The sequence below is a fragment of the Chenopodium album genome, chromosome 7 (assembly GCF_948465745.1).
Source record: "Chenopodium album chromosome 7, dcCheAlbu1.1, whole genome shotgun sequence".
Lineage (NCBI taxonomy): Eukaryota > Viridiplantae > Streptophyta > Magnoliopsida > Caryophyllales > Amaranthaceae > Chenopodium > Chenopodium album.
In genome coordinates this window covers 66,039,352-66,110,685 of record NC_137840.1, presented here as the reverse complement: position 1 = coordinate 66,110,685, position 71,334 = coordinate 66,039,352, and the positions used below count along the sequence as shown (strand labels likewise).

At 34.0% G+C, this 71,334-nt stretch overlaps 6 protein-coding genes across 11 annotated transcripts in view; 4 read left to right on the top strand and 2 right to left on the bottom strand.

Moving 5' to 3' along the window:
• The first annotated feature begins 20,520 nt into the window (after nt 1–20,520).
• Nucleotides 20,521–23,520, top strand: LOC145638119 (heat shock 70 kDa protein 18-like). 2 transcript variants are annotated; one of them, XM_081689079.1, is made up of 3 exons: nt 20,521–20,816; nt 21,556–22,701; nt 22,840–23,520. In XM_081689079.1, the coding sequence occupies exons 1-3, from the start codon at nt 20,591–20,593 to the stop codon at nt 23,316–23,318; spliced, it is 1,851 nt and encodes a 616-aa protein (XP_081545205.1). In that variant the 5' UTR covers nt 20,521–20,590; the 3' UTR covers nt 23,319–23,520. The 2 variants fall into 2 exon arrangements, with proteins under 2 accessions (XP_081545205.1, XP_081545203.1); XM_081689077.1 differs by having other exon boundaries at nt 21,556–23,520.
• Nucleotides 23,521–26,686: 3,166 nt separating this feature from the next.
• LOC145638117 (uncharacterized) lies at nt 26,687–28,635 on the bottom strand. Of its 4 annotated transcripts, none has more exons than XM_081689074.1 (4): nt 28,433–28,635; nt 28,273–28,332; nt 27,204–27,501; nt 26,687–27,104 (listed from the first exon to the last, which is right to left on the bottom strand). In XM_081689074.1, exons 2-4 carry the CDS (start codon nt 28,316–28,318, stop codon nt 26,747–26,749), a joined length of 702 nt encoding a protein of 233 aa, XP_081545200.1. In that variant the 5' UTR covers nt 28,319–28,332; nt 28,433–28,635; the 3' UTR covers nt 26,687–26,746. The 4 variants fall into 4 exon arrangements, with proteins under 4 accessions (XP_081545200.1, XP_081545202.1, XP_081545199.1 ...); XM_081689076.1 differs by having other exon boundaries at nt 27,204–27,483; XM_081689073.1 differs by having other exon boundaries at nt 28,273–28,635.
• A 251-nt stretch (nt 28,636–28,886) lies between these two features.
• On the bottom strand, nt 28,887–35,525 carry LOC145639220 (uncharacterized). The gene is made up of 8 exons (XM_081690396.1): nt 34,573–35,525; nt 33,649–34,183; nt 33,391–33,499; nt 33,207–33,304; nt 31,102–31,167; nt 30,789–30,878; nt 30,089–30,265; nt 28,887–29,036 (listed from the first exon to the last, which is right to left on the bottom strand). The coding sequence occupies exons 1-8, from the start codon at nt 35,187–35,189 to the stop codon at nt 28,998–29,000; spliced, it is 1,731 nt and encodes a 576-aa protein (XP_081546522.1). The 5' UTR covers nt 35,190–35,525; the 3' UTR covers nt 28,887–28,997.
• Nucleotides 35,526–37,158: 1,633 nt separating this feature from the next.
• Nucleotides 37,159–55,061, top strand: LOC145639219 (protein translocase subunit SECA2, chloroplastic-like). The gene is made up of 32 exons (XM_081690395.1): nt 37,159–37,527; nt 37,640–37,774; nt 37,866–37,935; nt 38,023–38,087; nt 38,200–38,320; nt 39,879–39,970; nt 40,150–40,215; nt 40,456–40,520; nt 40,603–40,690; nt 40,806–40,871; nt 40,975–41,090; nt 41,875–41,965; nt 43,187–43,270; nt 43,371–43,463; nt 43,580–43,675; nt 43,787–43,872; nt 46,081–46,159; nt 46,258–46,371; nt 46,950–47,018; nt 47,096–47,159; nt 47,269–47,558; nt 48,961–49,016; nt 50,183–50,300; nt 50,387–50,467; nt 51,095–51,174; nt 52,033–52,087; nt 52,314–52,383; nt 52,489–52,678; nt 52,789–52,912; nt 54,126–54,200; nt 54,279–54,464; nt 54,572–55,061. Exons 1-31 carry the CDS (start codon nt 37,333–37,335, stop codon nt 54,441–54,443), a joined length of 3,159 nt encoding a protein of 1,052 aa, XP_081546521.1. The 5' UTR covers nt 37,159–37,332; the 3' UTR covers nt 54,444–54,464; nt 54,572–55,061.
• Nucleotides 55,062–56,742: 1,681 nt separating this feature from the next.
• LOC145639218 (putative inactive cadmium/zinc-transporting ATPase HMA3) lies at nt 56,743–64,671 on the top strand. 2 transcript variants are annotated; one of them, XM_081690394.1, is made up of 11 exons: nt 56,743–57,102; nt 57,413–57,508; nt 60,120–60,318; nt 61,632–61,889; nt 62,028–62,125; nt 62,224–62,479; nt 62,627–62,764; nt 62,869–63,196; nt 63,278–63,480; nt 63,587–63,789; nt 63,883–64,671. In XM_081690394.1, exons 3-11 carry the CDS (start codon nt 60,174–60,176, stop codon nt 64,627–64,629), a joined length of 2,376 nt encoding a protein of 791 aa, XP_081546520.1. In that variant the 5' UTR covers nt 56,743–57,102; nt 57,413–57,508; nt 60,120–60,173; the 3' UTR covers nt 64,630–64,671. The 2 variants fall into 2 exon arrangements, with proteins under 2 accessions (XP_081546520.1, XP_081546519.1); XM_081690393.1 differs by lacking the exons at nt 56,743–57,102; nt 57,413–57,508 and adding an exon at nt 59,041–59,866.
• Nucleotides 64,672–70,322: 5,651 nt separating this feature from the next.
• Nucleotides 70,323–71,334, top strand: part of LOC145640502 (uncharacterized) — a 1,566-nt gene continuing 554 nt past the window's right edge. The window contains exon 1 of the mRNA XM_081691773.1: nt 70,323–71,334. This exon is cut by the window's right edge and continues 554 nt beyond it. Coding sequence (XP_081547899.1) covers nt 70,323–71,334 — 1,012 coding nt within the window.

Sequence of the window (71,334 nt, the reverse complement as noted above, 5' to 3'; positions counted from 1 at the left end):
AGAAAGACACTGTCTTGGGTTGCCTTTACTCATAATGAGCATGTTTAATAGCACGAACATGAACTTTTAACAAAGTGTACACATCAGCATGAACTTTGACTAGTAGCTATAACAACACAAACTTCTACATTGGGTGCACAAAATAACATACTACGTAAATGAAACTCAGTACTAGAGATTTTGTCGAAAACAAGGTATCTTTAATTTTTTTATTATAAAAATCATCTTGGATTACGTGTCTCAATTTTCATGTGTGAAAATTGATCAAACAAGATTTCAGGGGTTATTTTAGTCTATAGGGGTTAATTTAGATATTAAATTTTGTAAATTTTTTTACCAAAAACGTATCCATGGTGTTATAAAATGCCTCGGTTAAGGTCTTGGATCAATTGGGACCTTAAAGAGTAAATACGATGTCAAATTTGCAAAAAAGTTGATAACATTTCAAGATTCTACGTCTTCAACAAAATCTCCGGTGTCGGATTCATTTATGATAATTTGTGCACCAAAGAAGAAGTTGGTGTTGTTATGGCTACTAGTCAAAGTTCATGCTGCTAGACGCACCTTGTTAAAAGTTCATGTTGTTAAGGCCAATTTTACCTTTAAAAAAAATGTTGAAATATAAATTAAACTATATTCTAAAGCAAAACAATCTCTAATATGACATGAGAAAACAACTGAAATGGACGTAACACGAACATGAAATTAACACAACACTAAACTAACCTTAGTACGATTTGTTTTGATAAATTAGTCAAAATTTGTAACTATCTTACATTTTACAAATCTATACTATATATTAAAAGGCATTCCTAAAAACGTCGAGGTGCCACGTAGGCTCCTTTTAGTTGCGCCACGTCAGCTTCCCAACATCTCATGACGCCACATCACCTTTAACAATATAAAAAGATAAGGTTAAGGAGATTTGAACACCCAACCTCTAAGGATGACTATTTTACCGTCTAAGCTAATTGCCAACGACGTTATCAATATGGAGTTAGCGATCTCCGTGATCGTGAATGGGGTGTAACCTTCACACCTGTGAACGGTTTACAAGCACCTAAAACTTGTTGACGACTCTTTTATCTCTAGCTTCCTTCTCTTTAGGCACCACCATGCTTAAATGCATGATCATAGTGAGGCTCAAAGTTGAGTGTTTGAAAATTCCCTACAATTACACAAAGACTATTTTGTTTATTGGAACCTATCTAATTTTTTTTATTATTATTTTAAAACCTATCAAATTCTTAAAGTATAGTTTTTGGTACACTTAACGGATTCCAAATTTGCATGTTGTTAATTATTTAAGCCGTGAAAATTGTTCGGGAAAGATTTGGAGGATTAGTTTAGTTCTTTCGAGTCCAAATTAAGCTAAGAGATTGCAAAATAATATAATTGTCTCGTCTTGCGTGTCCAAATTTACATTATTGGACACACAAAACGAGGCTCGCATGGACAAAATAAATTGACAAGACTCAACTCTAAAATTTGACCCGACGTCCGATACGAATACCAAAAACGATACCTCGTAGAATATTGCTGAGTACATTTTTTCCTAACATGTACATGTATTGATACAAATGACTATTAAATAAAGTCGGCTGATAATAGGATTTAATAATAATACTGTAATATATAAAGTCAGTTGTTATAAATAGTACTTTGTAATAAATAGTACTTTGTATAAATAATTCCCAAATCGATAACAAATTACATTTTCATTTAACCAAATTACATTCCAATATTTCCAACGGTAATTAATTGAAGTTTGCAAAAGTTAGTTCGATCGAATTGAATTTCAAAAAGATAGCATAGATTTGCATCAATATGTTTTATGAAGGAATAGAATCTCTAATTAATTCAGCAAAGATGGAACATTACTTCATTTGTTTCACATTCTTTTTGCATTTTATGAATAAAATAACGAATATTAATTGAACTCTTAATAATTTGGTTTAGGTTTTGATACTGCAAGAATGGGTTGACAAACAATGATCAAATAGTTTTCAATGCACAGTTTTTCCAACCCTTTATAACACAAAAGTCGATTTGGTCATATGTGCGTTTAAAGGTACTAGGAAAACCACTAGTTGTGAATATGTCATCTATCGTAATTTCATGCATGATTAATAAATGCATGTGTTATATCTGACGTCAAAATCTGAGATAGCTCAAGAAGTATTCATTTACCGGCAAAAAAGAGTTCAGTTTAATTGGACTCAATGTTCAAAAATGTGTGAGAATATTGATTTGGGGTTTGCAACATCGGATCAAAACATGATAAGTACTACTCCGAAATTTCAATATTTAAAGAAACTATTAAAAACAGTTATTATGATGATTATTGATGATCTGCATCGTGTAGAGGATGAATGCGGATTACTTTTTAATTTTGCAACACAAATCATATTAAATTTGGATTTAAATGGTTAAACGTAAATATATACACATTCCACTGTGTAAGTATTAAACCCCATTTCAAATTATAAAGAAGCTATATAGAGAATCATTAATAGTCTACGATCTCCTAATCTCTTGGAATTGTGTTCGTTTGATAGAATTTGGGCGTACGTGAAAGTTTAAATGCATTCGAATTTGTTGTAAAACTATTTTATGATTTCATAAATTTGTCTCTCACTTTCTTAGATTAATAAAACCCTTTGTTTTATCAACCATTAGTGGAGCTCTATTAATTATCACACCTGATCACTCATGAACCTACAACCTATTTATAGTTGTTGTTTTCTATTCTCTAGATTTTTCTACACTTATGTAATATTATATACTAAGATATTTCAAGAAACAAACTTGTCTTGATTTTTCTACTTTATTCTAGATTAGTGTAGAGTGTGTATATATACTGGAGTACGATGGAGAAGAAAAAGAATTCAATGATTTTAGAGAAAATTGTCAAAAAAGATCTTTTAAGTTTTCGAATTTTTAAAAAAGGACCTTTTAAGTGAAAACTTGTGAAAAATGACCTTTTAAGTTGTATTTTGTTTGTATGGGGTACTTAGGTGAGCTTGCATGGTGGTAAACGCCGGAGCTTCGGCGCAATGGTCAACGTTGTTAGTCATGTGATTAATTTTTTTTTTTTATATACTAATATATATGACTCAGGCTTCACATCTTATATTCATACTAATTTGGTTTTTTATATACTTAGTCATGTAAATTATAATATGTAGTCATGCCATGGGTTGGTTCTTTTGTTAACCCCTCACTTATATTGTAATTTAGCCGAATTGAATTACTAAATTAGGTTCTGGTACTATACCTATCTCTGTCTACGTCATAATTTGGTTATTAAGTCTTGTTTCTAGATTGAATGAATCTAATTGAAGATATATTCATCCTTTCTCTCTCCAAAATTAAACCCTACCCTTCATTGTTGAATTTTGAAGGGGCTTCCATCGATTTTAATCGGTGGAAAGCCCCAATCCTTGGTTCTTTATTGTTTTTTTAGGTTTATAATAATACTTCCTCCTTTTGGGAGGAACTTTTCTCCCTCGAAAGAAAGGGTTTCCGATCTCCTTCGAAAGACAAGGGTTTTTCAACCTCCTTCAAAAGACAAGGTTTATCTCCTCTTTTTGAGGGAGAAAATTTCTTAGTTTTGAATCCATGGTAGCAGATCTAATGGATTGTCGTGAAATTATTTCGTTGGTGAAAAAGTTATCAAGTTTTCGAATACGAACAGATGAATCAGAAGGAAATCATCCTCACGGCTACAAAGGATCGTTAGATTGTCTCTCCAACAAGGCTGTAATTTCAGCGATATAAGCGGGAGATGCTCCGCAGTGCAAGATCTACTCGACGATCGTAGTTTTTATGAAGGAAAATTCTATTTGATTCAATATCTTATGTATTTGTTAACGTCGAATCTCTATTGTAGATGTCGTATGACTTTTAATTAATGAAATATTTTTGCTATTCAAAAAAAAAAAAGATTGAATGAATCTTTTTTATGTAATATTTTCCTCTCCAACATACATCGTATGTAGTTCTTTGTCTAGATTTTGATTATGACCAAGTTTAGTTTAGATTAATTGATCAAATAATTTAATGAGTGTAGTTACTGATATTGTTGCTATGGTTACTCATTGCTCTTCATTTCATTATAATGCAATAAGTGATTTTATGTTTGTTCCTTGCTCACTATATTATGAAGTTCTGTAAAGGGGTTTTGTATGAATTAGCTAGCATAACTTATCGATGATAATTGTGATTAATAATAGTCTTGATTGTTCTGAAGAGGTTATGATTTTTTTTTCTAGTGCGGGTGCACGGTGCACCTAAGGCTATTTGTTTGCTCATTTAATGATAAAATAAGCAATCCATAATCATCAGAATGAGCAAACAAAACCCTTGGTGCACCGTGTACTCTGGTGTATATAACAATTTTTACTAATGTTGGGATGATTTCCGAGGTGGTGGGGTTGAAGGAGTTATGTCTTTGTCAGGTGCAATTACTAGATATATAATTGGATCAAATTATGGAAATAATTAAGTTCGTACTTTTGGGTCGTCGTTTTGCCATAGCTAGAGGTACTAACGATCTTTGGACTAGTAAAATAGCCCAAAGCCCAATTGGACGGATCCTATAAGGTCACACAAAGGGGCTAGATCGAGCATTAGAGGACGAGGCCCATCACGGGCCTCATCACTCTAGGTGGCCGGCCATATGGAGTGGACAAGGAAGTTTTGGGCTTCGTGCCCTAGTCTAATTATAATTAGATTATAAATAGACTAGGTGCCTAGGTTTGCAGTAAGAAAGCAATTAACTGATCAGTGTGATCAAACCCTAATTAGCAAACACGAAACCCAACCCCTCTCATAGTCCTCTCTCTCACGGCTCTCTCCTCCTCCTAGGCGCCGGCAGTGTGTCGCGGTGGTGGTGGTTCGTGCGGTGGTCGGTTGTCCGTAAAGGTGGTGATCGCGGTTTTCCTCAATCACTCGACCAATCTAGTATTGGTGGACGGCTCGTTCGAATCTCGTGGACTAAGTAGAGGAGCAACGCTTGGGGCTCTATTCTCTCCCTGATTTTCCTGTCGAATAGCTTCGTGGAATTCACGCGTCAAAGGTATGATTATGTGTCTTGTGTGTTATGCATGTGATTTTGGGATTGGTACTTGATTGAATATGATTCATATTTTTCCGCTGCGTAGTACCTATAAACTCCTACAGTGGTATCAGTTAGCCTCTTGCATGAACGCGCTAGATCATAATAATACGATTATTTGATGTCCACGTTAATTTTATAATCAATTAAGAGGGAGAAATTAATTTAATTATGGTTCAATTATTATATTTAATGTGATTAAACTTTTGGAATCGATTAAATGTGATTTAATTATGCTCAAAATAGCCATGAAGAGACCGAATTTTAGCCCTAATATGTTCGAATTTTTCGAACCCCCTCACCCAAAATTTCGAATTTTTCGAAAATCCTAGCCCTAAAATATGATTTTTGTGCTTGATTTTGATTTAATTCGATTTATTTTATGATTCATAATTTTAATCGAATTGATTTATGCATAAAAGTGTTTTATGTATGATGATCAATTTAATTTTAAAAGTTAAAATTAAATTGGGATTAATTTTATGAAGAACCCTAATTTTAAAGTTAAATAATGTGATTTAATTTTAATCTTATGGACTGATTTAATTTAATTATGATAAATGTTATTTTAATTAAATTAAAACACAAAAAAAAAAAAAAAAAAAAAAAAAAAAAAAAAAAAAAAAACTGTTTTAGGTGGTCGGCAACCGCGGCTGGGTGGCGCAGCCACGGCGGCTGCCGACCAGGTGGCGGTCCAAGAGGGAGGGGAAGGGGAGGGCGGTGGTCTTGGTGGCTGAGGCAGCAGTTGTGCAAGCGTTGCACGCTGCTGCCGTGGCTGCCACTGTTGTTGGTTGCTGCTGCCTTGCGGCAGTGGCTGCTGCAAAGCGGCCAGCCACCGTGGCTAGCCCCGACTAGCCAACCACGGTGGCCAGCAACCGTGCAGTCACGGTTCTTTCAAAAAAAAAAATTGTTTTAATCTTATTTTAAAAATTATTTCAAGATAATTATGAATTATTTTGGGATAAAATCAGTTTTATTTTGGATAAGATAAAATATTTTGAAAATATGATATTTTATTTTAAAAGATAAATTTTGTTTTATTTGGATAAAATCTTTTATTATAGGATAAAATCAAATATTTAAAAGTTGTTATATTATTATCCATATTTAAAGTTGTTAAATTGGTAATTATCCTAATTAAAGTGGTTAATTTTGGATAAGATTGACTAGGATATTCTGAGCATATTCCAAAAGGATAATAATTGATTTAAATAATGTGATTATCCCATAATTAGATTAGGATATAATTGATTTTAAAATTATTTGATTGGCTAGTAATTAGGATAGAATCTCCTAAATTTGTTAGGATAATCATGGAAGATTAAATATGATTTATCTTTCTAGATTAAAATATGATTTGATTCTATCTCATGACTAAATTAAATATATGATATTTAATAAACGGTCATGAATAATATATGATATTATCTAATTATGATTAAAATATAAGATATTTTAGGAAATGCGTTGACTTTATTATGAACATTCGATGTTGTAGTTTAGACAAGCATGTTGAGTGATTTATTATATGACACTTTTATAATATATGATATTATGTTGCTATATATAGACTAGTATGGCCCATAGATTCTTAAATACGATCTGCGCATCGTGATGTATTTTTGTAATCTAAAATACGGTCTGCGTACCGTTAAGTATTTTTGTAACTTTTATTTAAAGTAAATAGAATAGTTATTTAAATAGTGTTAGTCCAAAGAAGCCCATGAAGTGAAGGCCCAAAGGAGCAAGGTGGATAGAGATCCATGATGATTCAAGTGGGAGTTTTTTCATTTCTAGTTTTCTTAGGACTAAGGGGCCATACTATGTCATGATTTATTGCATTAGTAGATTATGCATGTTAGATTTTATTTATGTTGATTGATGATGCGCTAGAGTTCACTAAATAATCACAACATAATAAATCTAGGTCCCAGTAATATTGAGATAGCTTTTCCAATTAAAAACCCGATGAAACCTTTGATATTTTATGATGGGTCATGCCTCAGCTGGGTGTCATATTATATTTTAGGGGAGTGGGGGTAAATCACGTTTTACACTTTTAATTGGTTATACTCAACAAGGTTACCTAAAGAGTTTAGAACCTTGAAGCTAAGGGTAATAATTAAACATGTGATGATTAATTATTCAACTAAGAGTTACAAGAGTTGTAATCAGTAAAGAGTTTACTCACCTTGAAAATGTAATGGTTTATGGTAGGGCCTCAGTCCGGTCAATTATTACACAAATAAAGGATTTTGGAATCACTTAAATTCAATTGGGATCAATTAATTATTGAATAAAGTGTTTTAAAGTTACCAAATGAATGCGTTTATGGTACTTTAATTTTAAATTAAACATAATTATTAAACTTTGCCTTATTTTGACATAGATGGGTAGCCGTAACCACAATGACAACAATGTTAACAACCTTCGACCATTCCTTGAGAAGGATAGGTTGACAGGGGAGAACTTTTTCACTTGGGAAAGAATGCTAAGAATTGTTCTGAAATATGAGGGTAAGGAGGATATCATTGATACCCCATTACCAGGACCTCTGCCAGAAAATCCAACTGCGGCAGAGATCAAGAAGCACAAGGAAGCTTATGACAGAGCTATACCTATCACTTGCTTAATGATTGCTACCATGGAACCTAGTCTTCAAAAGCGTTTTGAGGACCAGGATGCCTACTCAATCATGCAAGAACTCAAAGCTTTGTTTAAGAAACAAGCTAGAGTTGAAAGGTATGAGCTCCATTGTGAGATTCTGGATTGTAGGATGGAGAAGGGAGCCACAGTTCATGATCATGTTTTCAAAATGATCGGCCTAATTCAAAGTATGGAAAAACTGGGGCACCCATACAGTGATGATTTGGCAACAGACATCATTCTCCATTCACTATCAGAAAGTTTCAACCAGTTTGTCATGAACTTTAACATGACTGCCACTGCAAAGACTATGAATCAATTGCATGCAATGCTGGTTAGTGCTGAGAAACAAATCCCTAAGGAACCTAAGAAGGAAGTTCTTATGATTCAAAAGGGAAAGGGGTTCAAGAAGAAGGGGAAAAAGGCTAATGCCAAGAGCAAGGGCAAGCAAGTTGCCAAGGCTCCTGAAAAGCCTAAGACGACTCCAAAGCCCAAGGCTGCAAGTGAAAGTGAATGCTTTTACTGCAAGAAGAAGGGGCATTGGAAGCGAAATTGCCAGAAATACCATGACTTCCTCAAGAAGAATGGAGCATCAACCTCAGGTATAATGTTATAAACATTTTAACTTTCACTTAGATATATGATACCAAGTTGCAGTGCTTAACATAGTGATGTTGCGCAGGAACTGCAAATAAGTGAAGCTAGCATGGAAATGGAGCTTGAAGGTTCACTAGAAGTTTTTAGTGACCAGAGATAGGTTCATAGTTTTAAATTTGATTAGTTTATCATGATTTTAGAACAATTTCCAGTTTTGATGAGACAATATTTCGGTTTTCTTGTTTTGAATACTGAATTTTGGTTTACTCGGCTTGGACAAGTGTTGATCCATGACCAAGGTAATAAATTGTTTTCATTTTGCTAGATATGAGTTAATTTTGTTTTATGACATTGATATAAGTAGATCACAAAATAATTTAGATGATTTAAAGTACACTTACTTATAACAAAGTAAAGTTAGGTCACATAAACCATTTGCACATCCAAAGTTTTGGATGGACTCTCATTCTTATATGATTATGAATCACTTGAGAATTAGAAGTCATGCTTGATAAAAGTTAAAATGACCAAGTTTCCTTTTAGTAGAAAGGGTAAAAGAAGCTAAAATGACCTTTTGGTACTCATACATATGATGTATGTGAATCAATAAGATCAAAGCTAGCAAAGGGATTTAACTATTTCATTGCTTTTACTAACGATTTAAGTAAATATATCGATAATTACTTAATGAAGTAAAGCTTGGAACAATTGAAAAGTTAAAAATTCCAAAAATGAAATGTAAAATCAGTTTGAGATAAACAATTTAACACCACAATATGATTGTTGTGATAAATATTTTACTCAAAAGGAATGATCATCTAAAGGGAATTGTTGAATTAATTCACAATCCAGAAACATTACAATTAAATTGTATGTTTATGAAGAAGGAATCAAACTTTGCTTGCCATTGTTCGATCCAAGATTTAATGATTTACAAATCTCGTTTTGAGGATATGCATTAGAACAACAACAATTGCGATAAACTAAACGAGAAACTTAACCAAAGCAGTAGAAAAGATGTCATAAGAGTTATGATTTGGAAATGTTCCAAAAGTTACTTTTCTAAACATGATTAAGGGTTATGAAATCAATGTAAAATGTTTACAAAGATGACATAATGCACCCTAAATCAGAAAAGTAGTTCTTCATGGGTTTTTTCTCATGGAAACTAAGAGGTATTATTCCTACAATCGCATAGAAACAAAATGTTTGTTGCTCGCGATAGTGTCTTTATAGAAAGAATGTCTTCCTACAAAGCCAAGTTGGAGTAAAGTTAGATCTCGATGAGATTCGAGACGAGCAACAAATGGATGTGGATAACACTACATCAGAGACGAAGGCATATGAAATCAGCTAATTTGATAAACCATGTGTCGAAGCAAGCTAATTCCACTAGCGAGGCTTCTATCGTCCCACTAGAATGAAAGACTTCAAAGAGTTGAAGAGAATAATTCTATTGTCGCTCATACCTATCGTAGGTGACTTGGGATCAAAACAAACAGTTTGTTGAAATTCTGAGAAAAGGTGGATTCTAAAATTTTCTTATTAGAATGATTAGAATCCATGCCCTACAAGCAAGCTTTGGATAAGTGCCAACTCAGGATATGGTTTAAAGCCATGAAATCCAGTATGGACTCCATGTTTGTAAAAATGTGTTAGTCCATAATAGTCTTACAAATAGGGTCAAACCTATTAATTGGGTAAGCCTATTCAGATTATTCTAGTAATGGATATCAAAATCACTTTCATGAAATGTTCTTGATGGTGAGAATGTATATGATACATCCTAAGAGTTTTGAAATCCAGAAATTCCTAGAAAGTTTTGCAAACTTCAGAAATTCATATATGGATTGAAGTAAGCATTAAGGAGTTGGACCATTCGTTTTGATTAGGAAATCAAACAGTTTGATTTCCTTAGTAGAACAAAGGAATCTTGTAGAGACAAGAAGTTTAGTGGGGGCAATTGATCTTCTTAGTCTAGTATGTAGTTGACATACAGTTCATATGAAATGATATATCAATGCTTGAATAAGTCAAGCAGTGATTAGAAAGATTGTTTCAATATGATAGACTTAGGAGATGTTGAGTACATATTGGGAATTAAGATCCATGAAGTGAATCTTGAAGAATGATTGGAATGAATCGAGAGACTTATGTTGATAAGGATCTTGACAAGTTCATGAAGCAAGACTCTAAGATAGGATATCTTCCCATGTTTCATGGTAATACACTCAGTAAGACTCGGTGCCTTCAAAGGCTAAAAGAGTTGAGTTGTATGGATAATGTACCTTATGCTTCTGCAAAAGTATCCATTACATGTGCCATGAAATGTACAAAGAAAGATATTGCATATGACTTGTGCATGTGTAACAGTTTTCAAGCAAATTCAGAATAAGCATACGGAGAATTACCAAGAACAAATCCTTGAGTACTTGAGAAGCACTTCTTCTAGCTATTATGTTAAATGATAATTTAAGCAAGTTGTCAAAAGGTTACACGAATGCAAGTTTTCCAAACAGGCAAGATGATTCTAGATGGTGATCTAAATGCATATTTGTGTCTAAATGGAAAAAGACAGTGAGCTTGAAAAGTTCAAAGCAGAGCACTGTTGCATACTCAATGACAGAATATGTGTATAGTTACAGAGGAAGTTCGGATTAGAATGTCATGTGACTAACAGGTCATCTTTGCCCAAAAACAAAGGAGCCAGAGTCACATCACAAATCCAAACAAAAGGATATGAGATATCACCTCAAATATGAGATCATTGACCAGCGGAAGGTCGTGTTCTGCAAAGTTTTATTATGAGTGAGAAATCACTAAACCCCTTCCATGGACTAAGATATGAGAGTCATATTAAAGTCCTAGGATTGAAGCAAGTTATGTAATTTAAGTTGTATATGTTTTGAGAAAACATATTACATAAGAAATGCATCAATTTGCAGAATTATGTTTAGAATAGAAATTATTATTTCTCTTATTTAATTATGGTTTTGAAAATTAAATAAAATGTCCAAAATAATTATGAATTGATGGGCTCATCAGGTTGATGACCTGATGAATTGAAACCCCACAGGTGAACAAAATTCATATATTATTTAAAGTTCCTAGTTCGAGATCATTAAAGTGGACATAAATGATTTCAATAAATGAACTAGCATGTAAGATTGATTGGATAGCGCAGTTTCATGGGCTATAGGGGCATAGTGATGCTCGGTCAATCACTTGGATATGCATGAATGATGCATGATCGAACTATTGACCTACTTTGAAGTTCAAATATAGAGCTTCCGTATATATTAGTGGATTCCTTTGACATGAGTGGAACATTGATTTCATTCAATGGATGTTGTGACTGTGGTACACTCAAACGTCTAGCAGTAACTGGAGATTATAAAGGGTGTTTCCCGGTTATTTCAGAAGTTGAGTAGGAGTCATGTTACCACAAGATTGGATAGAGTCTACCTATTAAAATAGGAAATGTGTCATGGCCGCTTGAAGAGGGAGAATTCAGAAAATACGTGGCCGTGTTCAAATGCATTACACAGTAATCATTTGGTTTTGTAATTCTAACTCAGATTTCAAGAAACGATTTGTAGAGTAATATGATCTCGACATGTGATGCAATCATATTATCAAATCGACACATATATTGACTTAAGGAATTTGAATATTGCACCCTTGTCTCAGACAAGTGGGAGATTGAAGGAGTTATGTCTTCGTCGTGTGCAATTACTAGATATATAATTGGATCAAATTATGGAGATAATTAAGTTCGTACTTTTGGGTCGTCGTTTTGCCATAGCTAGAGGTACTAACAATCTTTGGACTAGTAAAATAGCCCAAAGCCCAATTGGACGGATCCTATAAGGTCACACAAAGGGGCTAGATCGAGCATTAGAGGACGAGGCCCATCACGGGCCTCATCACTCTAGGTGGTCGGCCATATGGAGTGGACAAGGAAGTTTTGGGCTTCGTGCCCTAGTCTAATTATAATTAGATTATAAATAGACTAGGTGCCTAGGTTTGCAGTAAGAAAGCAATTAACTGATCAGTGTGATCAAACCCTAATTAGCAAACACGAAACCCAACCCCTCTCATAGTCCTCTCTCTCACGGCTCTCTCCTCCTCCTAGGCGTTGGTGGTGTGTCGCGGTGGTGGTGGTTCATGCGGTGGTCGGTTGTCCGTAAAGGTGGTGATCGCGGTTTTCCTCAATCACTCGACCAATCTAGTATTGGTGGACAGCTCGTTCGAATCTCGTGGACTAATAGAGGAGCAACGCTTGGGGCTCTATTCTCTCCCTGATTTGCCTGTCGAATAGCTTCGTGGAATTCACGCGTCAAAGGTATGATTATGTGTCTTGTGTGTTATGCATGTGATTTTGGGATTGGTACTTGATTGAATATGATTCATGTTTTTCCGCTGCGTAGTACCTATAAACTCCTACAGTGGGGGGGGGGATGATGGACCGCTACCTGGTACAGGCTACCCCGCCCAGTACCAAGTGACGTCAGATTTTTTTTTTTAAGGATAAATAACAGTACTTAATGACTTAATAACAGTATTTGATAAATTAATAACAGTACCTTAATTTAAAATAACAGTTTTTAATAATACACTGATTTTTACTATAATTCGATCTAATAATTACTTTAAATCACTTTTAACGGTACTAGCTATCACAACTCTACAACTTATACATCAAAATAAATTAATTTAACAGTTTAAAAGCCCACCATGCTTCGCAATAATAGCTATTTAAGTAGAGAGTTTTGACTAATACCTAAACTTAGTCGACAATGGAACCTCCGGCGTTCTGAGCTTCCGGCTTTATCAAGTTAGCTAACCCCAACCCTGTCTTCCTTAGATCAGGCTCAGCACAGATCTAATTCGTTTCCTACCTTAGACCGTAATCTCTAATTAGACAATCCTTATTGTGTTTATGATGGAACTAAATAGAAAGATAACTCATTTGATATATAAGGTTCAAGGGGATAACGTTCCCTTCTTGAACGAAACTTTTATTTAATTTGAAAAGATTACAACACTCATATATTACAACAAACACACAAACTGAAAGCTTAAACAGACATAAGCTGAACTAGAGTTTTTTTACTTTAAGAGAGATGGAGAACCAATCTGTCTCTTAAGGTGAGTATTTTTCTCTAGAGGACTCTCTAATGCTTTCAGAGCAATTCTGTAGCTAACTCTTCCAACTCTGTCTTCACTTCTTGGCCTAAGTCCCTTTATATAGGGAAGCAAACTTACATAGGATTCTTATCCTGACTCGGCAAGCAATTTCTACACCATTGTTTTTTACAAAGATACTTTAAGACATAAACAATTAATAAAACGTGGCTACAGTAAAGATGCCTTGAATTATTGCTGGTGTGGGCTCATGCATTCATAATTTCATCCATCATCATTTCTTGTAGGCCTCCGTCACTATCTTTACTGTCTTCGTAAATAGGATTCTCTCTGCAAAGGTCTGCGACACATTTGGCTGCATACTCTTCATCCCAACTCATGAATGCTTCAAAAAAATACTCATAGCCTTCAAAATGACAAAAACTTTCCTCTTTCGATATCTTCTAAATATTTGTAGATTGACTCGGTGTTGTTTATGTCATCTACTAAATATTCTTTCATCTCGTTAGGCGCCACAATTGTTGTGTTACCAACATGAAACATGACAAGAGGAATTTCTTTCCTTTTTATAAAATCGTTAAGATATTGTGAAATGTAGAAAAATCTCAATGCTCTTGCTTCAGTTGGATTTCTAACAGTCTTCTGACGAATTAGTATGGGATCTTTGCAATACCTCACTCTCCCAAATACTATTAAGTAATGCGCGGGACTAACTTTTCCTTCTTTAACTTCGATATTAGCACATTGTACCTTTACGCTTAACCTAAATTCGTCTTTTTGTCATCACAATATTTTCGAACCTTGTTGAATGCGTACTGCTGGAACTTTGTAAGTCTTGGAAAGAAAGAGTCATTAGGAGTAGGGAATTCATAGAAATCATGTACCATTCCATAATCCCAAGCCTTTTAGTGTATACTAATGAATGGAGCATTTTTATTAAGAGGATATAGGTAGATTCGCAATGATGCAACTTTATAGTTTTTGGGAAACTCTACTCTTTCTCCCCAAAGATCTCGAAGATCAAAGAATTTACTGGACCTTGTAGCCACCAACTCGTACCATGTCCTAAAATCGTTATCTCTTATTTTGTTTAATATTGTATTTCGTACATCAGGAGTGAGCTGAAATAACATAATTGTTATTTCGAACATCAATAACCTTTGGACTGCCCGATGGCAACCCTTAATTAAACCATCTCGTGAACGTTGTTTTGCTGATATGATCAAGCCTTTCATTAAGGCCCAAATGGAGAATGAAACCCGCTCCATTGCCTTTTCGGTCTCATCAATGAGAGTTTTCCTCTCTACATCCATCTTTTGAAGTTGGTATGCAGGAGGTTTTTGTGTAGTCTTGAGCTTCTTGGACGACATTAGCTAATTCTCTGGTCAAGCTGTCTGCCAAAGAATTTTTTGTTCCCTGTATATGTTCAACAGTAAAAGAGAATTGGTTAAGCCATAATTGCCAACGCAGGAGTCTCCCTTGCGCTTGCATATTAGACAAATTCTTTTTAACGAAACCGAGTATGCCTTTGCAATCTGTTCTTATTAAGAACTGTTTAGGGGCTAAGAAGATTAAAAACTTCTCGATCCCTCTAATAACTGCAAGGATTTCCTTTTGCATTGTAGGATAGTTTAACTCAGCTTTGTTAAAACTTCCACTGCTATATCTGCAAAGTCTTTCTCCTTCTTTTATTTTTAACACAGCACTCCAGTGCTCATTACTAGCATCCGTTTCAAGGATTAAATCATCTTCACTATTAGGTAGTGTTAGTACAGGAAGGTCTTTACACATAGCTTTTAAATCTTAAACAATTTTGGAATCACTTTTCTTCCAGTTCCAAGTTATTTCTTTCTTGAGTTTTTGTTGTAATGGTTTTCTTAATAAAGCAAGATTTTCTATAAAATCAGAAGCATAGGTTAAACATCCTAGAAATCTTTCTAGTTGCTTTCTATCTTCAATTTTATCAGGAAATTTTTCAATCTTTTCTAAAATATGTTTTTGCAATATTATTTGTCATGCTTTAATTTCTAATCCAAGAAACTCAATTTCTTGTTTAGCATAAACACATTTATCTTTTCCAAAGATTATACCATGATCTGCACATTTTTGAGTTACTGCTTTAAGATCATTCTTATGTTGTTCTAAATCTTTTGAGAATATTAGAATATCATCTATATAGACCAAACAACAATGATTAAGTTCTCTAAAAATATTATCCATTCTTCTCTGAAATATTTGTGGAGCATTTTTTAATCCAAAAGGCATTACTAGCCATTCAAAATGCCCTTGAGGGGCACTAAATGCAGTTAAAGGAATGCTTTCTTCTTCCATTTTAATTTGCCAGTAGCCACTTTTACAATCCATTTTAGTAAACCATGTGTCTCCTTGTATTCTATTAAATAACACAGTTTTATTAGGAATATAATAGCCATCAAAAACAGTATTATCATTTAGTTGTTTATAATTAATAACCATTCTAGATTTACCTCTTTTTTCTTCTGCATGATTTCTTACCATGAATGCTGGACTATTATAAGGACTTTTGCTATTCCTTATTAGCTTTTTATTAAGCAACTCTTTTATTTGTTCATCAAATTTCTGAATATCTTGGTAGGTATAAACCATCTGTCTCACTCTAATAATCTTATTATGATTTGTTAGAGTTATCTTAGCAAATGCTTTATCCTTTTCCCAATGTTCTAAAGGATTTGTTGAATATAGTTTTTCGCATAGTTTTTCTTGTTGCTTATTTATCTGATTTATTAATGATGAATCACACTCAGAAATTCTAAGTGCAACCTCTCGTTGTGTAGGAGTAACCCTATCACCACGCTGGCTGCGCGTAAATTCCATTGTCTGATGAGTATAAGACTTTGTTATTTTCTGTATGGGAACAGAATGACCATTAATAGTAAAGATTATTTGATCAATAGTTTGAGTTCATGGGGAGTATAATCTTTGAAAATTATTTCCTATTATCATATCATGACTAGGTTGATTAGTTGCCCATAAAATGGGAATAACACATTGAACTCCTCCAATTTCTATTTTTAAATCTTCAATTATCTCTGTATGTATCATGACACTATTATTAGCAATTCTAACTTGCATGGGATTTTTGGCCTTTTTCCACAAGAATTCTGGAAATAATGATCTCTTTCCAAAACATGTAGAACAACCACTATCAATATATGCACATAATCTATATTTATTGTAATCCTCAATGCATATATCAATTGGAATATAAATGCTATTAGGATTAGTACTGGATATTTCATTACAAGCTTCCATTTGCATATTAACTTCATCCTCATATACTAGTTCACTCACAGTTTTGGTTTTATATCCAATTACCTTCCTTTTATCAATAGGATTATTTGGATCTTCATTTAACTCGAAATTAGAACATGATCCCATATCAATGCTATGCCTTTCCGGTTGTTTTAAGGCTTTTTTTGCTTTCATATTTTTCATTTAGTTTTTTTAGTAGAACTAATATTTCTTTTTCATCCTCTTCTGGCTTTTCATCACCTTGTTTTTAAATTTTTATTATTGTTGAATTTTGTCTACTTAGACTTGGTGTTCTAAAACTCAGATTTCTTTGTAATTTAGGTTTTGTATTCATTCCAATATGAAGTAGTCCTGATTCATCAATTAACATCTTACTTGATCTATTACTAACTGCAGGGTTCATAAAGAATTCTTCCCAAGTTTTTTCAATTTCATTAGGATTTACCTTTATAGGTGTAATTTTCTTCTTAGAACCTCCTCCTTGCTCATATTTCTAATCATCGACTATTTGTTTCTTAAAAGATGAGTCTATAGTGTTTACCAACTTATAAACCACCTTCCATCTTAATTGTATGGGTCGTGTTCCTTTATGCATTTTCACTCCTTCTGTTAATAGCTTGATAGCTAAGAACTTTGACGCAAAGGAATCCTCTAAGCTCACATAATATCTAGGTTCACATATATAGCTTACCGTTACTTGACTTAAATTACATGTGATACCACTAATTATTTGATCATAAAATTCTTTATGTCTAATATCACAAATAAAACTCAAGCATTTAACATCCTTCCAAAATCTTGCAAAGGAGTTATGTATACTTGTACTGCACCAATACAAATATAGCTATAATTTCCTTTTTCTTTATGTTTTTTAATACTTTTCCAGTCTATGATATTAATTTCGGCTGCTTTTTGTTCACAATCTTCGATTACTATACTTCCTTCCATTTCTTCACATACATATTTAGTTCTAGTCTTAAAGAAAGAAGTTTTAAATATTTTATCTTTAGTGATTTGGGGAAAATTCCAGCTTTCTTTGTTTACTTGGTCTAGGTCATTATCTTCAAATGAATACTCAGCTCTTTTTAGTTGTCCTATTTTCATTTTGCTTTTATCTTCCTCATTGTCATCTGACTCTAAATTTTCTAATTCTTCTCCTTCCATCATGTTATTTATTTCTTCATAATTTTCATCTTCAAACTCATCATTAACTTCATGTTCTTCATTATGCTCATTTTCTTCTTATACGATTTCTACTATTCCTTTATTATTGCTTAAAGCTAATTCTAAAGCCTCGTCTTCTGGTATTTCTATATAATCCCAACTTCCTAAGGCTTCCATTAGTTTATGATTAGTTTTCTTACATTCATTAGCATAATGTCCTAATTCTCCACAAGACCAACACTTGCATGTTTTCTTTTTCTCAGGACAATATGTTGCCTTTCTGAAAAACCTACTTAACTTTCTATAATTTATGTTTATAATACTTCTTCTTATAGGTTTCTCCTCTTGATCGGTCAAATTTATTTTTCTTATAGCTCTTTCTTTTATTATAGTTTTTTCTTTCGCATCCATAGTTATTTGGGAAATCCCAACAAGTGAGAAATTGTCTCTTCATTTGTTGAGTTCCTACAACCTCTCTACACTTCTTTTCAATCCACTTTCTAAGGAAAGCAATTCTATTACCTAGGGCATCCCTAGCTAAAAATTTCTCTCTCCATTCTTGATATTTTTCACTAATCTCTTCATTAAGAGGACTGGGTAATTTGTCGTAGAACATTCCAAGATTTGTTTCATTTTCACCAATTTTATAATAATATGTTTCAAATTCCATAATATAATCATCAACATATTTCATATTACAGATGGATAAATTACTTAACTTTCTTTGATATTCCATTCGTTTCTCATTAGGGTCGGCTCTAGGACCAATGAACTCTAACTCAATATATTGACATAACTGCCTAAACATTCTTGTAGGCGATTCACTAGCTCTTAATGCAGTCTTTACTTCTTCATCTATTCCATCGTACCAATCTTCTACACAACCGTAGAGACTATGTTCAATATAATTTAAGAAATTTTCTGAAGTTCATTCAGTATTTAAATTAAGTACACTACTCATACTCTTTTTCCACTGATCTAAAACATTTTGTCTATCTCTTACTCCGTCTAACTTAAGTTTATAACCAGTTTGACTTATGGGTTCCAGAGTCACTTCTTCTTGTTTAGGTATTTCAGTAGGCATAATCTTGACATTAAACCGGGTAGTCTTCCCTGGCATGTATCTTGGTTGTGTGCAACTTCCTTCTCCTTGGTACCTAGGTCTTTGGATAACATTGTTTACATTAATAATTTCTTCTCCAACATCATTATTATCTATCCATTACTCTTTTTCCTAGTTTGTTTTTTATCTTTCGTTGAACAACTTCTATGGGTAGAAAGTCAAGATCATTTAACTTCATTAATCCCATTTGTTGATATAAATCTTCCTCTAAAGTAACATAATTATTTTCTTCTATTTCGTTATCAGAAGTAATCCCTTTTTTAGAAATTAAGTTCATGATTTCGTTAAACTTATTAGGGTCTTCTTCTTTGTCGAATAGAACTTGTAATTCATTTATTGTTTTCTCTTGAAGATGAGGGCTCATGTTTAGTTTCTTTATTCTTTTCTTGGTTACTAGTAGGTCTTTTAGGGAGTGTTACAGTAAACTTTTTATTTTTATCTAGGTTTTGAAAAGGATATTTATATTTATATGGGACGATTTTATCTTTATTAGGTGATGCTTCTTTTCCAAATTGATGCTTAACTTCGTTTGTTAAAGCAAGTTGAACTTGTTTAACTTATTCGTTTAGATCGCTTACTTTTTTACTAATATCTGTTGTGGTTATTGATATCTTATTTTCGATATTAATACAACGAGTATGTATGTTATCAACTTCTGATCTTAATTCGCCAATTTGATCTACTATATAATTAAGGACTGGGCCAAAATTACTAGTATTTTCGGGAATATGATAATAATGCTTAAAATCAGGTTTCTTACATTCAGTGGATGGCCTAGTATTCTCCTATTTTACTTAATTATTAATAACTTAATTTAGCTTTTAACCGTATGGCTCTAATACCAAATCACGCAGCTTAACAGTTTCTAATTTAGAATAACTGTATTGTCTTTCTTGATAACAGATTTCACTTATATAATAACTGTATTTAAATATAATACTTAATTTTTTAACACAAATACTTATTCTTTTAATATATAAGTACTGCTGAAAAGATCAAAATAACACCTCGATAACAATATTAAAGAAACATATAACAGTATTAAATTTTATTTTAACAGGCTAGAACATAAAATAACAGTATTAAAATAGGAAATAACTTTTTTCCAACACTTAGCGAACAAAAAAAATTTCAACAGTGGTATGGACTTTCCTAGTCCCTACCTGGTAGTGGGTAGTATTTTCTCGGTGGTGGGGTGCTAGTTCGTACTACTAGTATTTTTAAGGACAAAGATGTACTAAAATTCCAAAATTCAATTTCTTCCATTAGAAGAAACAACTACTTGATGAGAAAAAAGAAAAACACTAAAAAGAACAATATACTCCAAGATTGGTCCACGTAAGTTGACTAGAACATTGACTTGGAAATGGAAAAGCGTACAAATTAACTTATTAATGCAGCAAAGGAAAGACTAGCAACAGGGAAAGAAACTAAGAAACCAGAGCTCATCAAAAGTAGGCAGACAAAACCAGTATTTTCTCTCATTTGTTTTGTGTTAAAAGATGTCAATGAATGACAAAGATGAAGTACAAAGTCCGGCAATCGGAATCGATCTTGGAACGACTTACTCGTGTGTTGGAGTTTGGCAGCACGACCGTGTTGAGATCATCACCAATGACCAAGGTAACAGAACGACACCGTCTTGGGTTGCCTTTACTCAAAATGAGCGTCTTATTGGTGATGCTGCAAAAAATCAAGTGGCTGTCAACCCCACCAATACTATCTTTGGTTTGTTCCTTACTTACTCTTCACTACTACTTCGTATTAGTACTCGTTAAAGTCTTGAGGGTGATATTCAAGTACGGAGTATTATTTTGAATTGTTTGTGAGTTTTGTTTTCACAATTTTCCTTTATTTCAACTAGACAAATTTCATCATATGTACATTGTAAGGTTAAACCAAATTTAATTATCCTACTAATAGAGAGTATAAGCTCATGGGTAGATTAAAGAAATAACTTTGGTTATACTAGTGTCATACAAAGTATGATTATATGTACATAGAAATAATGCTTCAAAAATGATGGAAAAACTATTTAAAATTGAACAAACCAATATTTTAGGCTTTGTAGTCACCTATGTTTTTTTTTTTTTTTTTTTTTTTTTTTTGAACTTAAATTATTTTAGGCTCTTAAACTCGCAAGTAGTTTTTTTTTTAACTGAATGTCTTATTTAGTATGAAAAAGAACCAAATAACATAGAATATGTTCCTTTGATTTCCATAATAAAGAAAACTAAAACAGTGAAAGTTGAAGAATTTCATAATTTTACTTTCTGACTTTAGAGGTTCATATAACCTTTAATTGTCATTTGTTGCCCCACCCCACCACCAGTATACATTTTTCACTGAAACTATTCATAGTTGAATTATGTTTTGATGATGTACTTCAAACTTTTTATGACATTCTTTCTCTACAACGATTAGACATTTTTTTACTGACACTTAATTTATTAATGATCATGGACAGATGCGAAGAGGCTCATAGGCAGGAGATTCAGCGATGAGATAGTGCAAAATGATATAAAGCTTTGGCCATTTACGGTGATCGCCCACCCCGATTCTGGTGAAGACAAAGAGCCAGTGATAGTGGTGACCTACAAGGGTGAAGAGAAGCAATTTTCTCCTGAGGAGATATCTTCGATGATCCTCGTGAAGATGAAAGAGACAGCAGAGGCCTATCTTGGCTCGACAGTAAAAGATGCAGTGGTCACGGTTCCAGCCTACTTCAATGATTCCCAGCGTCAGGCTACCAAAGATGCTGGAGTCATTGCTGGACTTAATGTTATGCGTATTATCAATGAGCCTACTGCGGCTGCCATTGCATATGGTCTCGAGAAGAGGGGTAATGAGTGTGACATCGCGAGAGTGAATGTGTTGGTCTTTGATCTTGGTGGTGGGACTTTTGATGTCTCTATAGTCTCTGTAGAAAAGGGTGTCTTTGAAGTGAAGGCGATTAGTGGTGACACTCACCTCGGTGGTGGAGACTTCGACAACAATATGGTGAATTATCTTGTGGAAGAGTTTAAAAGGAAGCACAATGTAGATGTTAGTGATTATCCAAGAGGTCTTGTTAGGCTGAGAGCGGCTGCTGAGAGAGCTAAAAGAATACTTTCATGTGCTCATGAAACTACTATTGAGATTGATTGCCTTTATGAGGGTATTGATTTTACATCAACAATTACTCGTGCTCGATTTGAGAAATTGAATTTGGATTTGTTCAGGAAGTGTATAGATCCTGTTGAGCAGTGCTTGAAGGATGCTGGAATTGAAAAGAGTGATGTTCATGACATAGTCCTAGTCGGTGGGTCAACCCGGATTCCTAAGATCCAGCAGCTTCTGCAAAAGACTTTCAATGGGAAAGAACTTTGTAAAGGCATTAACCCAGATGAAGCTGTTGCTTATGGTGCTGCTGTCCTTGCTGCCATTTTGAGCGGTACAGGTAATAAGGATATTGTTCTTCTCGATGTTTGCCCGTTATCTCTTGGCATTGAACTTCGCAGTGGTAACTTGCTTGTTGTTGTTCCTCGTAATACTAGTATCCCAGTTAAGAAAGTTAGCAGGGTTACTACTGCTGATGAAAACCAGAGTGTTGTGTCATTCCCAGTGTATGAAGGTGAGAGACAAATTGCTAAGGCAAACAACTTTCTTGGTGAATTTTACCTCTCAGACATTCCTGCAGCACCTGTTGGTGTCCCAAAGTTTGATGTTTGGTTTGAAATTAACGGTGATGGGATTCTAACTGTATCTGCAGAGGACATAGGCACTGGAAACAGAAACCAGATCACCCTTACTAATCAGAGTAAGTTATCAAAAGAAGAGGTTGATAGACTGTTGGAAGAGGCGGAAAAGTACAGGGCTGAGGATGAAAAATGTTTGAAGAAGGTGAAGGCTAAGAATGATTTGGAGAACTATGCTAACAAAATGTGGGAGATGTTGAGAGATTATGCAGAGAAGATTGAAATCGATGATAAGGCAAGGATGGAGAATGCCATTGAGAAGACAATGCAATGGCTAGATTGGAATTTCCAGCTTTCTGAAGCTTCCAAGTTTGAAGAAAAGATGAATGAGCTTCAAGTCATCTGTGAGCCCATTATTGCTGAAGCCTCTAAGCCTGGTGATAAAACTGCTTACTCTTATCGTCAAGAGAGTCCTATAAGAGCTCTACTAAGAAAACAATTCTATGGGTGGACTGGAGTCTCCAAAATTTTCAAGGTTTTTGGCTTGGAATAGATGATGGTGCTTAAGTTTGGTTGAATGACATGATTGAAAGTTGGTTTTCAGATGTCAAGATGTTTCTGTGGTAATAGCATTCTGAAGGAAAAATGATATGCTTTTCCGGTAGATAAACCGTAATTTGTTAAAAAGCAGTATAGTAACGCTAGTATGTATTTTGTGTTTCCAAGTATGTGTATTGAATGACAGTTTTCTGGGACATCTATATTATTAGTACACTAATATTTTGGCCTTCCACCTTCGGAAGGTAGGTTCCCTTATGTAGAAGGGCGACACACAAAGAAAATGATATAAACAAGATTTGATTTCAAATCTTTAGTAGTAGAATAGTTTTATATATGTGAAGATATTTCAGTATTAAGACATCCATTTATCAACTCCGAAAAGGTATGGAGGGTTTAGGTTGGCAACAACTTTCGCATTGAACGATTTAAAAAACTGTTTAGTCTGGTAGCTCAGGTTTGATCGAAGATCAAACATTTTACAGTTCAGCTTTTTCGTTGGGTTGGCTTTACACCCACTTTGGATTTGAATCGAGCTTGTAAACATCCTTTTGATTAAATAGATAAAATGTGTTAGCCCATAATCCCGTGTTTATTACTACTTAAGCCGAGGAAGATTTCCTTGTATAAATTGTCATTCTTCTTAGTGTTTCGCAACCACAATCTTCTTGCTCATTTCTTAATAAATGCAAGTTTATTACAACTGCTGGCTACTATTCAGATCTAAACTTCAAAATGAAATACTACAAGCAGCAAATTCACATCAAGAATGCAGGGCAATATAAGAAAGCTAAAAACTACAGTGAACAGTTGAACTTTCATTTATCAACTCCATTTGCATGTACCCGGTGTACAGTATTTTTACTGTACATCGGGTTTTTCTCACGTGCAACTTCTTTATTGTTTTTTTTTTTTTTTTTTTTTTTTTTTTAAAATAGCTTAATTTAAAATCACGGAATTTTATACCTAAATCAAAAAAACGCAGAACAATGGAGGAGAGAGAAAGTGAGAAAACGCAGAACAATGGAGGAGAGAGAAAGTGAGAAATCGCAAAAATTGCAAAAAACGATCATCAATCGAGGAGAAAAAAGGTTAGAAAACGCAAAAATTGCAGAAATCGATCATCAATAAAGGAGAAAAAAGGTGAGAAAACGCACAAATAGAAGAATTCGATCATCAATCGAGGAGAAAAAAGGTGAGAAAACTTACAAATTGCAGAAATCGATCATCAATGGAGAATTCGACTTTCGATACAACAAAATGCAGCAATCTCATTCACGAATTGCTACAAAAACAGAGGCAAGTTGAGACTGAATTTGAAATCGATTTAAATCGATCGATTATAGAAGAAGAAGAAACTTATTGTTTTGGAGATGAATTCGTACCAATATTCAACCATCCAGACAATGCAGAAGCAATTGATAATGCAGAAGACGCAATACACAATGCTGAAAATCAAGTGGTTCCTGATAAATCAATTGATTCAAATTCAGAACAAACAACCAAAACAAATGCAACTGAAGGTAATTTCTATAAATTTTTGAGATTGTATGCTAAAAAGAACCCTTTGAATACATAATTGTTACCCTTTTTATGCATAAACGTGACCCTATTTATGCCTAAATGTTACCCTCAGATTGAATGCAGAACTTTTGAGATTGCATGCAAAAAGTAACCCTTTGATTGCCTAAATGTTACCCTTTTCATGCTTAAAAGTGACCCTATTTATGCACAAATGTTACACTCAGATTGTATGCAAAAAGTAACCCTTTGAATGTCTAAATGTTACCCTTTTCATGCTTAAAAGTGACCCTATTTATGCACAAATGTTACACTCAAATTGTATGCTGAAAATTCAAGTTGTATGCAGAAAGTATCCCTTTGAATGCCTAAATGTTACCTTTTTCATGCATAAAAGTTACCCTATTTTCACACGAATGCTACCCTTTTTTATGCTGGCTGTGGTTATTATCTGATTTGTTTGTATTAAATAACAGATACAAATCCAATTGATGCTTCTGGTTTAGATCTTAGAGGATCATTTGTTGGTGTGGTAAGAGAAACTTTTGAAGAAATTTTGGAATTGTATGAAAAACATGCTGCTATACTGGGATTTTCAATAAGAAAACATACAACTAGATTCAAACAACACACAAAAATAGTAACTGAGAAAAACTATGTGTGTTCTGCTGAGGGAAAGAGACATTCAGGTCAGAAGAAAACAAAGTTAGTTGAAATGGTTGATGAAGAGGATGTAAATGTAAAAGCAAGAAAGCCAAGACAAGTAGCCATTACAAGATCAAATTGCAAGGCATGCATAAGAGCAAAAGTGAATAAAGAAGGACAGTTTGAGGTGGTGTCTCATGTTATTCAGCATAACCACGAGCTAACAAAGCCACAGTGGCATTATTTGCATCGTTCTGAAAGAAAAATGACAAAGGAAAAAACTGAAGCAATCAAAACAATGAAATCTTCAGGTTTAACTACAATGGACACTTACTATTACATGGCTACAGAGGCTGGAGGAGAACAGAATGTAGGCCATAGTGTTGTAGATCACCTGAATTTCTGCTCAAGGTTAAGAATGGAACAAATTGAGGCTGGAGATGCTCAAACTTTAGTGAACATTTTAAGTCAAGAACAATCAGAGGATCCAAACTTCTTTTTTAGAGTGAAGTTTGACAAAGAAGGAAGAATTTGCAATATCTTTTGGAGAGATTCAATGATGCTAGAAGACTATAGGATATATGGAGATGTTCTTGTCTTTGATACAACATACAGAACCAACAGATATAATCTTATATGTGCTCCATTTGTTGGCATAAATAACCACTGGCATAATTGTATGTTTGCATGTGCTTTTATTGGGGATGAAACAACAGATTCATTTGTGTGGTTATTACAAACCTTCTTCAAAGCTATGGAGGATAGAAAACCAACTTCAATATTCACTGACCAGGACCAAGCAATGGCAAATGCAATTCTGGAGGTAAAAGATTTATATTGACATCTTACAGATTTGAGATCTGACAATAAAGTTTTTCTTTTCACATAAAAGTTACCCTTTTATCTGCATAAAGTTATCCTTTTTAGTGCATAAAGTAACCCTTTTAACAGCATAAAGTGACCCCTTTATTTTCAATGCAGGTGATTCCAAATACAAGGCATAGACTTTGTATATGGCATTTGGAGCAAAATGCCATAACCAGATTTGGAGCTCTTAAAAAAGACAAAGAATTCAAATTTGCATTCAACCAGTGCTTAAAGATGTGTGTGACAGAACAAGAATTCGAAGAAAAGTGGCAGGCAATGTTGCAGAAATATGAGTTGACAGAACACTCTTGGTACAAAAGAGTGTATGAGTTGAAAGACAAATGGTGTCCTGCCCTTAGTAGAGATTTCTTTTCAGCAGGAATCTTATCGTCACAAAGGAGTGAAAGCACTAATCATGCTATAGGATTCAGAGCAAGTAAAACAACTACTTTGACAGAATTTTATACCATATTTAAGAAGACAACCAATCGTTGGAGAAGCACAGAGAAATATATCATTTTTAGTAACTACAAACTCTTTACCAGCAGCAATAGTGAACATGCAGCTACCTCCATTAAAGTGTTCAACCAGCCAATGTAGCATTTGACGATTCAAAGTTTTCAATTTCAGATGTAATAAACCACCAAAACCTATTTCTTCAACAGCTTTTTGTTGATTAGGACTAAAATTACTCATCATTAATTCCAATGTGTGTGGTCTGCACCTTGCAATCAAGGGTCTTTTTTCCCTAAATAATAATAATATAAGTAAAACAATATCAGAATCAGAATCAGAATCATGATATATATGATTAAAAAAATACAAAACAAAAAACATTTATACTTACACAACAGTATCAGAATCAGAATCAGAAACTACTTGCAATTCAGCATCTGCTTTGGCCTTCTTAGATACAATTTTAGACTTCTTAGGAGATGCTTTAACCTTCTGAGACTCTGCTTTGGCCTTCTTAGGAACAGTTTTAGCCTTCACAGTTTTAGCCTTCACAATGTTAGACTTCCCAGTTTTAGACTCTGTTTTGTCCTTCTCAGGACCTGTCTTGTTCTTTTTAGCAGGCTCTTTACCCATTCCTTTTCCCCTTGAAGGCGATTTATAACGATATCCACCTATTGAACCACCTATATCTAATTAATACAGAGGATAACCATAAATTACAAATTCACAAATTACTCAGGGGAAAATTTAGAATATATGCATAAAAATCCTTTTTACTGCATAAAGTCACCCTTAAAATACAACAAGTAACCCTTTTAAATAAAAAAGTAACCCTTTAACAAGCATAAAGTGACCCTTTTAACTATATAAAGTGACCCTTTTAACTATATAAAGTGACCCTTTTCACTGCATAAAGTCACCCTTTAAACTACAACAAGTAACCCTTTTAAATACAAACGTGACCCTTTTGACAGAATAAAGTGACCCTTTTCACAGCATAAAGTGACCCTTTTCAAAGCATAAAATAACCTTTGTCATGCATATAAATAACAATGTATATATTACTCACACACAATGCACAATGCACATATTACTGGTACTCAAACACATATACACAAACACAATGCAGATATGCATACTATTCTCATAATCTAACTAAAACCTAACATCAAAACTTGAAGAATAATGAATAAAACTTCTGAAAACAAACATGCAAAATTTGTTTAACATGTAACAACACCACAACACATATATATCAAATTTTGAACCAATTATCACAATGAACAATAAAATAAAGCAAAATTAAACATAATAACTTCAAAATTGAAATTCAATTATCATAATATGCATAATAAATCAACAGAAAACAATAAAAAATAACATGCACTACTAATTCGACATATATAAGCGAAAATTCAATTGAAAATTCGAAAAAATGATGAAAAATTAAACAAACACACCTTCTTCAGCATCTACAGCCTTCTTTGTAATCTTCTTCTTCACCATTGCTGAAACTAACACTACAAAAAACGAAAACAAAATCAAAATCAAAAAACCTAAAAATCGAAGAACCAAAACAATTTAAACTAACAAAAATCTCAAAAAAATAAGTAAACTAACCACAATTAAGCGATAAACAACTTCACAAGTGAAAGAAAAGTGAGAAAAAGCTCGAAAAAGCTCGAAAAGCAACAATGGAGGAGAGAGAAATCGCAGTTAACTGGTTTTTAGAGAGAGAAAAACGAGGAGAGAGAAAGCGTGAATGAGTGAATGAAGGAGAAAATCAAGGAGAGAGAAAGTTCTTTTTCTTTAATTTTGGAAAGCACGTGCCTTAAAATCCGCAGGACAGTTTTTTTGTCCTTAAAATCCGCCATTCAATATCATTATTGAACACCCGCTTTTTTTAAAAATTTGTGTTCATTTATTCACTTATAACAAGTACAATAATTTAAGCTTATGTACCCTTCAAAAGAAAAACAAAATGGCTAAGTATGTTATCAACAAACGCTACCATTGATTAACGACAATGAACAAGGTGTGAGAAAAATAAAATATTGATACGGACACGCATATACATGCTAAAAGAAAAAAGCTCCTATTAAATTCCGGTTGATTACAAAGGTCGACACACATGATCAACAAAGGACAGAAACAAAACATGATGCACTGAACTAAGAAACAGGAATTACCGAAGCTCCTCCGTATTGAACTTATTCCAAGCTTCCTGCAAAATGCCACCGTAGGTAAGGGCCGAGTGTGGTAAATTAAGTTGCAAGAAGGGAAAGATAATGTGTGTGTGTGTGGGGGGGGGGGGGGGGGGGTCATCTTCTCCCTCCAAGAAAAAAGATCAAAAGGGGAAAGAAAATAGGGAAAACAGCAGTAGCAAAACCTCTTAATATATGATTTGCATAATCATTCTGTATGAGATACAGTGAATCACTAGGCACAAGATACTACAGTGATGATGCAATAAAGACTACAGAGTGACTAATCAACAACTCCTTCCTCCCCTGCTGGTTTACATTCGACCAATACAAAATCATAATGAAAAGATCAAAGCATCAAACTAAAACTCAAAATGATAGCCTACATGCCAAGACACACTCACCCACATAACAGATGCAAGCATGATTCTTCCCACGCATGCACATATACAGAGAGAAGAGGTAGGAAGAAGGGGCCATTTCCAGGTTACACATAGTGCACACTTCTGTGCCAACTATGCAATCCTGGACTGATGATTCAACAAAATTAAAGGTTATGTGCAAAGATTTGACATAAAGCAGAGAGGGAAAATGTCTAATCGTTGCACATAACCTGTAACGGAGGTAGTATGCAACTTGATATCCCATTTAAATTAAAGGGTGTCAAACACAAGAATGAAAAACTAATGTCAAAACATTTTCAACGGTCAAGTCTGTTTAATAGATGGAAGAAAATGTTATATACAGCCCCAAGGTTATAAATATGGAGCTAAAAAAGGAAATATTAAACATAATCAAGCTTGACTAACAAATCAACATGAGATTAAAATCCCAAAGGGTTGCATAAAGCCATAAACTATATATCATTACCTTTTAAAAGATTTAAGAAATCAATTTTACAACACAACTTCATTTAACTAACAGAAGTTCACTAGAAAGTAAATTGAAAATGTACCTCAGATTGACAAGAAAGCCACAACATGGAATGCAAAGCATAGAAGCCCTAGGCCACAATGCCACATAGGCCCTTGATAGAAATAATTAATGGAGTAAGTTAAAAATATAAATATACCTTCAGTAGATCAAAGGCTTTCTCCGCAACATACTTTTGCTCAAGACTAGCACCTTTCTGCTGCACTTTATCAGGATGGACACACAGTGCAGCCTTTTTGTATGCAATTTTAACTTGAGACGAAGTGATTAAGTCTGTTAAAGTAACTGGCCGCCAACCAAGTTCAGGGGCAAGCACCTGCTCATCCAAACACAAATGGAGAGGAGAGAGGTCATACAATCTCACCAAAGAATATTAACCCAATTCAGAGAATATATATAGAGTACCATAAAGGAATAGCTGAATAACATAATCCCACTAAAACATTGTCTACACTGTACATAGATGCACAGATAAAGCACAGAAGTTAAACCCAATGACAAATACAGATCCAGAGTTAAAGATTGTGGCTCAAAAGAGATTTTCTTATACATTCACCATTTCACCTTGTACAAGAGCTGCATGCCACATTCTCCAATTCAGTTAAATACAAATAAACACGTTACATTTAACAAAATTACAAAAAATTTTATTTCGAAGAATTAATAGAATAAATATACATTCAACTTATTATCCAAAACTGATTTCAAACGTAATCCACTTCTCAACACAAATTTTATTGCCAAATCGGAACAATCATGAGAAAAGCGAAGGAAAAATGGAAGGAAGTCATCACAAAGCAATCAGAGTTCATAATGGCTTTTGTTTCGACAAAATATACCTGTTGCAAAGATGACAGAAGTGCTCGCAAATTTCCCTCTTTCCCGGCAGCCCATCGTTTCATTTCCACTTCCATAGCTTCAGCAATCCTCTAAAACATAATCAGACATAAATGCAATAAATCAACAATGTCAGGTGATAATTACTCACACAATCAGTTCACATTCCCCGTCCTACCTAGCCCTATCTCAAAGAAGACGGGAAGGGGGGGACAAAGGGAAAAGTAAAAATAAATAAATAAATAAAAAAATATATAGGAACCAAAATATAAGGCACAGCACCAAACTATAACCAAAATGCAAAGAAATACTCACATGTCTCTCTTCTTTCTCCTGCTGAGCATTATACTCACGTTGATTCAAATCATTCAATGCTTGTCTCTAAAAGATAAACAGAATAGCAGCTCAGTGATATGTCTAATAATGTGAAGTTGTGAACAGAAGCAAGTTATTTCAGCAGCATAAGTAACACCATGGTGATAAGTTAATAAAGCCCGTTCAACTCAACAATGTAAGGTCCAAAATGAAACATTAAACTAATACATCGACAAAGCATGTAATATCGTACCAATAACATCAACAATCTAGATACTCTTAACTACAGAGTAAAGATCGAAAAACTTCAAAATCTGTTCCTTGATGATCAATGATACTTCCTTGTTCCTTCATAAGGATGTTTCAAATTGTTTTCCACATTTCTCTTTCAGGAAAGATACACAGACGTCATTCCCCAAAATACCCTTATGGATTCACATCTCAGATAATGTTTTTAATACCCTTACGGACTATTGGACACATATCTCAGATAATATCTTTATTTTATTTCTATTACTAAGATGCCACATACCCCATATGGTGAATACCAATAAAAAAGCAGGAGTATATTGCATAATTACAGCCACAATGCTAATAGCAATGTGGTTCATAGAGGTTAATAGTTAATATAGCAACAGAAGCCAGCATATACGTCCACCAAATTGCCTTTAAAAAGCTGAATAGTTCCAACTACTTCTCTATAATAAGATAAGGCATGAGAGAACATAATAATGGATTAGGTAATAGCTGAGATAGGATGTGTATTGGCTAGAGCTCCAAATTCTGCTACATCTTTGACATGTGTTAGCCATAATGCTGAAACTATAGCAAATGTACCTATCGACCTATCGTCATTGATGCATAAATAAAGAAACTTTAAAATTCTGCAATAAAGCCATGTTCCATTAACTTGATGTTTGTCAGCTATGAAGTCCACAAAATAGATTTAGGAGGAATATTGACAGAGGCTTCCTATAATTTAAGAAGTTGCTAAAACGAGAAGCTTTGTTCTATCCTGTCTGAGTCTAAGGCCATCGGCCTCCATTTGTGTGGGTTTTGGAGAAATCCTATTGGAGCCCTATTCCCTATTTCAGTAAGGCTGAAAGCATCAGCACACACGAAAGCATAAGGAATCCAGACAACAGCCAGAAAGATTCAAAGTGGAAGAATCCATGCATGGAAACATATGAAAAGTTGAAATCGGATCAAGAACCCACCAGCTTTTTTAGTTTAGTTAAGAACTGAGCTCTGCTATTTTAGATATAAGAGTAGAAGAATTGATGAAGAATGACAAACATATAATTGAATATGAAAAGCATTAGGAGAATGATCAATTATGTTAGAAGGTGAAAAACCAATGGGGTGGCAGAGCTGCTTCCAATTGCTCGGAAATTCTTAGTTATATGGGGGGCTTAGATAGTGAGTAAAAAGAATTTACCATTGACAAAAAAACTGATCAACTAGTTCTCTACGATCTGTCTCCAGCTACTGATATCTTTCCTATACATTCCCAGAGACACTAGTTGAAAGACTAAACAATGAGGCAGTTAACTTTTATTGGGTCGTTTTGGGGTTAGGCTGCAATGTCTACTATCCCTAGCCTGTGCTATCTACATCACAGAAGAAATGATTAAATTTCTTTTGTGAAAGAAAAGGTTTGAAAGACCCAATAATTATTAACCCTTCACGTGGAGAAATAGGAATTCTCTTGCCTCTACTTCCCCTGATTTTGCCTCAAGTTATCAATATCAGAACAAAGCATTGAAGATAGAATATAAACCAGTAAAAGACAATTCAGAGTGAATCAATAAAGAAGTTCCTTGGCCTACACTAATACGCAATCTTGAATCTTCCCCTCTCTCCTTGTTATTACTTAGTGAAGGGAGTGGACGGGCAGCTTTATTATTTACTACTCGTATTAATCATTTAAAAATAATAAAACTAAAATTACTCAGGAAGATATAAACTCTTTATGCCCAGATTAGACATAATACAGGAAACAAAGTCAATCAACATTTACAACATAAATATAACATCACATGAAACCAAAGACAAACACCAGCCACTGGCAAATAAAACCAAAAGTGAGGGGCCAGTCCACATACCATACGCGCCTCATGTTTAAGGTGACGTTCATATCTTAATTTTCTCCTTTCATCACTTTCCCCTTCGCACTCCTCAAACACTCCTGACGATGGGGCACCTATCAACAGGTTTTAAATCATCAAAAATAATTAGCAAATGTTATCAAGAAAGCTACAAAGAAAAAACTTTACCAACTGCTAATACCTCCAAATATTGATGAAAAGTCATCAGGAAAACCACTTTGTGGCACTATTTTCTCTTTTCCAAATGTGGTTTCAGAAAACAGATCCGGTACTTCATTGGTTTTGCTATTCTGTGATGGGTCAACTGTTAGCATCTCAAAATAATAACCAAAGAGCAATATCCTTAAAGAAAAGAAAAGAAAAGAAATAAAATAAAATAAAAAATTGAAAGAAAAGAAAGATAGCATGAGTTCCTTTTCTTTTGAGAGGGCAGTCTTACCGTAGATGTCTCTTCAGTTACAGGTGCACTCTTAGTGTGTGCACGAAAAAAAGAATCCAAATCCTGCACTTCCTCTTGAAACATCAGATCACTTGCCATCTCCGCCTTGTAGTTATGTGCACTTCCACCATGTAAACTTCCCTCTATATCGATAAAGTTTGCCTCTACTGGTTTTTTGCTAAATGACTTCTTCTCTACCTTCTTAACTGAAGTTCCATTTCCATGCCCCCTCACAGTCTTTTTGGTCTCGCCTGTAACACGAAAAAAAGAATCCAAATCCTGTGCTTCATCTTGAAACATTAGATCACTCGCCTTCTCTGCCTTATAGCTATGAGCACTTTCACCATGTAAGCTTCCCTCTATATCAATAAAGTTTGCCTCCTCTGGTTTTTTGCTGACTGACTTCTTCTCTACCTTCTTAACTGAAGTTCCATTTGCATGCCTCTTCACAGTGTTTTTGGTCCCGGTAACAAAATCCTCAAACTCCTCAAGAGAAGAAGAACCTGAACTTTTCTCTTTTGAAGCAGCCTGAGCTCTTTCAACAGTTTAAGAGAAAGTACATATTCAGCAAAATATTCAACGAAATATTCATCATACTAAAGCACATTGCATATATTCACCCAAATATACATCATACTATAACCCATTGCATGGATTACCTCTTAACACATGAACTCATTAAATTAGAACCCATCAAATAATCTCACAACACAACTCAAAGTTCAACCAATCCAATAAGCAGGGAAGGCCATTAACGCTACTGCATGCAGCGCATATATCTTTAAGTCATCAAATATCAATCATACAAGTAAAATATGAACACAAAAAACAACATTCAGACAACTATAGCTCATTAATTATGCAATAACATGAAAATTATCGAACATACAATAAAATTAAAAAGTTAAACAAGCAGTTGCAAACCTAACATTGGCAGCATTGCTCCTCCCAAACCCCGGTATCAAATCGTCTGATCCCGTCTTTACAGAACCGCTTCGAACCGGACCAGAACTTTCCAATTTTCCAAAGAAATCATCAACAGGATCAGATGACAATAAATCATCAGTTTCAAGCACCACATTAGAGGCTTTAGAGCTCCCATTCCCAGAAAACCCCCAAATTAGATCATCACTAACATCCGAAGCCTTCGAATTCGAGCTCGAATTCAAATTCAATGAGCCTTTGAGCATGGATTCGACATCAAAACCAAACCCACCAACCCCACCTCCACTGGAAGAACCAGAATTGGTTGTAGGAATTTGAAAAACGTCATCAAAAACATCCGAACTTGCATAATTATTGGTTTTATTAACAGAATTAAGACCAAAAATATCATCATTTTGATCATTGAAAAAAGACCCACTTCCTAAATTTGAACTATGTGTAGAATTTGAAAAGGGTTTGGTCCCAAAAGTCGGATCTAGATTTACAGAGGTATAATTATTGGGTTTTTTAGCTGCAGTTTTAGATGCAGCCATTGGAGCTGATTTTCCTTGGGATTTAATCCCATACCCTTCAACTAAAACACCAAAATCATCCATTTTTGTAAAAATTTAAACTGGGTTTTCCCCAATTTTTATTCAGATTGAACTCAAAGTACAATAATTGCAAATGAAATTTGTGTCGGTGCAAATATTTATGAACAAATATAAGGAATTGGGTATGAAATTAAAGTTGTGAATTGGAATTTGGAAGATAAATTAGCGCAAATTGGATGATTAACGGATTGTATGATCTAACATGAACCCAGAAAGCCAAGAAATTGGGAAGAGAGAAATCTCTCTCCTCTTCCTCTGTGTTTCAGGGTAAAGGCTTTCTGGGTTGCTCCTCCGAAAGATAGATGTCGCTTCGTCAATCATTTACGTCATTACGTGTTTTTGTTGTTCTTTTTGTTTTTAACGGGTACTTTGTTTCTTTACAAAAAAAAATTTATTTTGTTTGTCAAAAAAAAAAAAAAAAAAAAAACATTTTCAAATTTCTTTGTTACGTCTTTGATGTTGTGGAAGATAAATTTGTCGTACATCATAATTTTTTTTTAAAAAAAATAAAATTAAGAAAGTGATGTAAAGTAGAGATTGTAAGAAGAGCAATGTGTCAAAAAAAAAAAAAAAAGAGCAAACACTGGTTAATTTTTTGATTTGTCAATCTAATGAGATCGTTATAATATTGAAAGAATTTAACTAATGTGACACTGCCATCGAGGACTAAGACCCACGCCACTAATATAGGTGCTACTTCGCATGCTCCTAGTTCGGTGCATAGGGACTAGAGAGGCCACGGTCGATCTTGAGTACGGGTATCTTCCTATCATGTCAAGATTGCCTAATAAAGCATTGTGTCTGGTCCTGCAAGGATGGGACACACTAAAAGGTCAAAGGAAGCCTTCAACCACTGAATAAATTAAAGGTTTATAAGGAAAGATGTTGGCTCATGAGTTGTGCGACCCGCTATGGGTGGCTTCATGGCCCCTATGAAGGGTAATGGCTAGGATGAACTTCGACTCGAGCTTAGGTTCATGCAGGTCCCGTCCACCATGGCTTAACACAACAGTCGAGAGATGCTAGACTCATGGGGTCTAGTGAGGACTTGAATGTGGTTGTTGGCTAACATGAATCACAGGAGGTGGTTACCCAGTATGACCTAGTAACTGCCTAGTGGTTAAGTAGATGGCTAAGTTAGTGGGGCTGATTAGGCAATATCTCCGTACTGGGGATCATGGTTGGTGATTATCAAGAAAGCTATCAAGAAAGCTAATTACTCATTGGTTACTATGATCAACTTTACCACTCTAACAAAAGTTGTTTAATTTCAACTACCGATATTAGCAACGTCAGGGGAAGTGTTGTTTGGTGCCCCCTTTTATGTAACACGCTAACATGACAATTACTCTAACTCATCCTCGGTAAATGTACCATAACACCCTTACTAAATGAGGCAAAAATCAAATTTACCTCATTGATATCTATAAAAAATGATATCTATGAAGCAACTTGTATTTTCTCTTAAATGATGTACCAAATTATTGGTTTTTTATTTTTGACAAGAAAAAAGAATATGTCTAATGATAAGTCATTTGATATACTCCATATACAAAGATATTAACACATAATCAAAATCCATAAGCCAACTTAAATATTTAGACAATTAATTTTCAACTTTCATTTGTTTTTTTAAGTGCTCTATTTTGACCTCTAACCATTTACATAGTCCACATAGACTAATATTAGTGATTTATACACAGGCAAAATATAGTCTTTTGCATTAAAATTTAAAGGCACTAAAATTAGGACACTTAAAAAAAAACTGTACTTATAAAGGCTTAAGTAATTTTATTTTAGTACTATTTTTTTGAAAGACAAACAGAGGAGCAGCAATATGAATATATGATATGAAATACGTAAAAGACCGAGATACATAATTTGTTTGTGTGTGTATTTTGAGAGTCACTAGGACGGGGTGAGAAATCGATTTTAGAATCCTGAAACCGAAAAAAAAGCTTTAACTACTTGACTTATCCCTCCTTCTCGAAAGATGGAGACCGAGATACATAGTGAACACATAAACTGAACAATCAAAACCGGGCTAGGCGCCATAGTTGAGGCGCAGGAAACTAGGAGTTGTATTACTTGCACTTGCAGCATTCTACCACCACCGGAAGAGGGGCCAAAACTCGCAGTATCTCTCATGGCCGCCGTGCCATCCGCCTTTCTCACCACCTCTTATTCCACTAAGCCGCCTCTCGCCCTTTTGTACTCCACCAAGTTCACTACTACACCACCCATTTCTGCATTTCCTCGTCTTTCATCAAATTCACGCTTTCTTCTTCATTCTCGGCGCTTTACTTATCGTCCTAGACAAGTTCCACTTGCATTTCTCAAGGTTTGTTTTGAATTGTTTGGTCTTCTTGTGTTTGCCCACCAACTGTTTGTTGATATGGTTCAATGAATTGTCTATTCTGATATTATGTTTTATGTGGGTTGTTTTCTTGTAGGAGGGTTTTGGTAAAGTTAAGAAGAAATTGGATGATGTTACTAGTTTAAATTACTGGGTTGTTAGGGATTATTATCGTCTTGTGGATTCTGTTAATGTTCTGGAACCCCGAATTCAGAGTCTTTCTGATGACCAGGTTTGTGGGTTATTCATGTTTGTTTATAAATTTGTGTTCTTTTTATCCCTGGGGGTGTTTGAAAATTGTTTCTGTTGTTGGGTTTTCCTAGTTGAAGGCTAAGACTGAGGAGTTTCGTCGTCGGTTGGCACTAGGGGAGAGCTTAGCTGATATTCAAGCTGGTTAGTAAATTATTTGATTAAGTACAATATCTTATGTAGTTCAATTGATTGTTTAGTTAAGACTTTAATTAATGTTGGATGTTGTAGAGGCATTTGCTGTTATTCGTGAAGCAGCAAAAAGGACTCTTGGAATGCGTCATTTTGATGTCCAGGTAGCTTATCTCTTTCAATGCTTAGGCGCCTTTTCAAACCGCACTCATCTGACTTTGTGTGCTCGCTCCTGAATAAAATCTTAATATCATGTTATGTTGCTTGCTTGTATAGATCATTGGTGGAGCAGTGCTTCATGATGGTTCAATTGCTGAAATGAAAACTGGTGAAGGGAAGACATTGGTTTCTACATTAGCTGCATATCTCAATGCCTTGACAGGAGAAGGCGTACATGGTATGTCAGTGTCTTTTATGAATACATTGACTGAAATTAATGTCATAAACCATCAATTTTGGCTCTTAATTCTATGGATGTCTATTATATTTCGTCAAAAAACGACAAAAACTGATTTTTGCGAATCCAATTCGTCCGGATGGCTTAAGTTTTTACTATCCATTTTTCCTCTGGCTTAGATACACATATATATCTATACTTCTATACTTTAGTATTTAAAAACACAAACCATTATCCTCATTATGCCACATGTAAAATTATATTTTTCACCAATGCCACATATCATCTCATTTAATCTTTCTCATATTAAAAAAAATACACTAGCTTTAATTCAATACATGAATGAATGTTTGGTTCACTTTCCCCCAACTTAATATTTTCTACAATTACATTCAATTTTCACCCCTTTTTCGTCTATATAACTATTAATTTTCCAATAAAAAACATACGAGTATTATAAAATTAAAAATTATATTGCATACCTATAAACAATCCGTGCATTGCACGGGCCAGAAGGCTAGTAAAACTTGATTATCTTACCTATTACCTATATTTGACTGTCCATGATCGTCATACTTATTTCCTTTTCTCGGTGTTAATGTTATTAAGGCTATGGTGTAGTCAATGACTCCACTAACTCAGTGGCGGATCCAAAAATTTTCCTTATGGCTTTGGATTCACTAAACACATATGATGAAATCAAATAGTATAACCAAAATGCAAATTACAACTAATAATTTAAGTGTACTTAGTAAAAAAAAAAAATTGCAACTCGAAAAAAGGGTAAAATTGAGCGTGACGGATCTTCAAGTTATGACAGCAAACTATTATATCTTCATACTTAACTTGGAAAAAAAAAAGATTTTACTAAACTTTCAGTTTAGGTTCTGTTGGTATTTTGGCAACGAGTAAGTAAAAGAGAATTAATGAATAAATACGAAAAATGGATCTGGGCATAATTGAACCGCGATCTTTGACATTAAAGGTAGTGCCTACCGCTGAGCTGCAGAAAATATTGCTTACATATATGTGCATTGAATTCTATTTAACTAATTTGTATAAATCGGATCTAGTATGGATTCAACGGAACCCACTGATCCTATATTGGATCTGCCAGTGGGTGTAGTCAATCATTTTTTTAGAAAAATCACCTAATTGCTCTATGTTGCTGAGCTCTTATAATATCTAGGTGTATTGTGTAGTGTGTCATTGAAATAATGAGACCTATAGGATCTGTATTTTCTGCTAGTAAATGGTTGGTGGTGATTGTTTTCTGGCTATATTGCTTATGGAAACTGCTGAAGATCATTAGTTACTTTGGCTGTTGGCATATGCGTTGTGAGAAAAATATCCAGAATAATATTCAAACTTTCAGTGGTTAAGGCTTATGGATCTATTAAGGCAAAGATACAATATTCCTGACACTTTATTTCTTGTGAGGAACACCTCCTGTTTAAGCATACATTTACGCTTCAAACACAGGATTTTTAGAGTCTATCGCTTCTTCAAGCTAGTTCAAGAACGTCATTGCTTATTCTGTCAGTTTTTTCTGCCGCAGTGGTAACTGTCAACGATTATCTTGCTCGTCGTGATGCTGAGTGGATGGGTAGAGTTCATCATTTCCTTGGTCTATCAGTTGGTCTCATTCAGGTATAAATAAGCTTTTCAATGTGAACTTGAGTTATGTGTGTAATTTGTTTGCATCCACATAGACAAGGACAATGCGTCATGCATGCTGCCTTGATATGATTTTGTGACTTTATGTGCTTGTAAACTGCATCTTGATTTTACTCTCTCTCGCTCTATCTCTATCTCTCTGACAAGTGTAGAAGGGAATGAAGGCTAAGGAGAGGAGATTCAACTATAGCTGTGATATAACTTACACCAACAATGCAGTATGTATCCTTATGCTCATTTCTTTTTCATAGTTTAAGTTTTTGAACATAATTCATCAGTTAGAACCTTGGAATTTGTCACCTGCTCTTGTGGCAAAATTCTTGATGTGCCTGGTACAGATGTCTTGTAATTGTATTTATTTATTTATTTTTTTGAGGAAAATAATTGTATTTCAATTATTGCATTCGTATTTCTATATTTTGAATTGAATCATTCGTCTCATTATGTGTACACTTCAGGAGCTTGGTTTTGATTATCTACGAGATAATCTTGCCGGAACTAGAGGAGAGCTTGTAATGAGATGGTAATTTACCTAATTATTTATGAATTTCTGTTAAATTTATCGTGTTTGCTCCAAGGGAGTTTAATCAGGATATTGTAAACAGGCCCAAGCCATTTCATTTTGCAATAGTTGATGAGGTCGATTCTGTTCTAATTGATGAAGGAAGAAACCCTTTACTGATAAGTGGGCAGGTAGTTTACTTTCCTTTATATGGTGTGCTCATAGTATATGATCCATAAGAATATGTGAATACTTTGGAGGTCTAACAGCATCCTTCTAAAAGTGTGTTTTATCATACCTTTTTAGGCTAATGAAGATGCTGCCCGCTACCCTGTTGCTGCCAAAGTAGCAGATTTACTTGTGCGGGGTATTGTGAGTCCTATGCTTTTCTTTTCAGTAATTGATAGATTTCTTTGTGAGGCCCTTTATTTCCATTGTCACATTTATGTATCTAAGTTTGTGGGTTTTGTGACAGCATTATAATGTAGAACTCAAGGATAACTCGGTAGAACTAACAGAAGAAGGTATTTCTTTGGCTGAGCTGGCTCTTGAAACCAATGATCTGTGGGATGAAGATGATCCTTGGGCCAGGTGAAAGTGGAATTCATATTACTATGCTTATGCATGAGATGATTTTTTCTGTTTTATGTATATCTTAATATCTCCCAACTTGTTATGGTCCGTACATTTGTTGAATCTATTGTAATTACTGGTAAGCGATAATAAATTGCGGAAAGAGTAATGAACGTGTATACAGCTTTGCTAAGGAAAGCTCATGTTCATTACCATGATCATAAAACTCTATCCCTGTTTTCTGTTTTTTTTTTTTTTTTTTTTAATAAATATATTTCAATCACCACTCAGTTCTAAAGTGGTGATAGATGGTTGTGAAAATTAATGGCAGTGAAAATTACTGAAGGAAAACGAGGTATTTGGGAATGGACTGACCATGGATATTGGAAACCATTTCACTACCATTGTTTTTTGCCATTTACCAAATGAGCCGTTAGTTCTTTATTCAACTGTTAAATTGCTCTTCGATGTGGCTTTTGAAGTCATTGACTTGTATTTACATTTTATCATATGCTGAGTTTGTTAACTGGTTCCTTCCTTTGATAGTATTCATAAACCTAAGCTATTGAAATCCTGTTAATCGTTCATAAATTTTGCTGGTAGATGCTTTGTTTTATTATTTAGGATTCCCCAATTTTTCTTAATTGTTCACTTGAAACTGGATGACAAGCTACATTCAGAATCATCCTTGGGTTTCTTTCTTTCTTTCTTTCTTTTTTTTTTTTTTTTTTTTTTTTTTTTTTTTTTTTTTTTTTTCTGTTCAAAAAATAATAATAAGTGTGCAGTAATGGTGATCTTGCAGATTTGTTATAAATGCTTTGAAGGCCAAAGAATTTTATCGACGAGACGTTCAGTACATAGTCAGGAGTGGGAAGGCTCATATAATCAATGAGGTAAACTATAGGACATTGTTGATCAACTCCTGGGTCTTTTTACTTGTTTCTTTGTCTTCTGATTTATTGTGGGTCGAAATCACTTATTTGGTGTCATTATGGGCTAAGTTGGAGGGGACTTCAAAGATTACATGGTTGGGGGAGATTCAAAGGAACAGTGCTAATTTGCAGTTTACTTTTTTCTATTTTGGAGGGCAGCTTGTCCTCTTTTGCCTTTACACCTATTTCCGAGCTGTTGATACAATCCTTTTTTCTTATTAAATAAAATTAGGCATCATTAGTCTTAATGTTAACTTGCTTATTCATTGTTTGCTTTTGTTTCAAAATATACTTGTAACATTGGTTTTGTCATTCTTATATGGTGAACAATGAATAATAGGGTATTATTAAGTAATATCTTGAAACGAAGGATGGTTCTATACAGGGTTGGATTTGATGATATCTTGAAATGAAATAATGCAGGATTCTATGTGGGAATAGACCTTGCATGTATGACAATATCATGTTGTGGATTGATTGTGCTACTGTTTCAACTTTATAATGTGTTATGTTTAAGATCAAAATCTTGCCAGTTTCAAGTCAACACTCAGAAAAGTTTGGTACTGGAGTTCTTCACTTTCAGCAGCATTAGAAAAACAGATAGAATAAGGCTACTTATTTCATGCATTGTGGTCACATGGGCTCCAATTGTTGTATGCTATATCTGTTTAGCTAGTTGCAACAGAATAAAGATTTGTTGCTAATTTGCTATAATCTTGAACTTGATTTAACAAATGGAATTAAGCTTATTAGAATTTGGTTTAGTCTCTTGCAAAATAGTACTCCATTTCATAATACTTTCTAATTAATTGTTTAGATAATATTAACACAAGCTCAACTGAATGTTGCTATTATCTCTAAAATGCCAATACACTATTGCTTAGTTACACTGTTTGGCACACTGGGTACAGACATACAACTCTTAACATTCTTATAAAATCCAATTATATTTTAAGTTATTTCATTGGAAAAGAGTGAAGACAAGAGCTGCTATGTAAGGTGGAAGCTGCAAAATGTCTTATTAATTCTTATAAAAATAAGTTTATTATAAATTTTATGTTTCATTACCTTGCCTTTGTCAAATTTCAATGATGTTCATAAATCATGATAATGTTAATGCTCCAAAAAGTACAACTGTATCTATTGTATGATTTTTATGCAATGGTCTCTATATTGTTTCAGTTGACAGGCAGAGTTGAAGAAAAAAGGAGATGGTCTGACGGCATTCATCAAGCGGTGGAAGCGAAGGAAGGTTTAAAGATTCAGGTATATAATTATTTGTTTGGGGGTGAATTTATTTGTTCTTCTTAAACTTTACTGGCAATCTTTTCCATAACTTGATCTACCCTTATCAACTATTTTGCAGGCTGATTCCGTTGTTGTGGCACAAATAACATATCAGTCACTGTTTAAATTGTATCCAAAATTGTCCGGGATGACTGGAACTGCAAAAACTGAAGTAATTCATCACTGTAAATTATATCTGAAACTGATTTTTTATTATTTTTTTTTTCGAAAAAATATTTGTTTAAAGCAATGGCTCTTTCCTGGTGTAAATGTTCTTGTCTTTCACAGGAAAAGGAGTTCCTCAAAATGTTCCATGTGCCTGTGATCGAAATCCCTACAAATCTTCCTAATATTCGACAGGACTTACCCATCCAGGCTTTCGCTGTAGGATTTGAAGTTATTTCAAGTTTAAAAAATGATCTTTATGGTTCTTGGAAAAACAAAATAATAGTGAGTTTTTTGTATAACAGTCATTCCTATTGTACATAATTTCAGACCGCACGTGGAAAATGGGAGCATGTCAGTGGAGAGGTAGAGTCTATGTTCAAATTGGGTCGACCGGTCCTTGTTGGCACAACTAGGTACCTGGGATTTTAAGCTGCTGTTGTGTGATTTCTTTTCTTACGTCATCTTTATGATATTATAGTATCTTTGTACCTGGGATTTTAAGCTGCTGTTGTGTGATTTCTTTTCTTATGTCATCTTTATGATATTATAGTATCTTTTTCATTAGTTAACTAAATTCTTTTGGTAGTGTTTATAGAATCTACTTAACTGTTATATATTTCTATGCCAAGTCTCATATTACAGTACTACACTAGTGGTCTCTGACTTTGAGATCTAGATTACAAATAGTGCATTTGGATGCTTAAAATTAAACCAAAAAGAAAACGGAAATACATCAAGAGAACTGTGAAAGTAGCCCAATTTGATCTTTGGAGTCTTTGTACCAGAATGCACAACCATCCTGTTGACCCAAAATACTTAAATTGTTTTTTGTTTTGCTTGTTTTTGTTTTTTTTTTTACTTTTTTCAGTTGGCTTATTTTACCAATAATTTTCTAATCTGAATATATATGGGTTTGAAATACTCTGTAATCAGAAATAAGTAGCAATATGTTTAATTTTTATATCATGAGAAACAAGAAGCAAAATTTCAAATTTCATCTAAGTTCTTGTTTGATGCTCCAAACGTGTGCCTGTTATTCGTATGGGTCACCTTAGTTGATTTATGGCTGACTTTTATTTTGTTGGGGGACAATTGTGATTAAACTTCTATATTTGACATAAATGGAGCAACAGGGAATTTTAAGTGGGCTGCATATATATGAGAGCCTTGATTTGATTATATGATTATATCTTGGATAGTAGCTATGTTAGAAAATGATAAGGCAAGAAGCAATTGTTTTGTGCACTGGTTGTATCGTCTAATTAGTAAAATTAGATCTATTTGTTAGATAATATATGGTTGCTTGGTAAAGATTGGCTTTTAGGAGAACTATTTCTAAAAAGTTGTTTAGTTGGCTTTGGAGTCATAACACTCATAAGGGGCTGGTCAAATTCTTAAACTTTCCAAATAATTTGTGTGGCTAAGCTAAACTCTATAAACTTATTTCAAAAATCAGAATATTATTGATTTTTTTTTTTTTTTTTTTTTTCCTTTTATCCACGAGAATTGTTTAAAGAGTCCATGTTTGACAAGATACCTTGCTAGTTTATCAATCACTAGTCTGAATCTTAGGCAAGATACTTACAACAACAAACAACAATCGAAACCTTAATCCCAAAGATGGGGCTGGCATTTGGCTAGATTTAAGAACCTCAAATTAGAACCTTAGAGTTTGCTTATCCTTGTGGTAAGTGGAGTAAAATCCCTCATAATTGGTTAAGTCTTGTATTATATGGACTATGGAGTATGAATTTTCAATCTTGTATTTCTACATTTATTGTGCTCATTGTCAATGGTGTAATCTGATTTACTTTTGTGCGTCTTTCATACATGATGCTGTATTTGTGAGTCAAGTAGGTAAGCTGGGAAGGATAATGGGTGTTGGTGAGGGACCTAGACATATTTTTCCATTTGAACAAGTACCCTCTGGAATTGCTGTAATGTGGTAAGGGTTCTTATAAGAGTGTCCTTTGTCTCTGGAAATAGAAGAAAAAGCAATAGAAATGTCAAAATCTCAAATTTGAAGATTTTCAACCATATAATCTTTACAGTTTATGTCTGACTATGGGATATAATTAATGGTTCTGAATTTTTGATCTAGTAGATCTCTAGCTTACTGGTGCAAAATGGAGGTGGAAGAAATGTTGAACATGGCCATTTGTAAAATTTATTGAACTATGTTTCTTTGTGTTATTGGAGATTCCATTTTCCTTATGTGAAAAAGTTGGCACTTGGGGACAAGTGAAGTAGATATTTTGATTTCTAGTGAAACACAAGCTAGTGATGACTGCAGATATTTTGATTTATTTGCTAGAAAGGAGATCTTGTTCATAAAATGTGGAGATATAAAATGATTTCCATAATCCTAGTTGTCTGTATGCATGGCATAACTTGATAATGCATTAGAGCTTTTATGTTGTGGATGGCTCATTGTATCATATTTGGTTATTTTTTATCCCGTTTAAAGAGTTCTATTCTTATTTATTTGCTGTACAATCTGTGTATGCTAAGTGTTACTCTGGTTGTAAAATTAAGTGCCAAAAGTGGTTAGTTATCATTATTTATGCTCTATCTGACCCTTTCTGCATTACTGAAAAACTACTCTTATATTCGTATTGCAGTGTTGAGAACTCTGAACATTTGTCTGATCTTCTAAAAGGACGAAATATTCCACACAATGTTCTTAATGCAAGACCCAAGGTAATATGATATGATTTATCTTTCACACACACATAAATCTGTTTCCTGGCTCAATATTTTTCTCAAGTTTGTTTTCTTCTTTTTGATTTACCTTCCAGTATGCTGCCAGGGAAGCTGAAATAGTTGCCCAGGCAGGGAGGAAACATGCTATTACCATTTCTACGAATATGGCTGGTAGAGGCACAGACATTATTTTAGGGGGAAACCCAAAAGTAAGTGCTAATTTGTGTACAGAGGTTTAAAATGTTTCTCTTCAAGTGAAATCTTGGTACTGGATAATGGCCACGTATTGAGTTTTGATATTCACGGGCACATAGTAATAAAGCAGAATTTGGTAATCTTTCATAGATCAGTCTTCATCTTATAAGGAGTATTTTTAAAGGACTAGAATCAAATCCAAAATAAATCATTATGGCCTTAGGCTCTTGCTTGACGCTGAAAACTTGAAAAACCACTTGGAATATAAAATTTAAAGAAAGTAAGAAACCCTTGTTAAAGCTGCGAAAATCCAGAACTGGAGCTACAGATAATATTAATTTCCATTAATCTATCCTTATTAATGATTTGAAATTGTTCTGGGAAAGATCTCCAAATTCTGTGAATTTGGTATGTCCATCTTGATGGTAAGTCAAAAGCATAGCTATGTTGCCCTTCTTAAACTGAACTCAAAACAGTTAGACTAAAAAAAAGGGAAGATTGAGATGCTTATGATATGGTATTCGATTTTATTAGTGTCAAGATGCTTGAAAAAGGATTAGACTAACCATGATTCATTCTTATTAATGTCAAGATGCTTGCGAAAGGATTAATGGAGAAGAAACTGCTACCATTGTTATCACGAGAAGTTCCTGAATTTGAGGTAATGTCTGATCTGGTGACTGCTTGTAAATGTGAATTTCCTTTCCTTTATCTAAATTGCACTTTCCACTTTTCAAGGCAATGTCAAAAATGGATATCAGTCCATCAACATCAGCGTTGCTTGAGAGGGCGTCCTTAATTGGTTGGTTGGAATCTTATTTTTTTTGACAATGGTGCAAATATTGCAACACATTTGTTATTCTAATTTTAGTTCAATATTGCCATCTATAACATGTTGCAAAACTATGCAGCCAAATATGTGGGAAAAAGTGAGGGTAAGGGTTGGACATATCAGCAGGTGAAGTCTACGATTTCTGAGTCTGCTCAATTGAGTGAGTCAGTCAACTCTAAGGAGCTACAGAGGCTTGCTGAAGAAGAGTCTGAGATGTATCCCCTTGGTCCTACTCTAGCTCTTGCTTATCAAGCGGTTCTGAATGATTGTGAATTACACTGCTTGAATGAAGGGAATGAGGTCAAAAGGCTTGGTGGGCTTCATGTGATTGGAACATCTTTGCACGAGTCTCGTAGAATTGATAATCAGGTGAGTGATCAATTTTAAAGCTTTCCTGTTATCTTAAACTCATTTAAAAAAAAAAAAAAAAAAAAAAAAGGGATTGTCTGGCAGTTAGGTTAGGCTTTTGGCGACAACCTCCATCTTGCTCACTGCTTTTACATCTCTTAATGCATCCATGTCTGTGAATTTCCCTTCAGATTGATTTTTGTTTTGCTTGGTTAGTGATTGATCCCTTTTTCTCCCACCTGCCAATGTAAAATGGAAAGCCCTTCTGTTTTACCTTTGGTTTTTTGGGTCATGGTGGATGTCAATTTATGCTTGACTTTCAATTCTATCGGTTGTGACCTAATTGGCAATTGTACTTTTCCAGTGAAGGGTCTAAACTGAAAAGTTGATACCTCTATAAGATAAGATCATGTAGATTCAGTCTCTTCCATAAGTTTAGGTGACCTGGGGGCTGGGGTAAGTGTCAAATATAAGGGAATTGATATGAGAACAAATCTGACCTTCCCCTAAATCTTCTCTCTAATTTTTCCCCTGTTTTTTCCTTAATGTAAAAGAGCATAGTAAACTTTATTCAAAAGTAGACTAGAAAGCCAAAAAGTTACAACAGTGTCATACAGCTCACCTATAAACAAATAACAAAGTCAGAAACTAGCATAGGCAACTCCTGCCTAAAACACACTTCTAGCAATCTGGCTTCTGACTTAAACTTTAAGCAGTTCTTGCCATAGTTGGGTACTCTTTTGTTTTCTCCCAGATAGAGTCTAGCACTCTTGCATCTTATCAGTTACCATTTGATTGAAAGTTCTATCAATAATAATCACTCCTTTCCCTGAGGGGGAGAGAGATTACACACACACACACACACACACACACACACAAACTAATACTGAAACATTCAGAAGCACAAGAAAAGCATAACAAAGTCTGTGTTGAAAGCTACTCCTTTCTATTAGGGAAAACTTAATTGGGTCAATATTTCACATCAAGTTGATAAAATATCAGGTGCCATCTCTGCTGAACATGTATCTTTATATTTAATAAGATGTGCTGTTTTATGGTTTTACTGAATGACTTTGCCTTGCTTGTGCCTTCCTAGTTGGACCCTCATCTACATGACAGAGCTTTAAATGCAGATCAGCAAATGACATTGCGTTACTAAATGTATTCTTGTTCACCCTGGTTCCTTTAATTGACTTTACTAAATGTAATTGCACTCAGTTGTTATGCATTGCATGACACTATACTGGTGATGAAACATGGATCAACTTAGTTAGCAGTTAGCAGGACATTGCGTTTATGATTAACTTAATGGTGTGGGTATCAAAATAATTTTAATTATTTGTCTTAGTCTTTACCATATCTTTCATTCTTAGTTGTAGTTACTTTATATCTTTCATGCTTAGTCGTAGTTACTTTTTTACAGCTTCGAGGTAGAGCAGGCAGGCAAGGAGATCCAGGATCAACAAGGTTTATGATTAGGTACCTTTATGACCTATTTTTTGGTCTTCTTCCTTTTGACATTTTCTCACTCTTATCCATTTTTGTTGGAGAGATTGCTAGTGATGAATGTGACTGGATAATTTCTTGACAGTACAGAGAAGGTAAAGTATGTCAATGAGAGAATTTCCCATGCCTTTTCTTTTAGGCATGGTAATATATCCTATGTAATAGAATTATACCTTATCTGAATTTTTAACAATTTATCTGAGAGGTGTGATGTACCCTGTCATATGGTTATACCTTTAGATTACATGACTTAGACTCTATAACTATTGGTCGTAGTCACTTTTTAAGTTAGCAAGAACTGATACTGTAATGAAACAAAATATGTCCTGACATTTCATATTGAGTTACAGAATCTCAAGCACCGTCTTATGTCTATAAATTCAACTTTAGAAGAGCCATAATAAAGTATTTGGTGTTCTATGGAGGATTTTAATTAAAAAAAATTCCCAGTTAGTTGTAGGCAAATGAGAGTTTAAAGTTGCTTAACTGTTATACTCGAGATTATGTTATTCTTTCTTAACAAAAGTTGGCCATACAATTTTCTGAGCATTGACACTATGATGTGATGTGCGGCCTCATTTTTGGGTACATATCATGCATCGCCGCAGCTTTCTGCTACTGTAGTCATATGAAGGTTACGTAGGAATGTAGACTCTAATACTACCTAGATCCTAGCAATCACTATGACTTTTGGTCCTTGGATTAATAATTTTATGCAATTAGGATTGTATACCAAATGAAAGGTGTACTCGATAATAGTGCTTGTATTGATGGAGCTTAATTGTGGATAAATATTTAACACCTTAACACTATGTTTGGATAACAATAATGAAGGGAAAGGGAGGGGAAGGAAAAAGAGGGAAGGGAAAGGGAGGTGAGGGGAGGAGAAGGAAACCTTCCATTTTCCTTCCAAATCTCTCCAGCAATGGAGGGATTTGATTTATTAAAAGTGGAAGGAAAATGGATCCTAACTATTCCCTCCTTGCATTAGATATCCAAACAAGGGAGGATGCATCCCTCCATTTCTCAGTTCTTCCTTTCCCTCCGTTTCTCTCTATCCAAACATGACGTAACTTAGACTTTTAAATTTGGTCTTTCATAGATTCTGCAATGGCAGCTGATTCTGTACAAATTTACAGCTTGCAGGATGAAATATTTCAAAAGTTTAATTTTGACACTCAGTGGGCCGTCTCACTGATATCAAAAATCACAAATGACGAGGATGTGCCCATTGAAGGTGATACAATTTATAAACAGGTTAATACAGACTAATTTTATATCTTCTTTTCTTTCTACATGATTTGTACAATTCTGACTGTCTTACTTTTCTGTCATGGATGAAGCTTATGTCCTTGCAAATAAGTGCAGAGAAGTATTTCTTTAACATCCGGAAGAGCCTGGTTGAGTTTGATGAAATCTTAGAGGTATACTTAATTACAGTTTCAACTTGTTATAATGTGTAATTTGAAAAGGGTTTTGCAACCAAAATTTGATGACTAAGGCATTATTAATTTTTCCCCCTACAAGCTCCCTGTTAATTATGTAGGTTTTTTCCCATTGAGCTTAGATTTGTTGTTAACGCAAGAGTCCATATGCCTCTCATCTATAATCTAGTTAGGTAAATCTTGAAAAGAATTTCTATACAAGGCCAATTTTATTGAAAAATTGAATGCTGAAACTATTGGAAACCAAAGTGGTCTTTGATAATTAAAGATTACATGCATGATAATAATGTAATTTTCCTATTGTGCTGTCTTCATATTGGTCCTTTGATTCTTCATTCCATGGCACCTTTGAATACACAGAAGTTGAGAAAAATATGAGTCGTTTATTTTTAGCAAATATGTTCTTAGTCAAAATATAAGAGTAACCATGATAGGGTGGTGTGGTTTTTTTTTTTTTTTTTTTTTTTTTTTTTTTTTTAATTTTTTTTTTTTTTAATTTTTTAATTTTTATAATTTATAATTTTATTTATTTATTTTTTATATCAAATCAACCAGTAAAAAAAATTATTAGTAGCCCTTTACTGCATTTTCTGTATGTAATCTCAGGTCCAAAGGAAGCATGTCTATGACCTTAGGCAATTGATTTTGGCGGGTGATGCTGAAAGTTGCTCACAACATATATTCCAGTGAGTCCATCTATTGTCAGCATTATAAATTTTCTTTCTGTATGTGTATTTTTTTCTTCGGCTCCTCCATCTTGTGTCAGATTTTGTTTCTCTCTGCAGTCTGTCTTAATTATTCATTTTTGTTTCTCTTTAACATTCAATTGAGTTAATATCACTAAAAATGAAAACTCTTTGTTTAATTTTTTCCACTGTTTGTAATATGTTTGAAAAGTCAACTAGAACAAACTCTTTAAAATGGAAGGAGTACACTGTACACTTGTTAATGAGATAATTATAAGGTGCCATGTTTTCATATCAGTGACTAGACAACTATATGTTTGGATAGCAAGATAGAAGGAAAGGAATGGGAGGAGAAGAGGAGGAAGGAAAGGGCAAAGTTGAAGCTCTATTTTCTATCCAAATTCTTCAATTTTGGAGGGATGCTGTTTATTAAAGAGGAGGAAAAATAAATCCCTTTCCTTTCCTTTCCTTTCCTTTCTTCCCCAACCTAGGAAACTTGTTCCCCTCCCTTTCCTCCCGCCTCCACTCCTCTCTCCTTTTTCTCTTATCCAAAAAAAAAAAGTGTAAGGATTAAGGTCCTGTTTAGTTCACCTTATTTTTCTAATTTTTATTAAATTATTTTCTACTGATTAAAAGTGATTTTACTTGCTAGAACTTTTACCAATTGAAATGGCCTTTTATTATAATTCATTTATATAAGTCTTTGGTTGCTATAGCTTTGATGCTCTTCTAGTATTACTTTTGTACATTGTATTTGATAATATCTGTTGGTGATCGCAATTCTGTCGAGTTGCTTCCGTATCTGTTATTTTTATGATTCCGCACCCTTAATCCCTGTGGTGGCAATGTTGATTACAGGTACATGCAAGCTGTTGTGGACGAAATAGTACTAGGCAGTGTTGATTCTCAAAAGGTAATTTGTATGTGTATATTTACAGTTTTTCCAATCCTCTCCAAATTTTTGGACTCACTACCTCTGGTCAATTTGGTTTTTAATGCTTCAAACTAATCTGATATTTCCCTCAATTTGGGTGTATGCAACTGTGACCTAATAATCATTAGTGTTTAAGGTTCACCAATGGAATGAAGACTTTGTCCGAGTTTAACCTTTTTTTCTTTCTTGATTTATGTTTGGATAGCATCCTCGTGACTGGAAGTTGAGAAAGATCTTAAAGGAGTTGGCTAATGTGGGGGGAGAGCTGTTGGATGGTGAGCTTATCTTAAATTTATTATTGTTTGATTTTTGCCCATGGTTCACAATTGTTTCCATGTTTCCCATGATGCTTAAGTTGCTATCTGCTGGGCCTTTTTCAGAGTCATTTGCAGGAATCACAGAGGATGTACTTTTGGAGTCCCTCTCCCAACTAGATGCATCAGCTCCTACAGATTTCAATGGTTTTTTGCCTGACAACTTGCCAAGACCTCCGAACGCTTTCAAAGGAATTCGAAAGAAGACTTCTTCCTTCAAGCGATGGCTTACCATATGTGCTGATGACTCAATTACGTGAGTGCATCTACTGGTTTATGACATCAGTGCATGCTTTTTTTTACAAAAAAATTACTTTATTTTTATGATTTTGGTCTTAGTGTAATACTTTGTTCTGATTTGTGCAGGGATGGAAAATACCGAGTGAGCATCAATTTCTTGCGTCATTACCTAGGAGATTTCCTGATCGCTTCATATCTTGATGCCATTGAAGATTCTGGTTTCGATGATACATATGTGAAGGAAATTGAGGTAATTTACTCGTAGTGACGTATTCTGCATGGGCATTACCATTTCAGTTTCTGTGGTAGTTGAATCATCCATTATTATTTATATTTACGTGTCAGGGTTATATATTTGTTTATTTTTTATAATTTTTTTCTTGGTTAATGGGCCAATTCGTATGTGCAACTATTATTTGAGGTTCAGTCAATTGCAGTAATATCTTTAACATCTTTTTTTTTTTTTTTGTTAATCTTTATATGTTTCCAACCGTGCTCCTTTTTTTTTTTTTTTTTTTTTTTTTTGAAACCATGCATAACTTGGGATGTATAGAAGAAAAGAAAAGAAGAGGACATGTACTACAGTATATCATTTGGCCAATTTGGGACGTCATACGTGATGAAAATATCAAAGAAAGATATCTTCTTTTGTGATCTTCTGCCTTTTTTTAAAAAAAATTATTTATTTTTAAAAATTTTAATTTTTTTCAAACTAAAGGTTTACTACCAACTACTGTAAGACTCCTGAAGTTTTCTTCAGTGTCGGAGAAAATTAAAAACTGATTATCTTGATCTGACTGCCTGAACAAGCGGATAATTTTTATAAATTCAACTAGTTTTGTGGCCTGTGCAATGCACGAGTTATTCATAAAAAATTGCATTGAAAGATGAATGAGGAAATATCAATGAGTCTTTATAGTTATAATGTTTAATCGGAAACATGATTTAAGAAATTAATTTTTGGAACTTAATTTAGAATGAGTATTTTATAAATAAGGTGAAGAGGCTAATATCAAAGAGAGAAAAGGAAAAGCTTGAATTGAAGATGGGAGATGAAGATGAAGTGTGCACGGAAGATAAAATATAAGTTTAATGAAAGAATTAAAGAAAAATAGTTTAATAAAAAATTAATAATGTAAGAAGACATGTGGCACTTAGGTTAGAGAAGAAGATAGAGAAATGTAATAGAATGGGAACATGTGTATTTCTTGGTTAGAGTTTTTAAATACCAATTGTAGATTGTAGATTGTAGATGTAGATAGATATTCTAAGTATTAAATTGACTTGATACAGTTTTCTTTTGTTTGTCTCTGCTCATTTATGAGGATCAAGATGTGCATTCACAAAATACAAATTTGGAAGTGCTTTTTCTTCATGCAGTCACTATATTGCGAGTATTACCCACTGGCTTGTTACAAGTCATATTGGAGTTTCTTTTACATCTGTTTGTTTCTAAAATGCAGAGGGCAGTACTAATCAAGACTCTCGATTGTTTATGGAGGGATCATCTTGTCAATATGAACAGGCTTAGCTCAGCGGTACCCTTATTAGCTTTTCCTGGTCATTATCGATATTTTGTTACTATTAGAGCAAGGCTCATTCCATACAACATGCAGGTGAATGTGAGAAGTTTTGGGCACAGAAATCCACTGGAGGAATACAAAATTGATGGCTGCAGATTTTTCATCTCTATGCTCAGCGCATCTAGGAGGCTGACTATAGAATCATTATTGCGGTATTGGGCCTCTCCAATGGACTCTCAAGAAGTACTCATGTCATAACAGGAACTGTAAATATCTGTGGTACATGTCTTCTTCTTTTCTTTTAATTAAAGAGCTATGTTTAAAATACTATCGTGATACAGTTTGTGAATTTAATCGTAATTGATAACCATGACATTTCTTCCCAGCTATACTGATCCTGGGATCATGCAGTGGCTTCTGATTATATTGTTGTGGAGTAAGGAGTGCTACTGTCAGCCTCTTTTCAGGTAGTCTGATGCTTGATGATGTCTGGGGTAGCCCTCATTATGGGAAGGATTAACCCTTTGAGTATTCGGGCAGCTGTAAATTTCTCACTGTTCCAGTTTCTATTGAGTTGGAAGGATGTCTATACCTCAATCACAGCTCTCTTCTTTAGTTCTTTCCTCTTTTTTTTTTTTTTTTTCGTAAGAAGGGGATGGTGAATCGGTGATTGGCTTGGTTTGTACAGTAATTATAATCGTCCAAGCAAGTTTTGAAGGGAGAGTAAACACTAAATATAAACTATGCTCAGAATGCAATTGAGACTTGTAACATATTAAGTATCAATTTAGACTACTATAGATTATTCATTTGCTTGTATCTTCGGAAGTGATCATCCGTCCTATTATTATACACGTTGCCCAATTCTTTCATTAATACTTTTTTTTGGTTAAACTTTCATTTATACTTGCAACTTTACCATTATGTTTGTCAACGAATAACTTTGATTAATTTAGAATGTTATTCAAGAGTTGAAGATAAATACCGTTCCTTGCGAGTTGAAGGTGTTTAAGGGTATGGATGTGGAGTAATTAAGGAGTTTCTTGTTTCCTAATACTCCTATGGTACCTTGGTATGTATGAACAACTATCAAAGGAATTGGATAACCCAAATTCATTTTGTCCACCAGATGCTAAGCTTGTTTATATTTTAGATAGATGTTACATCTAAATTTGCGAGTCTATTAGACAGAGGAATTCTAGGACTCTAACTGTTAGAGTCATAAATGACTCTAACAAGGGGCATCATCGTCCATTCACTTTTACCGTACTTGAAAAAAATAATGTCATAACACATGTTGATATTTCACTATACTTTAGATAGTATCACCATGATACCAACCACCTTATTCAATTATACCAATGAACATAAAATTGTTTTGTTGGTATCGATATAAATTGTTGCTGGTATCATGTGAAATACCAATGTGTGCTGTAAGAGTCATACATGACTCTAACAGTTAGAGTCCAAGAATTCCTCCTATTAGACATGAGTTTTAAAGGCCTAAATTTTATTCGAATAATACTGACATTACCCCCGGAGAGCCTTTTGATATTGAATTTCAAAGGCCTTTTGATGTTGTCTGGTACTGTCTTGCTGCATAGACTGAATGATCGAGTGATAGACTGTATCGACGATCTTAGGCTTGTTCCTTTAAATGGACCAGACAACTGTGTTTACTGCTAGTATTAAAAAAGTATACACTAAACTTAGATAACAATTGTGTTTATCATGTAGCCGATAAAAACAAATACGAGTAGTATGATTCAAGTTTAATTTTTATGACCAAAATCATAAACCTCATATCGTTTAATTTTGCAAGAATGAATAATGAACTAGCAGACACCATACTCATAATGACTAATGTTTGTAAATTCGTTACCTAATATAATCATCCTTGGTTAACTCTATTCTTTTTCTCTTGCATTAACCCCTAATCAAATCACAATTATTACATTTCGTTTTTATGTTTGATTTGTGCTAGCGAGTGAATTAGGGATAAAAGCGAAGAACCATAAGACATATTTAGAGCAAATTAGAGATTAAAAAATAGCTAACAAATATTTTAAGAGGGTCACGTTAAAGACTAGTATACGTACGTATATAGAGATCATAATAACCACCGGCAAAAGAAAAAGGACTAAAGAAACAAAGATCAAATGTTAGTCATTCTATATCTATAACTTTATTGCAACAAAAGCAAAGTGTGGTGACCAAAAGTTGAATTTAGTTTGAAAGAAGTTGACTAGCCAAATCCTCATGAAAACCACGTAACAAAGTTGCATGGGAGTGTGCATGGACTGTTGCTAGCACGTGTGGTTCGTGCATAACAGGCTCCTAACATAAGCTCACCAATGACTCTGGCCCACGTGCCACTTGACACTAAAGTTATTGGCACGTATGTTTTTATGTGCCCTAATTTTTCCACCTTGTTACATTTTGCATCACATACTCAAATCTTAATAAAGTTGAAACAATATCTCAACTTACAACGACATCACTAAAAAGACACTTGCTAGATTTTCCAATAACTATTATTCTTTCTTGTATTATAAATATAAGATGCATAAATAAAAATATAATTCATCATCAACTACATTTATCATTATTTTATAATTAATATCAATTATATTTTGATACTCATCATATTTTATTTTTATCAAAAAATATGTCTACCTTTGGTAGAATCTATGGTGATGATGATCAGCCTAAGCTCAGCATCCTTGCCACGATGAGGCCGCATGAGAATGATGATGATGATGACGATGACGGTGATGATGTAGCGCCGGCAGCTTGATTAAACATACTTTCATGTTGGCATTCTAGCTAAAGAGTGTTGATGATCTTTAGGCAAAATCTAAACTCATCAATTTTATATATGATGAGTTATGAAAGATTTACCTAGCTTTAGTTTCATGTAAGCTAATATACTTATATTTTTATCGATGCAATATATGTATATTTATGTTTTGATGTAGCCCTAGCCGTGTACTAATTAAGCTAGTATTTGATAGAATTAAAATGGAGCATTTTGGCTTTATTTTAATGCTCAACTTTTTATAAGAATTATTAAAACTATATAATTTATACTTTTTAATCTTTGCCTAAACTGTGCATAAATTCATTCTTTGAATATTTTTTTTAAAATTAATAATTTCAGAGTTCTTGATGTTGTTGTTGTTGTATGTTGTTGTTGTTGATTATGTTTTGTTTCTAAAACATTTCAGATCAATTGATCGGGAAATTACATCTAGGCAAAGAGATGGATTTCATTTGCTTCATAGCTTATCTTGGAAAGCACCCCCAAATCCATTATTACTAAGGTAAATTAAATACTTTAACAATCCCTTAATTAACATGAATTAAATTAATTGAAGTGTAATGTAGTTTTTATCACATACCATGTTATATTAGGCCCTTGCATCAGATAATTAGTCCTCATTTGTTACTTAATCAATAAGAATATGTAATTGATGTTTAAAGATTAGGTTTTTTATTCCCAACGAATTTTTTTTGGCTCTTCTAATGATATAGTCCCTACTTCCAATTAAAGTTGTAGGAACTTCTCCAATCTCCCATCTAACAATAATCAATAAGCCTTAAATTAAATAAAAGGAGGGTGCTTAATTAGTAGGAAAACAATTGCATGTATGCAAAAAGTTGATCAAAACCCTAATTTAAATAGCAAAAATAATCCAACCAAATAAATGAATCCTTTATGCTTGTGAGAATATCATATATTTAGAAACAAAGGAAGTATATAGATCAATGTAATAATGTATTATCTATAAAATATTACAGACTAACACAATCAGATCACTAAGATTAACAATTGATATACACTTTAACGATTGCAGAGAATGACATCATATATAATTTCTTAACATATCTTAATCCACAGAGATACCATGATATGCTATTAACAATGATGCCAAGAGATTTATACCCAAAAAAAAAAAAAAAAAATGTTCCCTCTATTTTCAAGAATTACACTTTAATCCAACATTGCTTTTTCCATGTTACTAACTTCAGTGAATGAGAATTTAACATAGTGTAGCATTTTAAAAAAAATGTAAAGAGTAAATATACTCAGTAAAATATACTTCCTCTGTTTGTTTGTTTGTTTTTTGTCTGTTTTTTTTTTTAAAATTTTTTTTTTTATGTATATTAATTGACACCGTTTGACTTTTACACTATTCACACAACACGCTTTGACTTGCTTTTGTGGTTTATAGATACGATAAAACATATTCATGTGAAATCTTGTACTCCGTAGAGTTTATTTAAGAGGAAATGATATTTAGATCAAGTATCCCATGATTCCCATCCATGTAAGTATATATGCCCCTCTAGAATTAATAAATAAATAAAATAAAAATAAATAAATAAATAAACAAACCTTCAAAGTCAACCTAAGCAGATAATGTAGAAATATTTTTCTATGTTTCACCTTGCAATTTGAAAAGACAACCAACATTTTTTTTTTTTTTTTTACATCTACCTCCGTTTCTTTTTATGTGACAAAGGAATATTTTATGTCTCGCAACTAATACCCATTTGTTGCACATAATAGGAAACGGAGGTAATATGTTATGTTTTGAGGGGAAGAAGAGAAAATTTAAATCACTCATATATATCGATCAAGTAATCAAAGTTTCCTCATCTCCTTTAATTGACCGACAATCAAAAATTGAAATCAATAATTAATAAAAAAAAAAGGGGGGGATTCAATAAATCATGTCAACTCATGATCTGGAGCAGCCTTTGATACCAAGCACCCAACTTCAGCAAACTCCAAATTTACAATCAAGTAATAATCTCTTAATTATGTCTTGTTGATTTAATTTATTGATCAAAATGTCATGTTTATTTGTGATCCAGTTTAATGTAACACTTACTTCTATTTCATATATTAGTTACATTTACGTTTTTCTTCTAAAAACAACTAAAATCGAATCTTGTCTATGTTAATGTATGTGCACGAGTTTGTTGAGTATTAAATTTTGATTTGGGGCTTAAATAAGTGACGACTTGATTGAAACTTGTTGAACATGTGAATGATCGAGAATTTAGAATCACTACGCAAATTATGATAAAGGACAAAGTGTAACACTTTAATAAAATGTAAAGAGCGTAAAATAATTTTACAAAAAAAAATAAAATAAAATAGTTTTAATAGGAAAGGATTTTTGGATAAAGTATCTCATCATAGCTAACACTACCAAACTAGTGTGGCCATAAACATAACCAAAAAGAATGAAACTAGCTAGAAAAGTATACAATATGATTTTAATTTTTTTTTATAAGGAAAGAACATACAATAATATATTTGGATCAAGATCCCATGAATAAGTATGCCTCTAAGCTTCAAAGTCAACCCTAAGCAGATAATGTAGAAATATTTTTCTATATTTCAACTTGCAATTTGCAAAGACAACCAACATTTTTTTTTTATATATGTTATGTTTTGAGGGAAAGAGGAGAAACATTTAAATCACTCATATATATATCGATCAAATAATCAAAGTTTCTTCATCTCCTTTAATTGACTATCAAAAATTGAAATCAATAATTAATAAAAAAAAAAAAAAAGGGAGATTCAATAAATCATGTCAACTCATGATGTGGAGCAGCCTTTGATACCAAGCACCCAACTTCAACAAACTCCAAATTTACAACAAGTAAATCTCTTATTTTATCTCTTGTTGATTTAATTTATTGATCAAAATGTCATGTTTATTTGCGATGATCCATTTTAATTTAACACATACTTCTACTTCATATATTACTTTACGTATGTTTTCTTCTAAAATACCGAAATTGAATCTTGTCTATGTTATTGTATGTTCACGAGTTTTAAAAATTTATGATTTGGGGATTATGTAAATAAGTGACGACTTGATTGAAACTTGTTGAACCCGCGAATCAATACAGGAACAAACAATACAAGAAGAAGATGTGAAGTTGGAGAAAAGCTATTTTGAGATAATGGGATTGTGTTGTTCATCTGAAGTTCCATTGATTGAGTCAATTGTTAAACCTTTAAATGGTGTCAAGGACATTTCTGTTGTTGTTCCTACCAAGACTTTGACGGTTGTCCATGATATTCGCATTATTTCTCCTTCTCAAATTGGTATGTATTTTTTATTTTCATTTGCAAGGATATATATATATATATATATAAAGATTGCTAATTTTAATTATTAATTACTCCGTATTAATCATCTAATTATGATGATGATATTAATATTAAGTTTTTTCTAATAATTCTTCTGTTATTCTATGATGTACTACGAGTAAATAAATTATAAGTATTTGAATGAATTTTGAAAATGTGTTTTAAATAAAAGTGATTTTTCTTCTTCTTTTTTTTTTTTTTTTTTTTTTTTTTTTTTTTTTTTTTTTTTTGAAGAAAAGAGGGCCGAAGTGATGAAGTAGTCTTGATTCTTCCTATATTTTTCGTTTAGAAAATAAATTTATTACTAATTGGATGGAGTAAAAGTCCACTTTTCAATATATTTGGATTTAATTTATATGGCATGAACTCCAATTATTTCAAACGTTCTGACCAAATGTTTTTTTTTTGGTCATATAAGTTCAATTTTAGTGTTGATTTTTGTAGCACTAGTGGACATTTTTTAAAAAAACTTTTAACTAGAGACGGACTCAGACAATGCCTGGCTACATAAACTTCATATTTCATTTCTCCTTAATTATTGTCATATGTATAAGATTTATACATGCACTTAAATATTGGATAAATAGGTATATTAATATTTTCAGTATTTGATTCGATACAAAAATATTGACTAAAAAAATTACTAGATAGACTGACACTTTGGATTTATTTGTATACTATTTAGTCTATATTATGGTCAGCTTCTTTTAGATAAATAAATATTAAATAACAGTTGAGCTTGTTTTTTATAATTAATGTTGTTGTCAATATGTCATAGGTCGTTATCATAATATATTTAATATATTATACAGTGTACTTTGTATTATACTTAATATTGTAAAACACAAATCATTAGGTGCAGCCTTCCCCTTATATCATTATGATTTTCCTCCTTTTCATGGTCCTTTTCAATTCCTTGGTGTAAATGGTACGGTTGTTTTGATTGACTGAACTGAAGTGAACTGAAAATAATCGGAAGAGAACAGACTCTAAGTATGTGAAAATTTGTTCTTTTTGTCCTTGGTTTTAATCTTATAAGGTTTAGAAACGCATATTAAATGTAAATAGTATAAGAATATAAGTTATGTTACACATTATTTTGTCTAAACTTAATGTACCATATATAAGTCGAATAGAACATAATCTTACTCCCTCGATCTGTCCCAATTCACAAAATATGTAGTTAGCTAGTATGAATGTATGATCATCAGATCATCTCCTAACACTTCTCCTCCCTTTTATCGGTATTGGACTATTGAGTGTTTCAGTACAAGCATTGAATCAAGCACGACTAGAAGCAAGTGTTCGACCTCGAGGAGAAGCCAACTACACCAAGAAATGGCCAGGGAAGTGGAACATAACTTGTGGTGTATTGCTTCTGTTGTCATTGTTGAAATATGTGTACCAACCAATGCAATGGTTAGCCATTGTTGCTGTCCTTATTGGAGTTCCAAACATTATTTGGAGAAGCATTGCATCTATCAGAAATCTGACTCTCAATATTAATGTCATTGTTTTAATTGCAGGTAATTAGCTCATCTATTAATTACCTCTTGCTTCTTGTAAAATGGCATGTAGCACTAACATGGCTCGAGTTTTGGGACAAGAAAATTAAACCTCATGTCACATCCATTTATGAGCTTATACTGTTTTATACTTTGTAGTTGGAGGAACAATAGCTCTGCAAGATTACACTGATGCAGCTATAATCGTCTTCTTGTACAATATAGCTCAGTGGCTCGAGTCAAGAGCTAGTTACAAGGTATGGTTTTGCTCCTATATATGATTTTTTTTTAATACCTTTTAAATTATACAAGTAATTGAGTTGAGTTGTATACATTTGTGTTGCAAATTATGTAGGCTATGTCTGTAATGTCATCTCTGACAAGCATGACGCCCCTGAAAGCAACACTGGCTGATTCTGGTAAACAAGTTGATGTCACAAGTGTGAATCTAGGAACCATTATCGCAGTTAAAGCAGGCGAGGTTATTCCTATTGATGGAGTTGTTGTGGAGGGTAAATCTGAAGTGGACGAAAAGGCATTGACTGGTGAATCTTTTCCTGTCATCAAAGAAATTGGCTCTACTGCTTTGGCTGGCACTATCAATTTAAATGGTTAGTTTTGCACTTATTTAGTATCATTTAAGTTGACATACACTTTTCGATGTTTTAAGAGTGATCATTTGAGACGTTTAGGTGGTTTGTTTTAGATTAGTTTCATTATTTTTTAACTTTGTTGGTTACCTGTTGAAATGTCTCTAGGCTATATCGGTGTAAGAACTACAATGTTAGCCGAAAACTGTTTAGTGGCAAGGATGGTGAATCTTGTAGAAGAGGCTCAGAGTAGGAAAGCTAGAATCCAGACATTTATTGAGAATTGTACAAAATGGTACATTCCTGGTAAGTAACAGATCAAATCTAACACATCAACAATGTTTTGTGTCCTGTTAGTTGGAGAATTTTCAATTTTAACTTCTCATTATTTCTACTTTGTTGTTTTGCAGTTGTTGTTCTGATATCAGCTGGTGTTGCTGTAACTCCAATTGTTTTACAAAGTAGTGATAAAACGCGCTGGTTTCATCTAGCCTTGGTTGTATTGGTGAGTGCTTGTCCTTGTGCACTAGTAATCTCTACACCAGTCACAATTTTCTGCGCTCTTTCAAAAGCCGCAACAGCAGGGCTTCTCTTCAAAGGTGGAGATTACCTTGAGCTTCTTGCTAATGTTAAGATTGTTGCCTTTGATAAAACCGGGACTATCACAACAGGAGAATTTTCTGTCACACACTTTCAGTCCTTGCACGAAACAGTTAGCATCGAGAAGTTACTCTTCTGGTTAGTTTCTAGCCCTATATGCATTCAACTAGTAGTACTCACTTTCTTCTCTTCATTGCTGATTTATTTAGACATTGTCAGGATTTCGAGCATTGAGAGTAAATCGAGCCATCCAATGGCAGCGGCACTTGTCAACTATGCTACATCACATTCTATTAAACCAATTCCTGAAATGGTCGAGGAATTTCAAAACTATCCAGGAGAAGGGATATATGGAAAAATTGAGGGTGAACATATATACATTGGGAATTATAGAATCGCTCTAAGAGCAAGATGTACAGAAAGTGAGCGCGATTTATTTTTTTTATTGAAGTCGAAACAACCTAGATTAAACTATAATCTACAGAACACTGTTGTCTAATCACAGATTTTGCTGCTGCTTATTTTCAGAATATGACAATGAGTTGCATAAGATGGAAGAAAAAGCGAGTGGATTTATATACTTGGGAGCAACTCTGGTTGGAACCTTTGCTCTATCCGACAATGTTCGGTCAGGAGCCATGGAAGCAATCAAAGAGCTAAAGGAATCAGGAATTAGAACAGTTATGCTAACTGGTGATAATCATGCTGCAGCACAACAGGTGCAATATCAGGTATGTACAAGTACACATATTGTTAATCTAGTATTTTTTTTGTTTGTTTGAATTGCAAGAATTTTCTCAATGACAAAGATTAATTGAATGCAGTTAGAGAACGCGCTTGACATAGTTCACGCGCAGTTACTACCAGAAGACAAGGCTAAAATCATTGAGGAATTGAAGAAGGATGGAGTAGTAGCAATGGTAGGAGATGGAATAAACGATGCACTCGCTTTAGCAACAACTGATATCGGAATATCAATGGGGATATCAGGTTCTGCACTCGCAATGGAGACAGGACATGTAATTCTGATGTCCAATGACATCAGAAAGATACCAGAAGCAATTAGAATATCAAAGAAAGCATCTACAAAAATCGTTGAGAATGTGATAATATCATTTTCAACAAAGGGTTTAGTCCTTGCATTAGCCATTGCTGGCTACTCAATGCTCTTAGTTGCTGTAGTGACCGATGTTGGTACATGCCTGCTTGTAATACTCAACAGTATGCTGCTTCTACGAGGGGCTGATGAGTACAAGAAGCCGAGTACTAACATTGTTCAGAATAAGTCTTGCTGTGATAAAACTGTCAAGGGAGAAGTTAAGTGCCAAAGTTCAGTTAGCAAAAAGGCAATTCAGCAGAGTAGTGAGAAGGCAGAGGAGCTGAAAAAAGGGTGTTGTGCTAAGAAAACTTGTACTGCTAAGTTGGAAGGGACACCGGAGAAAATGGATAGCGCGATTAAGGGTGAATGTTGTAAGAGATCAGCTTCAAATTGTAGGACTGGGAAGTGCAAATCTTCTAGTGGGTGTAGTCAGTTTGGTGCAAGTAGTTCACTTGATGTTGTGATTGTATAAATAGATTTTTACATTATAAATATGAGTTTGTTTTTTGTTTTACTTTTTTTTTTAATCATTTTGGATGTTAATCTCTCTCATGATGATTGTAACTTGAACTTTAATCTTCTCAAGTTCTCAGGTTTATTACAAGGAAGAAACTATTGTTCAGTTTCTACTTTTTGATATTTTAGAGATACCATTACAAGCAGAGGTGGAGTGAGGTTATGCTCGGATAACGTACTCCTCCACCATCCATGGCTGCCACTCCTGTGCGTGAGCACCGGCAATCTTCTCCACTTTCCTGATTGTACCAGCAATCCTATCTCCATCATACAGACAGGCCCGTCCCTGAGGCAGGGCAGGAGAGAAAAGAGCTCTGATTTCATAGTTAAATCCTAACATTAAAGTGTTGTGCAATACAATTTGATTCATAATTATAGGGATATTTGATTCGATTATCGATCTCATATGATAACGCACACCTTTTAAGGGTTTAGAGTAAACCTGTTTTAAAAAGTACGGAATATGGAGTATTAGTTTAAATTTACACTTTCTTTTCCCAAATATTATCATCACACATCAAAGCTTGTACTCCCTCTGTATCTTTATTACATTTCTGTTTCTTTAATTTTTTGGGTCATTAAAATTAAGTGTCAGTTTATATTTATAAATTGTACCTTTTTACAATAATATTCTTTTTTGATGATTTATCACCCTTTTTCCTTTTTTTTTTATGTTGTACTTTAATATCAATTTTCAATACTTTCTCTATCCTAATTCCCAACCACTTTTTTATTCTCTCTATCTCTTTCTAACCTCACATGCATATTTATACACCCAATTATTAATTTTAAGGAATCTTTAACTTTTTTAATTTCCGTGCAAAATGAGAAATAGGCATCTCTGCCTTATAAAAAGTAGGAGATTGCGCTTATAAATAGTGTACGGACCTTTTCTCCCTTCAAAGTGTTTGTTTACATTATTACTCCCATATATAATTTCTTGCATTTATGTCCTATGTGTACAGATGTAATAATGAGTGTTGAGCTATCCCTCTCCTTACAGTTATAGGTAAATACATTATAGGTAAATTTAAAGGTCACCTATATTGAAAATTTGCAATATTGTATTATTGAATAGTTGCATAGATATTTCCTGAAAAAAAAGTTGTGCATGAAAAATGAAAAGTTTAAACACAACCCAATATACACATTTCATTAATTTATTAAACTATTTACTCTAAAACCCAATGTCGTAAAGTGTAAAAATACAATGCAATATAAACATCAAGAAAGGGCAAGCCACTCCGCAAGTATCGCGTGCGTTAGCTGCCTTAGTGTAATAAAGGGACTGAGGGAGTATAATTTGTCTTGTAAAAAAAAAAAACCTTGTATAAATAATTTGTAAGTTTTTTTTGTTTTTTTTCTTACAAAAAATTGAAAACGACTGAAATTACATTAATTAAACTGAGTTTACAACAAACGAAAAGAAAGTATGGTAACATAAGTCAATCACAATTTATCATATGTTTAGGATGAGTTTTCCTCAAAGAAATGTGGTTGGGATGTCTGTTTTGTCATGGCTATTATGGCAAACTAATAATGCCGTGTGAAGTGTGAACTATACAATTGTATAGGTAGTGTTACCTTTGCGGTTTTAACATCAGTTGACGGTCACCTACATTTTATTATAAATGCAATTGCAGACTAGCAAGTGTAGAATTCACTTAGTTAATTGTATAAGTTGGTTAGTGTTTTGTGTAAAACGAAAATTGTTAGTGAGTAACTTTGGAAGTGACAACTCTTTTTTTTTTCTTTTTTTTTTTTAAATATGGAAGTGATAACTTTAATACTTTTTTTATTAAAAAAAAACCATCTACTACCTCCGGTTCAATTTACTTGCAACAAAGGGGTATTATTTGTGAGACATAAAATATTCCTTTGTTGCGAGTAAATTGAACAGGAGGTAGTAGATCAACTAAATTTCCAAAATGTGAGGGGAGATTACATCACTCCACACCCGTTGGCTAAACTCCCATGGTTGAAAGTGAGTCAATTTGTGTACTACATTATTACCCCCTTGCTTTACAACAAACCATGAAACACTAGTAAAATTAGAAGAAAAAAAATTCTAGAATATCCTTTATAATCAGATGATAGGAACTAGGGCCATACAAACGCTTCCTCATTGCCTCAATCACCACCAGATTATCACTCTCGATCTCAATGCAACTCATACCCTTGTGTCTCGCAATCTTCATGCCCTAAAATTCCGCTTTCACCTCTGCAAACTTAGTCTCTCATTTTTCACTCCACTACATTGTAGCTCCCCCAAAGCACCACCCCCTCACTATTCCTGCAAATGGCACCCAGCCCCATCTCCCCCAAAACACCAGCATCAACAATAACTTTAACCACATCAAATGCCGGAGGAGACCCACCCACAAAGACACTCTTTCAAACCATCAAGTCCCCTTGTTATTCAACATTGCCACCTCACGCCCCTTCGTATTAATCTTCAAAGCATAGGCATCAATTTGTTCAACATTCGGATTTTCACCCTCAATCATTCATTTGTTCATTGCGCCCCACATAACCCAACACATGGTAATTGGGAAAAAAATCACTACCTAACCAATATGACAAGCTTCATTTGTTGTATTATATGTGTCTTCATTACTATAAATAATAACTTTCAGGGGGGGCAAGAGTTAATAATCAAGGGCCACAAATCTGGGCCGGGGAGGCCGGGCCTCCACCAGCCCCCGTCCCTTCGCCATTGAATACCACGGATTTTGGTGGGACTGATATTGGTTAAGCTCCGATCAAAGACTGGGAATATTCGATCTCGTTGGAATGCTGCCAGATTTTACTTGTAGAGTTTCAAATTAAATAGGAGAGTAACTCCACGTGGGAGGGATGAAACCTGACTCCTGCACGGTACTTTTTAACTTCATGTTCAGGAAATTGTAACAGGTGATTGATCCTGATATCAGTGAGAGGATCATGCGTCGTTGATGAAGCCATCAAGTACTATGGGAGAAGATAGAACAGATCGATGCATAGTACTTCAAGTATGATTAAACATTAAACACGATAATATTAACCATAAGAAAGAACAATCCAGATTAGATTCACGCATTTCAATCTAAGTTTATTGGAGTTTTGTTGTTAGTGGAGACATAACAAAGAGTGTATTTCAAATAACGAAGATAAAATGACTATTTCGCAGCAAAAATCAAAGCGATTACGTCGACAAAATTTAAAGCTACGATTTCGCTGCTACTCTACAAATTCAATCGATCTTCAAATAAACATGAAATGCGAGTGAGAGAAACTCATAAATAGAGTAAATCAAAGTGAACCACTTAATAATTAAAACAAAATATATTTTTCATAATTTACGAAGCGAAGTAGCGTCGAAATTCCAAAATGTGAGTTAAAATCATTCAATGTCAAAAAAGCCAGATAGTTTGATCAACTTAATTAAAAATAATTTTTAAAAAAGAAAAAGCGAAATCAGAGAAGAATCACATAATCACAAAACAACCTCAAAATAAAAAATGGAAAATGATATGCATAACCCTTAGGGCTACATATAAGCATTAAACTTACACTTGAAAATCGTAAAAAGTTAAAAAAAATTAAGTAAATATAAACACTAATTACACTGATTTACGCGTGTTTTTTGTCATAAATTTCTAATTTTATACAATTTTCAAGAATATACTTATGCTTATATATAGCCCTTAGGGCTACATATAGCATTACCCAAAATGATAATTTGAAACGGAAAAATAGATTACATGGTGTAGATACATAGGGTATGGGTATGGGTATGGGTATGGTGCTGGTGAGTATGACACGAACGCGTATATAGGAAATGATAGTTTTGTGGAAATGTGCATGTGCCCAACTTTATCCAAATAACTAAGATCGATGACTATCTTAGGCTCTTAGCGGTGGAACTTGAGCATACTTGGGATGCCCAAGTTATCATACACACCTTTTTTTTTTTTAGTCGGGTACAATCGTATTACAACATTAGGTTCCATGAGAATCAAACCCTTGCTACTAAAAAAGACACCAAGCATGTATTTCGATCTTGAACTAGAGCATTATTATAATTTATTATGAATTGATGTATTTAAACTGAAGACCGAGTTTATTCTTGATATTCAATCATCAAGTATATACGTGTAAAAATGGTCAATTTTACTTTATAACTTTACTAGTTTTGTGTCTCGTGTGATACCCGGATTGTTTATTGAATTTTAAGATGAATTTTAAATATGTATGTCAAATTTTAAAATGTATCATTGATACAAAATTAGATAGATATTGATGTGCTTTTGTAACGATTTGCTATATAGTAGGCATGTAATGACTAACAATAATGTTGGTGGAAATGTTCGATTTAATTCATTAAAATAATTTAAAAAATTAGTAAAAAAATAAATTAAATAAAATAAATATTCAAAGCCCCAATGGATTAACTAAAATTAAAATTGAGACATTGAATAAACAACCTTTATTGATGTAGAAGCTCCAATAGGTATGCATTTAGCAATGCAACAAGAAAAACCTTAGAAGCCATTTTAAGACACGCCAATAACTTCATCCGCTGCCGCCGAAAATCATAGTTTGATCAAGTATAAGGCTGTAGAAGAGAAGTTTAAGACGCACGCAGCTTGGCACTACCTTTCATACACATACATGTCTATATAAGACTCAACATATTATAAACCATGAAAAATGAAAGATGGTGCCAAGCTTCGTGTGCCCTAAACTCTCCTCTTCCTTCATAGTAACATACGTAATTACGTATGATATTTCGCTCTATTATTATTTTATTTTTAATTTATTCCAAGTAAAATTTCATAATGAACATGAAAATAAAGGAAGAGCCTAATAACCACTTATATAGATTGTAGCCAACTAGCTAGCTAGCTCGGTGACATTTGGCTAGTTTTAGGCTTTGTAAACTATTAATGAACTATAATAGTAGCACAAGTATACTCGTAGTTTATCTTTGGGAATAAAACAATAGGTGTCATTGTATGTGCATTACTAGTGTTATTGTCATATATTCACCAACAAATCCATTCAATTAAATATAGTTTTTTTGTCGGTGACATTATCAAAACTTGATCATAATAACTATTTAGAGGTGATTAATTATGATCCGGCCTGCTAGCCTGGTTCGGTAAAGGGGCAAATTTAGGCAAGTCTAGAAACACAATTTTAGTTAAAAATCTGAATCCTGCTAGAAAAAAATCCAAAAAAAATCCGACACTTTCTACGGGTTTAGACATAAGATTTCATATAAGGCCCTGTTTGATTCGATTTTTTTATCACCTCTAGTTTCATTTTTAAATAAAAAGTGAGTAATTGTTAAGATAAGGAAGAATATCTTAGGAATATATTTGATATATTTGTAATTATATTGTGTTATCTTTAGGTAGGATAATATTTACTAAATATTTCCTAAGATAGATATGAATTAGATTCCTACGTTGATTAGGTTTCTAAGAGGTGTGTATAAATATTGAATTGATGATGAATGAGAAGGACAAGACTTTGAGATTATCTTGACATGGTATCATGAGCCAAGGCAAGATTAAATTTTTTTTTTTTTTTTTTGCCATGAGAAAAGTCTGAAAAATTAAACACACACAACAATAATTTAAACACATATTAAGAAGAAAGAAGATGGCTGAAAAACCAGTAGACTTGACGTATTATTTGGGATCGAGTGATGGTCCGGGTAATATTATTACGCCTATACAATTGCGTGGTGAAAATTATGATGAATGGGCTCAAGCTATGCGAAGGTCATTAATGGCTAAGCGTAAGTTTGGCTTTGTAGATGGCACTATTGCCAAACCGGTGACGGATGCGAAGAAGATGGAGGATTGGATTGCGGTTCAATCCATGTTAGTCTCATGGATTACCAATACGCTTGATCCGAAGGTTCGTGCTACAATTGGTGACTATGATGATGCAGGTGTATTATGGTCAAACCTTAAAAGTCGGTTCTGTGTGGTGAGTGGCACACGAGTCTGCCAACTTAAGACGGCCCTGGGTGCGTGCCAGCAAGCCAATACGGAGTCTGTGGCTGACTACTTTGGTCGGCTTTCGAAAATTTGGAAGGAGCTCTTGCAATATGTACGGGTTCCTAAGTGTAGCTCTGGAAAGTGTGAGTGTAACATAGTTACACAGGTGAATAGCATTCGAGAGGAAGATTATTTGCACTATTTTCTTATTGGCTTGGACGCTCACTATGCTGCGATTCGGGCTCAACTCCTTGCGCAAACTCCTCTACCGAGTGTGGATGTTGCCTATCAGAACATAGCAATGGCGGAACGCTTACGAGAAGGCGGTGTGAAGGTGGACAATGTTATGGCTTTCAAGGTTGATTTGAAAAATAAGCAACGATATGAAGACAACAGTGATAAGTTTTGTAATCATTGTAATAGAGTGGGCCATGACGAGAGCGGCTGTTTCCAACTCATTGGCTACCCCGAGTGGTGGGGGGAGCGTGGACGTGGTGGTAGAGGACGGGGTCGAGGTGGTGGCCGTGGGGCTGGCCGTGGGTCGCGCGGCGCTAGCAGCAATGCAGCGGCAGCAACCTCATCCCAGCAGCAATCCGTGAGGGCAAACAAGGTGGCTGGTTCATCACAGTCACAACCGAAGGCTTCTTCTTCGACTGAAGATGCGGCAG

Excerpts from the sequence above, each read along its gene's own strand:
- LOC145638119 (XM_081689077.1), top strand. The coding sequence starts at position 20,591 with ATGTCAATGAATGACAAAGATGAAGTACAAAGTCCGGCAATCGGAATC. Across the intron at positions 20,817-21,555 it reads CCCCACCAATACTATCTTTG|ATGCGAAGAGGCTCATAGGC; the intron begins GTTTGTTCCTTA and ends GATCATGGACAG.
- LOC145639220 (XM_081690396.1), bottom strand. The coding sequence starts at position 35,189 with ATGGATGATTTTGGTGTTTTAGTTGAAGGGTATGGGATTAAATCCCAA. Across the intron at positions 33,500-33,648 it reads TAACTGAAGAGACATCTACG|AATAGCAAAACCAATGAAGT; the intron begins GTAAGACTGCCC and ends GACCCATCACAG. Across the intron at positions 31,168-33,206 it reads TTAAACATGAGGCGCGTATG|AGACAAGCATTGAATGATTT; the intron begins GTATGTGGACTG and ends TTTATCTTTTAG.
- LOC145638117 (XM_081689073.1), bottom strand. The coding sequence starts at position 28,318 with ATGGTGAAGAAGAAGATTACAAAGAAGGCTGTAGATGCTGAAGAAG. Across the intron at positions 27,502-28,272 it reads GGCTGTAGATGCTGAAGAAG|ATATAGGTGGTTCAATAGGT; the intron begins GTGTGTTTGTTT and ends TGTATTAATTAG. Across the intron at positions 27,105-27,203 it reads TCTGATTCTGATACTGTTGT|GGAAAAAAGACCCTTGATTG; the intron begins GTAAGTATAAAT and ends ATTATTATTTAG.
- LOC145639218 (XM_081690393.1), top strand. The coding sequence starts at position 59,795 with ATGTCAACTCATGATGTGGAGCAGCCTTTGATACCAAGCACCCAACTT. Across the intron at positions 60,319-61,631 it reads TATTTCTCCTTCTCAAATTG|TACAAGCATTGAATCAAGCA; the intron begins GTATGTATTTTT and ends TGAGTGTTTCAG. Across the intron at positions 62,765-62,868 it reads TACAAAATGGTACATTCCTG|TTGTTGTTCTGATATCAGCT; the intron begins GTAAGTAACAGA and ends GTTGTTTTGCAG.
- LOC145639219 (XM_081690395.1), top strand. The coding sequence starts at position 37,333 with ATGGCCGCCGTGCCATCCGCCTTTCTCACCACCTCTTATTCCACTAAG. Across the intron at positions 43,676-43,786 it reads TACCCATCCAGGCTTTCGCT|ACCGCACGTGGAAAATGGGA; the intron begins GTAGGATTTGAA and ends ACATAATTTCAG. Across the intron at positions 46,160-46,257 it reads TTCTTAATGCAAGACCCAAG|TATGCTGCCAGGGAAGCTGA; the intron begins GTAATATGATAT and ends TTTACCTTCCAG.